General features: G+C 40.5%; 5 protein-coding genes and 1 long non-coding RNA gene across 6 annotated transcripts in view; 3 read left to right on the top strand and 3 right to left on the bottom strand.

Annotated features, from left to right (window-relative positions):
* Positions 1 to 7,636: 7,636 nt before the first annotated feature.
* Positions 7,637 to 22,251, top strand: si:ch211-214e3.5 (zinc finger protein 518A). The gene is made up of 3 exons (XM_053413355.1): positions 7,637 to 8,047; positions 12,424 to 12,495; positions 14,497 to 22,251. Exon 3 carries the CDS (start codon positions 14,517 to 14,519, stop codon positions 18,621 to 18,623), a length of 4,107 nt encoding a protein of 1,368 aa, XP_053269330.1. The 5' UTR covers positions 7,637 to 8,047; positions 12,424 to 12,495; positions 14,497 to 14,516; the 3' UTR covers positions 18,624 to 22,251.
* A 5,001-nt stretch (positions 22,252 to 27,252) lies between these two features.
* Positions 27,253 to 45,928, bottom strand: adgra1a (adhesion G protein-coupled receptor A1a). The gene is made up of 6 exons (XM_053413888.1): positions 45,898 to 45,928; positions 38,468 to 38,595; positions 37,242 to 37,365; positions 34,913 to 35,064; positions 33,777 to 33,872; positions 27,253 to 33,696 (listed from the first exon to the last, which is right to left on the bottom strand). The coding sequence occupies exons 1-6, from the start codon at positions 45,898 to 45,900 to the stop codon at positions 32,211 to 32,213; spliced, it is 1,989 nt and encodes a 662-aa protein (XP_053269863.1). The 5' UTR covers positions 45,901 to 45,928; the 3' UTR covers positions 27,253 to 32,210.
* Positions 45,929 to 48,016: 2,088 nt separating this feature from the next.
* LOC128426923 (transmembrane protein 26) lies at positions 48,017 to 52,088 on the bottom strand. Its single transcript, XM_053413989.1, has 6 exons — positions 51,844 to 52,088; positions 51,582 to 51,678; positions 51,424 to 51,495; positions 49,262 to 49,461; positions 48,914 to 48,993; positions 48,017 to 48,309 (listed from the first exon to the last, which is right to left on the bottom strand). The coding sequence occupies exons 1-6, from the start codon at positions 52,029 to 52,031 to the stop codon at positions 48,059 to 48,061; spliced, it is 888 nt and encodes a 295-aa protein (XP_053269964.1). The 5' UTR covers positions 52,032 to 52,088; the 3' UTR covers positions 48,017 to 48,058.
* Positions 52,089 to 54,602: 2,514 nt separating this feature from the next.
* Positions 54,603 to 57,573, top strand: cabcoco1 (ciliary associated calcium binding coiled-coil 1). The gene is made up of 7 exons (XM_053414304.1): positions 54,603 to 54,717; positions 54,792 to 54,880; positions 55,855 to 56,024; positions 56,120 to 56,264; positions 56,779 to 56,851; positions 56,927 to 57,068; positions 57,194 to 57,573. The coding sequence occupies exons 1-6, from the start codon at positions 54,652 to 54,654 to the stop codon at positions 57,026 to 57,028; spliced, it is 645 nt and encodes a 214-aa protein (XP_053270279.1). The 5' UTR covers positions 54,603 to 54,651; the 3' UTR covers positions 57,029 to 57,068; positions 57,194 to 57,573.
* An 8,376-nt stretch (positions 57,574 to 65,949) lies between these two features.
* Positions 65,950 to 67,496, top strand: LOC128427094 (uncharacterized). Its single transcript, XR_008333317.1, has 2 exons — positions 65,950 to 66,187; positions 67,142 to 67,496. It is a non-coding gene; the product is annotated as an uncharacterized LOC128427094 (long non-coding RNA).
* A 2,342-nt stretch (positions 67,497 to 69,838) lies between these two features.
* LOC128427093 (zinc finger protein 664) overlaps positions 69,839 to 72,089 on the bottom strand; it is a 5,901-nt gene continuing 3,650 nt past the window's right edge. The window contains exon 3 of the mRNA XM_053414186.1: positions 69,839 to 71,911. Coding sequence (XP_053270161.1) covers positions 70,773 to 71,911 — 1,139 coding nt within the window. The 3' untranslated portion in view covers positions 69,839 to 70,772. The remainder of the gene's footprint in view (positions 71,912 to 72,089) is intronic.

The following is a 72,089-nucleotide window of genomic DNA, read 5'->3' as shown; positions in this document are numbered from 1 at the left end:
AAATGTTTTCCATGCAGACATTACTGTCTGCCTGGTAAGTCGCTTTGGACAAAAGCGTCTGCTAAATTCCCTAAATGTAAATGGTTTAATGGCTCTAATTATCATACTAAAAGGAAAACATGCATCCCCCCACTTACATCCACACCCCACATTCAGGAACATTCCTGTCCCCAGAACTGAATTGTTCCATGGACAAAGTCATGGAATTTTAGGTCAGGCTGATCAAATTAACTACATTTTTTAGAGATAAAACTTTTAAATCAGTCAAATTTGACCAGAACACAACACAAGGGTAGAATGTATACTATCCATGTATAAAGAAAATACTCTGTTTCAGGCAGTGGTGTAGTGGAGGGAACACAACCTGTTTGAGCCCACTGCAACAAGCCAGCTATTTTGACTACCACATTCACACAGTGTTGTATAATTGCAACAATTATATAATAAGCTCTAAAAGAAATTTGATGCATCTATTCCACACTAACTACATATGTACATGCTCTAGACATTATAATAACAACCAAAAAAAATATAAAAGACATTTTACTTACATGCATCTGATGAATCCAGTCCAATGAAACCAATAGATGTTGTTCGAAGGAAACCTTGAGAGGTTGTGTGAGTTCATGGCCAGAAGGCGTGACTTATAAACAAATGTACGATCCAATAACATTGTGAGACTGAACAATAGGACCCAATGACTATGTAAATGTGGTAAAAAAACAAGAAAAAAAAAGCCAGATTGTTTTTTAGGATGGTTAAAGGTAACGTTAAAGGTAACGTTGTAATTTTACAACAAGGGGTGCTACAGGGGTGTACGGCGCAGACGAGAGGGTCTGAGACAACGGGGGTTTCACTGAGAGAAACAGGTTTGAGTCTCAGCAGAGGCCTCATCTAAATGTGTAGTGAGACTTCGAAGGGGTCCTCATTCAGATTGAAGGTGACCAAATCTAAGCCTGAAGACAACACGCAGAGAGCTGATTGGATGGACATTCTACCTCTGTGAAAGGAGGGGCTGCTTCAAGACCTCCACCATCATCCCTGTCCCCAAAAAAAACAAGATCGCTGGACTCAACGATTACAGACCCGTCGCCCTGACCTCTGTGGTGATGAAGGCATTTGAGCGCCTCGTGCTTTGTCACCTCAAGGCCATCACTGACCCTCTCCTGGACCCCCTGTGGTTTGCCTACAGACTCAACAGGTCTGTAGACGATGCAGTCAACATGGCCCTCCACTTCATCCTCCAGCACCTGGACTCCTCAGGAACCTACGCCAGGATCCTGTTTGTGGACTTCAGCTCTGCCTTCAACACTATCATCCCGAATCTGCTACAGGAGAAGCTCTCCCAGCTGAGTGTGCCTGACTCCACCTGCAGGTGGATCACTGACTTCCTGTCTGACAGGAGGCAACTCGTGAGGCTGTGTAAGTATGTCTCTGAATTCAGATCCATTAGCACCGGTTCCCCTCAAGGCTGTGTTCTTTCACCTCTTCTCTTCTCCCTGTATACCAACAGCTGCACCTCCAGTCACCAGTCCGTCAAACTCCTTAAGTTCGCGGATGACACCACCCTCATTGGGCTCATCTCTGATGGGGATGAGTCCGCCTACAGGTGGGAGATTGACCATCTGGTGACCTGGTGTGACCGGAACAACCTGGAGCTCAACGCTCTGAAAACAGTGGAGATGGTTGTGGACTTCAGAAGGAACCCAGCCCCACCCACCCCCATCACCCTGAGAGACGCCCCAGTCGTCACTGCGGAGTCCTTCCGCTTCCTGGGCACCATCATCTCCCAGGACCTCAAATGGGAGCTGAACATCAGCTCCATCACCAAAAGAGGTCAGCAGAGGATGTACTTCCTGCGGCAGCTGAAGAAATTCAACCTGCCAAAGACAATGATGGTGCACTTCTACACCTGCATCATCGAGTCCATCCTCACTTCCTCCATCACCATCTGGTTTGCTGCCACTGCAAACGACAAAAGGAGGCTGCAGCGGATCATCTGTTCTGCTGAGAAGGTGATCGGCTGCAATCTGCCATCTCTTCAGGACCTGTTTGCCTCGAGGACCCTGAGGCGTGCAGGTAAGATTGTGGCTGATCCCTCCCACCCGGGTCACAAACTATTTGAGGTTCTTCCCTCGGGCAGGAGGCTGCGGGCCATCAGGACCAAAACCTCCCGCCACAAGACCAGCTTCTTCCCGGCTGCAGTTGGCCTCATCAACAAGGCCCGGGACCCCCACCTGACTCGGACTTTTATTCCGCCCCCACACCTTGAGGATGTGTTTAATTAACACATTACATCATATCATATTATATTATACTGCATTACATTGCATATTGCAATCGGACACTGTTTACTGTTTTGCATTTTGCATATCACTTTTTACTTCACTTTTTACATATTTTATCTTTTATATATTTTTATTCAGAAATGTTTATGTCAAAATAAATGTTACTTTGTATAGATATTGGAAAAAAAGTGAGTAAATAATAAGTAAACAGTGAGTAAATATATACTGGTTTTCTATTTTTATTGCTTTTCATATGTATGTTGTATTTATTGCGTTTTTATGTTATTGCGTTTTTATGTTTCTATGTTAATTGTAAGCACCAATTACCAGAGAAAATTCCTTGTAGGTGTAAACCTACTTGGCAATAAAATACTTCTGATTCTGATTCTGATTCTGATTCTGATTTAGTATAAATCAAATGTGATTCCATTGTTCTGTGCCATTGACCCAAGTCTGACTAAATGACGAGGGTGCTCTGGTCCCTATAGCCAGAGCTAGGTTGAATTGTATGAACCAGAAGATAATTGTTTGTCGTGTTATGTATTCAAAATCCCAATACATGTTCAGCAACAAAGAAAGGGTTGTGTTTCTTTCTTCTACATCAGAGACAAATGTTTTGCCAAAGTTGTCCCCTCTCTCAAGCCTCTTCCTTGGTATCCAGTGAGCATTATCTTATGACAGGAGTGTCTACTTTGTAGGCTTCATCCAGTGCATCTGTCTTATTCCAGTACTGTGATTATAGTACTATGCACTCAGCAAGAAAACAAGAGTTTAAAAATGATCAGATGCCTTGTATGCACCTACCTAGACATATTGTAGATGTAGTGGTGCATCAGGGAAATGTTAAGACCACAACAGGCTGTGGTTCTTACATTCCTGTAAAGGCCATTCAAATAAACCGGTAACAAAAAAACTCCTCTCCTTCCCCATGGTATTGCAGCAGTGGTATTCATGGCATCAGTTAATGACTGTACCTGTGGGTATGAACACTTAAACCTTCTGTCAGTTGATAATTTAGAATCGGTTGTTTCCTAATAGAGAGAGACCAATATATATATATATATATATGTATAGATAAATCAACAATATCCACTACTATATACAGTGTATATATGAAATATGATAATATGGGAAGCACAGTGCCCTCAGCTAGGGTTTTTTCAGGTCTGAACCTGATCCTGATGGTTGGCAACCACACAGATGGCAACCATCTGTGTGTTCTCCCTGTGCCTGTGGGTTTTCCGCAGGTACTCGAACTTCCTCCCCCAATCCAAAGGCACATTGGAGACTATAAGATGCCCCTAAGTATCTGTATGTTTGCCCCTTGAAGGACCATTGACCTCTCCATGATTTAACTAACTCATTCCCAATGTCAGCTGGGATTGGCTGCAGCTTTCCCACATCCTTGTGAGAGGTGGTATAGATATTGGATGGATGAATGAATATGAATAATATTAGGTTCACTGAGAAGAGTCTTGGCTGAAAAGTCCCTGTCATTAAGATATATAGTGTTTTAACAAAACCTCCTACTCTATTTTAAAAGCATTTATGCTCAAGATTTTTAATACAAAATAAAGAACATTAAACCATGATAATCTTTATTTTTTAAGATTCTGCATATAAATATGAAGAATGTGTAGGCGGGGTACAAGATTTTGATGCCAGACGCCTTATGGTTTCCGTTTACTTTGACCAATCCATGTTAGATAGCTGTTAAACAAACAAACAAAATGTCGTCGGACCTAGAAGTCCTGCTAAAAGTATTAATGCTTGTGTTTTGTGTGGAGACACATTTGAATAACGTCAACTTTATAGCTCATGTTGCAAAATAAAGCTGTAAACAGAGGACAGAGTATCCACTGTCTACACTGGAAGCCCCGTAATATTGTCTATTGAAACCAGACACTAGTGTTTATTGCCCGACGATAGCCGAGGGGCTCCGGAAGCGTTACCAAGTATTGCGAAATTCATTTACAAAAATCAACACTTGGGCTTGTGTGTTAACTTTACAAACTCTGCTTTTGTCAATCTGTTAACAAAATATAGACAAACTACATATTTCTCAAACGGCTGTTTTCTGCAGGGACATGCAGATCTATAGATGGGCGACAAGTAAAACCTGAATAAATGAGTGGAGACGCACAATAAATGGAGAGGGTTCCACTGCATGGAACAATTTAACAAGTAACATCCCATAATGCTCCGTAGCATATGAAAAATCCTGAACAAGCCCAGTTTAATGTCAAATGTCAAGAGGCAAGTTTGAAAGAGTGTGAATAGCAGGAGCTTCATTCACAGAGATGTTCACCTGGATGCAGTGACTCAAGTGGGTTATAAATGCGTGATGATTGTGTAGTTCGTGCCATTTCTGCAACACAACGACTCTTCCTCAGGTGATTGAGAAAGTCATTGCAGGATGTGATCACACTGTCAGTAAGGACAGTCCGTCCACACTAACAGAAAGAGGAATGTTATAACAATCTGCAGTGAATAAAACCCCTATTTACAAAGATGAATACACATATGAGAAGAGTGAAAACCCCAGACAGTGCATGATCTACAGAGATGTGGAAAACAGTGATGTGGCAAACAGCAAGAGAACAATACAGGCCTGAAACCTTGACCCCACAGTGAGCAGATCCACTGGTTCTGATTATACTGCAGGGGGGATATTTTACTGCTGTTGTTCGGGTCCACTTGTCTTCTTAGTGGGAGGCGTCACTGGAATGAAATACAAAGTTTCTGTTTTTATCATTTTTTATCCTATGATGAAACATTTCTTTCCTGATGGGAGTGGTCTCTCCCAGGAAAACGATGCCCCTCATCCACAGGGTGCCTGAGTTCAGTGACGGTTTGATGAGTATGAAAATACAATCACCCAGTTGATACCTCTGGGAGATTATGAACTAAGTTGTTTGACATTGCTTTCATGCACCATCATCAAACAACACGTTAATATGTTATATATAGTATTGGATGTAGTATGTTGAGATGAACATTTAGATTGTATATTGTATATGCTGCTATAATAGGTATATTGTGATTGCATTTTTTGATTGTATATCTTATAAGAGGCACTCTCTTTTTGCACATTTGATATTGTTAGTAGGCCTATTGCTTAAGATATTGTGTGCTTGTATGTGATTGTGTGTGCATGTATGGTGTGTGTCTTCAATGAGTTACCTGGTATTTCATTTAATTTGTCCCCAAACAATACTTATGGCACATTGTTGGACACGACTACACTGTACGCTGTCTGCAGTAAAATGCCTCCTTAAGCATCACGTCCTTTGTGCAAATAAAAACTCAAAAGCGCATGGACCTGTAAACACCTACAGTGTGACAGCTGATCCAGCTGTGAACCGACTGTGCCATTGTCATCAGAGGCTGACATGACTGCAGATTGCACTTAAGTGGGTGGAAAGATGACATGCTGCCTTAGTTCCTCTCTCCTCACATCAGCCTGTACTCAAAGTCACAAGAGGGCAGCACCATTAATAAGCAGGACCATGTATGGCCTGATATTTTAGCAACAACAGTCGACTTCTTTCACATGTAGCAGGCGGAGTGGTGTGCACCGACTGATTGAGTCCAACATTCACTCTCTTCTAGCTCTGATTTGGGTCTCTGTCTGTTTTTATATAGTGCTTTTTCTAATTTTGATAACCAGTCAGAAAACTGAGCCCTTGACAGTACAATGTTTTGCCATTCACACACACATTCATACAGTGCATCTATGAGCAGCACTTTCTCTACCACACATCACTCACACAATGCTGCCAGGGGTAGTTTGCGGGGTTCGGTATCTTGCCCAAGGACACCTCAGCCCTCAGAGCACGGGAGACTGGGTTCAACCCCCGACATTCTGGTTAGTTGGTGACCCGCTCCACCTCCCGTGTTCAGATATTTAACTTTTATAGAAATCAATTTAATTACTGGGTGAGATAAAATAGAAAAGTAATCAAATATAATATTTAATAAATATAAATATATATTTTAAACAATTCAATGTTGACTCATGGCCTCAGTATTTCTAGAACTAGGCTTCCAGCTGCTCTCAATACTGAGCAACATCTCACATCACGTCAATGTCTCTGTCACTCTGAACAATCCACTTAACACTGTGTCAATAGCACCTTTACTGAACCATTTCTAATATTTAAAGTCTATAAATGGTAAATGGTTTTGTATTTATATAGTGCTTTTCTAGACTTGATGACCACTCAAAGCGCTTTACAGTACAGTTATACATGCACCCATTCACACACAAATTCATACAGTGCATCTATTCGCAGCACTTTGTTATTCTATGGGGGGCCATTCGGGATTCAGCATCTTGACGAAGGACACTTCGGCATGCAGATGGGTCAGACTGGGGATCGAACTACCGACCTTCAGGTTGGAGGACGACCAGCGCCAAATGGTGACAACAAGGTCACCGCTGAGTCATAACAGAAAGCCTCTGTCTAATCCTGTACTGTGCCTCTGTTAAAACCCAGGACAGAATTGCAGTTTAATCCCGAGCGTTGTGTTGAAGCTGCTTCACATGTTCCACCCCTTTATACGTACCTGCTGACTGGATAATCACAGACTCTGATTTATTTTATCAGGTCCATTTATTAGATGTTCTGGAGCATTGTGTCACATCACATGATCTTCAACAGCAATTGAAATTTCATTGAATCGAAGCTGCTTGAGTTTCCATTTTCTCTCTTTGTTATAAAGCTTTTAATTCAATGGCAGGAGGTCTGATGTACCTGCTGATGAAGACCATGCAACGTCATCGAAAGACCAGATAAGCTACAAAAAGGATTTTGTGGTTTCAACTAGCTAGAATCAAGGATTTTAATAATCAGTATGTTGTTATTCTTATATATGATAAGCATATAAACAGTCTGTTATGCAAACTGATATCATGGCAAATATACAAGTCTGACACATTTAACTGACTCCTCTATACACTGAGGGCTAATATTTATTATTTATTAATTATTATGGCTACTGTGAAGTGCTGTCAGTGCACAATGCTACAGTGTGAGTGTTTGGTGACGAGTTAACAGTGTATGAGCCTGTCGTCCTCCATTACTGTTAGTCTGTCTCTTTGTGTGAGTGTGTCTGTGTGTGTGTGTGTGTGTGTGTGTGAGTGTGTGTGTGTGTGTGTCCAGCAGACAGACAGGGTGGTGATAGATTGTTATAAGTGTTTAGAGTTATAAACACATAGATCAGCATTACAGATCAGCAAAAGGAAACCAACACATGGCAATGTGTTAACCCAGTCCAAAGGAAATGGCGTACATCCGCCATTGCTCCTACTGCTTCTTCTTCCACCGAGCACCGTCGCACACACACACTCGCATATACACACAGGCACACACACACACACACATGGACACAAGCAACTAATGACGTCGGACTCATGCTGCGTAAACACCGGTAGCTTCTCGTGGACGTGTCGTGAAGCAGCGCACCTTTCCACCGCAGTGAAAGTTGTGTTCATTAGGTTTTCTGCGTGAAATGCCCGTCAACGCACTAGTTTGGGATTTAACAAGCAACACATATTCATCCGCTTCTACATGAGTGTCAAGAGCACGGCAGTACCCGGATGGAGTGTCATGGCCGCCGTCGCTGTGGTTCCACAGAGAGGAGAGAAGGAAGGCAAATGTTTCTGATGTGTGTTTTTTTTTTTTTTTCACGCTCAGCCTTGTTTCCGTGATGTCGGGTGTTGACGGGACGCCGCCTCAACTTGCAACGAGTTCATAGTAAGGAACAAGAGAATTTCCGTAACTTTGAATATCTTGGCGTGGGTGGGGGCTTGATTTGTTGTGTAAAATAACTGCTTATTTAACTCCTCCGACCGTGACACTGTGCCGGAGTGGCGGACACGTCCCCACGCACCGGGCTCGAACTCTGCCACAGTGCCGCGGGTCCACACGGGGCTCTGTGTGGCTGCTTTTGTGGCTGAGAGTCCACAGCCTGTATTTCTCCCCACTGATGCAGCCTCCCCTCGCCTCCACAAAAACTTAACTGTGGAGCGAGACACTCTCAAAAGTGGACCTTCGTGAAATGCAGATGGTGAATTGTTTACAGGTAGAGGGTCCACGTTGCTGCTGCTTGTGCTGCAGCGCTGTGCCCGTGTCGGGGTCCCAGGCTGAGTGGCTGCAGTTTGGAGACCATGCAACTTTTCCTCTCTCTCCCCCCCAACCCGAGCCTCGTTCCTACGCGCCCCGTGTAGATGTAGTGGGCCTGGAGTGAGCTACCTGTTTACAGCCCAGGTGATCAGTGAGTCCCGCTCACTTTTGTCACACCCCCAGTTTGGCTGTGTCCACTTTGAGTTGAAGCAATGGAAGCTCTGCAGGCTCATCTTCTGTGTTGTTTAATTTGATCTGTGTACCAGCATTCCCAACCTGTCTTCAGGTATGCTATGGTCACAGGTTATGTAAGTGTGAGCAGCAGTGCAATGTTTTTGGGCTGAAGTTGTTGATGCAGAGAAGTCATAAAGAGGACGGCAGCCATTTTTCCCCTCTAACATGGCTTCCTTCAGCTCCACAGGGCTGACAGCTGACTGAGACCTATGGAGGTGTAGGTTGATGCAGGTCTGCTGAGCTCACATTAATATTTAAAAAGTGTAAAGTTGAATGGAGGCGGTGACGGCAGCAGTCAACCTTCAGTCTGTTCAAGGAGTGGGACCCTGTTGCATGTCGCTTATGTAATTAGGGCGGCGTGCCTCAAAATGTGGCTAACAGGAAATACCATCCTTCACTCGCAAGCGCTTCCCCATGTGATCGTCAGATATGGCAATGCCCCCCCCCCCATCACTCTCACTGAAATGTAATTTATGCTAACTCATCGATGAAGGTGTAAACTTTTGGTGCTGGGTTATACAACAACACAACTGCACCACAGATCCAGAGGGAGCAGTGTGTGACGTGTTAAAATGAATTGGGAAAAAAATAGGCAGTCTGTAGTAAGTGCTCCTGTGAACACCTGTGTCCAGATTCAAAGTAAAACACTGTAAGATTCAATGCTGACAAATTCTAAAAGTCTGAATTTTGAACATGTCTTTACACCAGAATTTGATTGGACAATGAAAATCCAATCTCAGAGCAGAGTCCATTCAGAGAACAGGTCATAGATTGTGTATGTAGAATAATATGAGACGTAGGAATAGATCAGCTGTGGAGATCAACAAAGGGAAATCAATTGAAAATGGCGCATATCCTTCATTGCTCCTATTGCTGCTTCTTCACCCGAGGGCGCACACAGACCCCAACTTTATTTGGTCTTAATGAACAGAGATCTCTGTGTGTTTTTTTCCATATAGAGCTGATAAGTGAAGTGGTGTGAATAGACGAAAGTTTGTATTTGCTTTGTTCGGGACTGTCTCATCCACTGCATGGGGGACAGTCCTGTGTTGTTCCCGTAGAAAAGCTCAGGGAAGTGGTTGCACTGCTCTTTAAAAGAGATAAGGAAGTTAATCAAATGTGGATTCAACAAAGAACCAGTTAGCCAGGTCCACCCATACAAAACTAACCAAGCTTGACCGGAACCCGACAGGCATTCAGTTTCATCGGTCCAAACCAATCTTGAACCTGAAGCAGTGTTTGTTACTTTGTCCCTCAAATGCACTGGTATTGTTTGATTTACCCCATTACAGACATGTAGAGTGTTAAAATTAAGGGGGGGTTGAAGTGTAATCGGTCGGCAAGCCTCTCTAATTGCATCTTTGAAGTGTTCACACGCCGATTAGGGGCTTTTGTCTGCAACTTCCAAAATGTGTCTGCGATTGGCAAATTGGGCTGAAAGTCGTGTACTCTTCATCACTGAAGTTGAAAAAATGCACACAAAAAAACAAAAAGAATACATTTAATCTTTGTGCCTTAGTTTGTTTTCCATTGTGGAATGGTCTGATGAGTTCTCCTTATGGCCATAAACTGGTTTCTGAGTGATGCAATCAGTCATAAGCATACACTGAGGGGAAGAAATCATCCCAAAACTAATTAATAAATGACTCACTAATGAAATCAACATGAAAATTTGTATTTGTGACTAAAACTGCATCAATCTCAAAAGTAATTGATGGAACCTGCCTGTTAGAAGTGGCTGTTAGCTCAAACCCATTGTTAACAGCTCGGGAGCTGAAGTCTGTTGAAGGTTTCACGCTGAAACCTCAGGAGCAAATAGTAGGTCAGACTGCCTCACTGTTACTGTGCCTTTGAGGCTGATTAATGAATATTCTATGTTTCACATGTGTTTGAGTTTCAGGTTATGAATGCTCATACATACATGCTAATATTAAGACTAATGGTCCTCATTCACCAACCGTTCTTAAGAAGACATTTTGTCTTAAAACCCACTAACGCAGTTTTTATGAAGAGTAACTTCTATCAATGTTTTCTTGTTTGGGATTTGTTCTTATGTAAGAACAGAATCTACACACCCGGAAAAGCACACTTACACACATTTGACAACTGAAATGCTTGTGTAAAATAATCAGTTATTTTTTTTTTTTACTTTTAATTCAGTTCTATAATAAGATTAGAATATTTTATCTGAAAGACCATTTCCAGTGCACATTATAATTTTCTTAAATGCATTGAAATGTTGTAGAGATCCCATTCATAGAATATTTTTTCTATAGTCCAGAAGATAACACTTTTTAAACATAATAAATGTGTCACATGTTCCATAGTTTTACTGCTACATCCTTAGGTAAAAATGGTCTGTCCAAGTTAAGCCTGTTTATACTGAAAACTGAGTTTCTTTCTGTTCTGACACGAGAGATGGATCAGGAGATTCAACCGCACCACATCCAAAAATTGAGGGTGAAGTGCACCCTGTGTGCCCGAATAAGATTCAAAACATTTTGTCTGAACTTGGCCCGCCATGTCTGGTCCCGATGGGTCCCGTCAGGCTCAGCTGAGCGTTCACCTGCAGTGCTGTGTTTCCACCTCATAACCTTCCTTTTATTTCCCCCTCCTTCCCTCGCTTCTGTGTTTGACCATATTAAGTTAGACTTCAAATCTGCGATTAAACATGTTATTTTATGTGACTCTCTTCCGATTCAGCTTTCACTGAATGTATATCTGCATTCCATGTATTTTATTTTGTATAGTATGTCTACTGCTGACTATACAAATTTGTCAACCTTTAATTTACGGGTTCAGTCTGGTACTGCCCTTTCTTTAGATCTTTGCTCAATCTTTCCTGGCTTCTTAAATGGTCTTTTCAGTTTCTGAGATTTTTCTGTGTATACTCTGCACTGCAGTCTCATGCCCTTTTATGGGCCTTAGCAGGGCGTTTACCTATGCTAATTGGGAAAACTGGAACGTGCTCTTAACTTATGCAGACATGGCATTCATCAATATAAAAAGACGGATGCAAATAAATCTGCAGTTTCAGAACGTGTCATGAATATGACGTAGATTTCTTAGAAAATTCCTATGAAGATATTGGTGAATGGGGCCCTATAATCACAGTCACCAAGCAGTTCTCTTAGCAGGCAAACTACATGACAATGTTAATTCTTCCATGCTAACTGGTTTAAGTTGAAACTGTGATGTCGGTTGCTATTGTTGAACACATCCAGGTCATGTCTTTCTGCCTGTGGAGCTGACTTTTTTAATGTAGCCTTATCGAGTCTACTAGCTGCTGTTTCTCACTGGAAAATGTATCATGCTAGTAGCCACAGTCGTCTATTAAATAGTTGCGTAAGGTTGGAAAAATGTTATACAGAATATATGGTAGAATAGGTCACATACAAAGGAACTTCCAAACAGTAACTTCATAGATTTCCAACAGGGTCTGCTTTATTTCTAAATAGTGAAAACGATGTGGCATGCTGCCCAGCAGAGTTCTCTGGATTCTGTTGAAGGGTTCTAATGTTCGTAGCGTTGAACAATAACATTACATTTTAAGAGAATAATCGTTTGTCAGAGTTGATCACTTGAGGAATAATCACCAAACAAACTGTGTGACAAATTGTGTTTTTTTTCTAACACTTTTTCTTAAACAAGATGTTCTCCACACAATTGTGTTTCCATGCTTGAATCATTAGCAGTCAGCAATAAATGAACGGAAAGTTTAATTGTATGTCTTTATAACTGATTGTTGTAATTTCTCTATCCCTGTTTTACAGGCACAGTGGCCACACTACAAGCTCCTGCTCTTCAAAGAGGACATGTATTGATGTTTTCCTGAAGGAGTACAGGTAACAATATCTTCTTCTTAAATGTATTTTTACTGTTTATATTTACCTCAGCAATGAAGCTATAACTACTGATTGGAATGATAGATCATGTTTAATTTGTTGTAATTTAACTGTTTGGGTTGTGTTTTGGGACTTATTTTACTGGCTTAGAGGGTAGTTTGCATTTCTACCCTCTCAATCTTTACAATTATTAAACAAATACTGAGATTGTTACATCTAGTTTTATTTTACACTTTCTCCTTTTCAAAATGTATTTTCTCCTTTTGACCGAAAAAATATATTTTGACACTAGTGATACCAAGGTGAACGTTTTGTTGGTTTCAGTCCTGGGCTTCTTCCACCACCATGAAAGGCAGTGGAAGTGATTGAAATTGTATTTGTGGTTCTTGCATCATTGGAAATAACCACGCATTTTGTAGACATTTTTTGTAGGTAAAATTGTCCCTGCGATGATGGTGTGTCCTGTTAATTATTCAGATGAACAGGGGCAGTATTCCTGAAAAGACTTGTTGATTTTAAATGATGTTACTGGAGCAGCTCTGATTAGCATGTATTGTATTGAGCTTATTAGCTGAGATGATTTAATTCAAATTCAAGTTGTCTCTTTCAACCCTCTGTCATCAGATTGAGAGAAGGTGTCTCACTTATGGAGTTCACGCAGACTTGTAAAGTGTCAATAGGCTGAAACGTCTCCCCCCACAAACTGTCTTTGACCAGCCACAGAGAGCACTTCAACCAACAAACAACTTCATTTTTTCTGTGTTACCACTTACTCCTGGGTTTGACACTAACCAAGTCCGATTGTTATGTGCCTTATAAAGTGGCCTGTTTGTACATGTTCATCACATAGACGTGAGCAGGTGTCTAATCGAAGAGCACAGAGCAGCAGCTAAGCTACTGGCTCAATCAGGTCAGAGGTGAAGGTGACAGACACAATAATGTCCTATGTAACGTCATGGGAAGCTTCAAACTCTTTCAGTATGAGACAGAAAATGCTCAAACAAGGTAAATGCAGAGGTTGTCTGACTCTTTCTTTCCATTTATATCTGAACACAGTGAATGTACATACATGGTCAGTATTCTGTGTATTCTTCCTGGGGCCATTGGATTCCTCCCACTATTCTATTGGAGCATGGCAGGAAACACGCTGAGCAAAATGTCATCGAAGACACTTGTAAGCGTAGTGATTCTGTTTTGACTACATGTCCCGCAGCCAGCCCTTATCTTTATTTAGACTTTCTTTGACTAGCAAATCTAACATCATTTCCTCTACGTGTGAGGGTCATTAGGGGGAGTTGAGTGGGATTATTTAACCTTTTTCATGATAAATTTGTTTCTGATGACATTTACAGCACCTGAACAATGATTAACAACACAATGAGGAAATCTGAATTTGGTTTAACATTGAATGTGACTTCAGCTCTGACTGGTGAACTCATGTAGTGACCGTTCTCCTGTATTAATTATACAGTTATTTGTTTAGGCCACACATAATTAATACTGTATTCCATTGCTCTCTCGTCCTATTATTAATAGCAATAATAATATTTTAGAAACAATTTTGAGCATGCCAGCATAGATACAGTACTACAGTACTACAGTACTGATCATTACAAGGATTTATATATGTAGTTTATATAATTAATTGAAAACAAAGTTAAACTGTTGTGGACCTGCTGAAAAGAGATGGAATGTAGCTTCATCTTTCTCAAAAACCTGTTAAATGATGTATATACACTAATTATCATATTGATGATGCTGTCATATTTGGAATGTGCCAAGAGTTGGTGGATTTTTTGTTCTTTACTAATTTGGATCACCTTGGCTGCATACTTCTCAACCAAAGGTTAGCATGCACCCTTGCATAGTTGGTGCACATTTAACAGTAAGTGGATATATAATACATTGTGTTTTATTTTTTTCTTCTACAGCCATTTTAAATAGATAACAAATGAAGTGTTCTGTGTTTATTAAAAACTTATTTGATTTCTTCTCTTACAGATATCTGCAAATTTACAACTATGGAAGAAGACTTCATAATACCTCACGATTCTGCCAAAAACTGCAGCATATCAGTAATAGTGGAAGAAAAAGACAAGGTAAAAGACTTGTATAAGCCCTTCAGAGAAGTGACAGATGGGTCACACTTAAATAATGCACAAGAATCTTCCATCAAGGAGCATGGAAGTTCCAACAAGAAAGATAAACAAGCAGTCAATAAAGGCCATTGTAAAATTCAGCAAGGAGCTGTTTTCTCTGGAAAGATTCTGAGTTTTGGATGCTCTGTGTGTAAAGACGATTCCACATACAGCCCCAATGATCTCCTCAAACATTTTCGAGCGGCTCATGAAGGAACCCTTCCGACATACCCTTGTGATCTGTGTGGCTTTGTCACAAACGAGTTCCCTGCTCTCCAACGCCATCGGATTGGGCACAAAAATACCCTTGTTACCTGCGAGCTCTGCAACAATGATGTTCAATACTCTCTGCTTTTGCTCACCAGACACTACATCCTGTGTCACAGTCTAAATGGACAGTTTAACTGTGACTGGTGTGAGTTTACTACTATGGATGCAGGCACATTCGTGCAACACATCCATCATCATAATGAGAGTCATTGGAAGTGTTTAAAATGCAGACACATCAGCTTGAACGAAGAAGGTCACCAGAGGCACATGAAAGCTCACTCGGATACATTTCCCTTCACTTGTCAGATCTGTGGATATGGTGCAACGCGAAGCGAATACCTGAAAAAACACACTTCAGCTGTTCACAAACAGGAGGCTTGGAAGTCCATAGAAGACAGCAACAATCCAGCAAATGCAACTGCAACCTTAAAACTGTTAATGAAAAAGAGTTCTGAAACTAAGGACGCTCAGAGGATATCAAAACTAAACAGTTTTACTGGGAGTTTAACCTACCAAAATGGCAATTCATTTGAGGATGCCCACCACTTTGTGGATGGCACTATTGCAAAAAAGGACACTAAAAACGGGAGCAGAGGTTCTCATAACACAGAACAGCTAACACCAGTGATGTTACCAGAATGTGACAACTCACAACACACAAGTCCTGATGCGCTGAGTGCTCTGATGGTTAAGAACAAAATTTCTCTTCCTCCCAATTGTACAACCAAAGTGATGGGATTCAAAATGGTTGATGGCAAAAAACATTTGGTCCTTAAAGTGATCCCAACAGCCAAACAAGACTTGACCATTCAGAACAATTCCTCAATTGAAGATGTGGGATTCTTGGAACAAAATTCTGTGTTGGATGAAAGTAAAGACTCTGTTGAGAATGGGGAAAGCTTTCATAGCAAGAGCTCTACATCACATTGTTTTACAGCTTCACCAAAAATGGAATCTTGCATACAGATGGATCAAGATGACATTATGGCAGTAAAAGTAAAGATTGAGGAGGAAGAAACCTCTGTTTGCCACCTTGATTCCACCCCACACAGAGATTATGTTGAGAGAGAAGCTACTCCTTTACTAAAAATGTCTTCGGCTTGTGCTGATATCTTTAATTCCATAACAAATGATCATGTGGGCGACCAAAATCCCCCAAGTCAAACATGCTCAGAGAGAAATACATTTGATAGTAATTCAATCTCTGTAACAGTTAATTCTGATGCAACTGGAAATAGCAGTTCTAGCAGAAGTAAAACTTTAACAGTGTGTGCTAGTAACATCACAGTTTTATCTTCACCTTCAAAAGTTGCTCAGGAAAAACTGCTTTCCAAATCTGTCTCCAAAAAAACTACTAGAAACCTTGGTGTTGCAAATGACTTATCATTGACTGACAGAGTGGCAGATAAACCTATTAAGGAACACAAAGTAAACTCTTCTTTATATACTATAGACAATGATGAACAATCTTGTCTAAGTACTCCAGACAAGACTAATAGTGCTGACCCTGAGAGTAAACCTACAAATGGACGGCAAAATTTAAAAAAGCTTTCATCAAATCCAGTACTTGCATCAGAGTCATCCCCACACACTCCAGGTAGCAGAGAAAGTGCTCTGGTCACTGAAAACTGTACTCAAAATTCACCGAACCAAGAAGTGTTCACCTTTCATAATTATTCCAAGGAAACATTCTGTACTTCACCTAACACTTCACAAAGCTTTGACAATATGTCTGAATACCCAATTGACAACCAAATTTTTTGTGAATCATCCCAGTTCAGCCTGACATTGGCAGAGTCTCCAGAACCATTCACGAAAAAGGGCAAAAGGGTCAGAAATCGGGAGAGAACGAAAGATGTTAAAGTTGAGGTTGATGAGTGCACAACTAGTTTTGATGATCCTACCACTGAAGATGAAAATCCAGAGTCAGTGTTCAAAGACTTTAATATCATCAAAATTGAAGAGGACAGCATTCCAATATCAAAAACACAGTCCGAGTCAAAGAGTAATTCAACTTCCTTTGTCAGTTTTGTAGAAGAACATTCAGATGAAATCATTACCCAACAGCTTCACAAGGAAAGAGTAAAATGTTCAAATGCCAGCAATGATTCTTTGAAACAATCAAAAAAACCTCTGCGAATTCTTCAATTGCCGGAGGGCAAGAAGCCAGTACTCCTGAGGACTACCGAGAATCAATTTGCCATGCCTGTACAAGTTGCGGGAAGTCCAGGCTTCAAACTGATATCCAATTCTTCAAATCCTCAGATTAATATCTCTTACTTGAAGCAAGGGGCAGAAAGATCTAGTAACCCAACCGGTCTAACTTTAACCCCAAACAGCTTGAAAGTAGGTGTATCAACGCAAAAGGCAGGGGTGACTGAAAAAGGGACGGCTCTTCTCTCTGCTGTTCAACCAGGTGTTGGTACCACCTCAAGTCACTACTTCATCAACAACCAAGGTTTAAAAGGTCCTGTGCTCCTTTCAAGCTCACCCCAGAATACACCCATGGACAAATCGGCAAAGACACAGCCCACCTGCTACTTGGTACAAAGGTCTCTTCCATTTCTCCATACCCCCGGTAGTCCCGGCCTCAGACTGGCAAGTTCACAAGACCCACTGAACTCACGGCCAGTTCTGGCCATGCCCATGAGCTCTTCAGATAAACCCAGCACTATGCAGCCTGGTCGACAAGCATTCTTGCTCCGGTACATTTCTCCTTCCAAATCAGGCATACTTCTGAACAACCAAGACACAAAGACTGGGAGTCAGTGCAGCCAAACCAGTGAGAGCCCAGGAAACAAACTCGTATTCAAAATTGTCACCCCTACTGGTAGCGTCCTTACAAGTGGTGCTCCCACCTCAAGCAGTCAACCTTTGTTTTTGGCAACTAGACCTCAGACCCAGTGCTTTCTGCTGTCATCAAACAAAACTATGGCAAATGCCTCCAATGGAGTCAAGAAATTGATGACCATCCAAAATACTGGACAGAAAGATGTCAGTGGATCTTGTATTTCACCCACTGAACTGAATGTAAAAGTGCTACCGTATGAAGCAGAGAAGCCTATTCTAGCCCATAGGCCGATTCGTCCTCCAAGCCAAAGGAAAAGGCGCATAAAACCATTGTTTGACGAACTTCCAGCAAGTGGGCATAAAGCAAGAAGACTCTCAAATAGAGTACTGACTGAGAAAGAGACTGCTGTCTTATGGAAGCCCGTAGCCAAAGAAGTTGAAAGGACACTGAGACTTTCCCCATTCAGTTCTCTACAGCAGATCAAATGTCCTCGTTTGTACCAACCTGTTGTGGTGCTCAATCATCCTGATGCTGACATTCCCGAAGTGGCGAATATCATGAAGGTAGTTAACAGGAACAAAGGTGCTGTTACTAAGGTCTCTCTGTGTCAGAAAACAAGCCAAGCACTCTCTGAGCTTGGTGCTGAAGGGAAGAACTACTCAACCAAAGGTGTGTCATCTCATGGCGATGATCCAAGACCTCGGCCAGTTCATAGCTCTGTCCGAGAACGATTCCTTCTGAAACTTAAGCTAAGGAAAAAAAGCAAAAAAAAGTATGAGGTAGTGGGAAATTTATCAGGTTGTAGACCAGAGTCCATGGTGTTTGACTGCTGGTTTTGTGGTCGACTCTTCAACAGCCAAGAAGAGTGGATTGGCCATGGCCAGCGGCACCTCATGGAGGCAACTAGAGACTGGAATAAACTGTTCTAAACTTTTCCATTTCCTTCAAATGGCTACATATTCTGTCCGTATGAGGTGGAACAAATTATATATGTTGTATATTTTTAATGACCTTCCATTATATGTTTGTTCTGAACATGTCAAGACATATTCTTAGGTGAATTATAGTTTATCTTTTCATATGTGCATATTCTGGTAATTTATGTACTGGTAGCATGATTGATATCATGCATGCACAGATCACATTGAACTGTGAAAATGGTACACTGTAATCAGGAGTTGTAGGAGCACTGGCTTAAAAAAGGGGATAATATCAGTAAAGGTTATATTAGTTGGATAAATGACTCAGGTGATTTCATATTGATTTGATTTGCCATTTTTGCGCATAAATATAATAAGCATAGGCCTAGTTCAAGGGACTTTTGTATATGTTATTGTCCTGCACACAAGGACAGGGAACTTTATTGTCCGGCTTAACTGATGACAAGTTCAATTCTTTTGCGCTTTTGTTGTAAAAAAATGTTCTGTCCAAATAATTCCTTTTTAATGTACATTTTAATTAAGAGGATACCATTTTACACTTATCAGGTGTAGTCTAGTTTTCTAATTAGGATTTTGTCAACCTGTAGCATGCGTTTGTCAATGGCAGAGCTGAGATTATTCATAGAAATGTTTTTAGTCTGCCATATGTGGCAAGCAGCAAAATACTGAATCTTTGACACAGGGATACTTTATTAATCACTGCAAGAACTTGACAAATGAGGATCGGCCCATAATACACCCTATGCAATTTCATTCGACTTAAGTTTTGTTGTGAGCAGCTCAGGCTTTTAGCTTGTGTTCATGTTGTAATCACAGTTAAATCTCAATTTTATGATAAAATCTCAATTGTCCCATAAATTGAGATTGAAAAAAAACCTTTTGTGGGTAGTAATTTTCCTTCACAGTAGATTCCGATCTAATCTGTATCGGAAAATACAAAAATGTGTTTTCATGGGACCCGAAAGTAAGATTTGGCATTTGTTAAAACGTTGGATACCACAGTTGACAAAATAGTTGCATTATTGACATCATTTCCTTTTGGAGAGATCAAAATTCTCTCTAAGTACCCCAAACATTAAGTGATCAGTGGTAACAAATTACTTTACATCCTTAAAAAAAGTTATTAAAGGCCAAATGATTATTCCCCTCCGGGACAAACCGCAAGTCTTCTTAAAAAAAATAATGAAAGGTAATATGCTAAAATGGGGAGCATAGAATGCTTGGCCAACATTCAGAAAATGCAGTATATGTACCCAGAGGTTTTTTTTTCTTCTGTAAATTTGTGTTATAAACTGTCAGTCACACTAATATTGTAACATGGTTTGGTGGCCAACAGGGAGAATCAAACCAAAATAAATGTTTGACCGGTTAAAATCTGCTCAGCTAAGAATGTCAAGACCTGTGTAACTCTACCATCCGCTACAAATTAACGCTGTATGAGCCACTTGGACCACTACAAAAGCTCTTTGGGGACTGGTAAAAATATATGTTTGACCCTTTAACCTGTGTTACTGCAGCTCGGGCTGATTAGAGAAAGGATAGACGTCACTTTTATGATGAGAGGGGCTGGCTGGATCACCCCAACATCTCTTACCATTTTAATGTACAGTAGAGCACATAATGTGACAGCAGAAAACATGTATCCCTGTACAGGAGTAGGTGGGTGTGTGAAATGGACCCAAGATAAAAATGCAGAAATGGTGTTTTTACTGTTTTTAGTTCGATAAAGTTTCTTGGTAATGTTAAACATTTGGAGAGGTGATTCATATTTACTGATCTTTGGTTTTCATGCTCTATAGAAGGAATAGGAGTAATAGGATCCTTAAAGGTGATCCACATATTTCACTTACCCCTTTTATTGCATTAATGTTGTACTGTAAATCTGCTCACTGTCTTCAAGCTCAGTATGCTGTACATACATTTATTTAAATTTTACACATCATACTTTTACAGCAAAAGGACATGGACTTAGTTTTTTTCTTCCTGGGTATTAATGATTGTTTTTCATGATTATCCAACTGTTAATGAATGTTTTATTCCGTTCAATATGCAAAGTCGACTGAATAATGCAAGCCATGCAAATATTTTAATATTTTAAATATCTTTTTTTTTTTTAAACAGTCAGCTTCCATTTGCTGATGTCCTGACCTCAGCAGGACATTTCAAAGTTGCTTCAAACGACACATTAAACAAATTCCTAATATCCATATATTAAGCATCTATATAAAGGGCCCCTTCATTTGTGAGTCGCTAGAAAAACTTTTACTCAGTCGATGAGCTGTTTTCACAAGCTCTCCTTAAAGAGATTGTTCTATATTTTACTGAATACACTTGGTTTATTTAATTTGGTTTATTCCTTTGTACATGCTCAAGTCGATGTTAGCCAAACTTGATGGGGCTCAGTCACTGCATCTGACTGGTGTGTGTCAAGAAATGGTTCCAGTAGATAACTCTCCCAAAACCGCATATAGCCATTCTTAAATTCTTTATGACAAAAAAATCACATGGAACATGGAGGGCTGTAAGCTTGAAGTGTCTTTGAGTGTATTTCTGGACATTGAAAGGCCAGCGGTTTCCCCTGCTAACCTCGCCAATCATAAACTAACTCCAACTCTGTACTGTATTGCAATCAATACCCATCTTATATTTTTATATGTTGCTCTAATAGAGAAACCAGTATGTGCATTTGTCAGAACATTGACTGTTCTTAAATACACCACGGTAGCTACCTCCTAAAAAAAAAAAAAAAACTCTACTATGTTCTTAATGAAGCCCCCTTTCAAAACCCAGCATCTGTTTATCCCTTTAGATGACAGTCCAGCTCAATCAAAGTTAAATATGCCAGCTTCTAAAATATCTGAAATCCCAAATGTTAAAGCTTTGGTTTAAGAACTATCCCCAAATAGTCAAGTGGTGTTTTTTCTTCAATTTTATTCTTCATTCAATTTAGCTGTTTGGAATCAAACTCTCAAGGGCTAGATCTAAAAATACTGCTCAAACATACTTGAAATGAAAAGATAAAAAAAATAGCTAAAGGTTACTTATACTTGCATCTTTGCAAATGTTACCTCCTTTGGTTTGGGATGAATGTGATTTTTTTTTATTTTCTAAAATGCAAGGGATTTCAACATCTTAATGCCAATGCCAAGCTTTTCATTAATTAACTAACCTCTGCTAAACTGCTTGATTTGACCACAGCCAAATGGATGCAAAGAGTTTGTTTCTGATGGGTTGTTTGTTTTGGACGGATCCACATGGCTTCACTACTATGTTACAAGTACCTTCATCCGTTTGGCTATTTCTGCACTTCTCTCAGAAGTATTGTTATAACTTGACACCGCTCATTGTGTGGGGATACTGCTACTAGATCATGTTCTTTGGTCAGCTGTTCAGCTCTACTCTTCAACATACCATATTATAGGTTTCTCCCCTCAAATGCTGAGCCCATGATGTACAGTAAACTGTTCCTGTCCAGCTGCCTGTTAAATCTTTTTAGAATCTTTCCTCATGCTATAAGTGCCTCAAATGTCCTTTTGCAGGTTGACAATGTGTACTGTGTTGTTTTGTTTATCTTAGTGGTTCACTCTCCTGAAATAAATGTACATACCTTACGGAAGCAATGTGATGTTTATTTTTATTTCTACATTTTAATAATAAGTATTTATAAATAATCACAACTAGTAATATTCTAAGCTCAGTGGTTTTGAGAGAGAATGAGAGAAATGCTCAGTGGATCATGAGTTCCCCCAGCAGTTGTGGTCTGTAGCAGCATTGACCTCATCTGACTCACCTGATTCAGTTCTTGTTATAAGCGCTATGGAAGAGGAAAGTTGTAATTCCCAACTTACATGTCTGCCTCCTGAACCTAAGAGAATCTAGGAGTTGTGATGATATGGCCTGATAACATCCATTTGTGATACTATAGTTTGTTAATAATCCTGAGGACAGAGGTGAAATTATATAATTCTTTCACTATGCTGACGGTGGTGCTGAAAAGATCCACTTGAGGGCAGCACAATACTAAATGACATGTCTTGGCTCTTGAATTTGACTGAACAGAATATCTTTATTACAATCTAATCTTAATTTTGACTGAAATTATAGTCCAGGCAAAGTAACTCATTTCGGAGCCAAAAATCGAACTAATTGTAAAATAAATTGTTTCAGCGTAGATCATTTCTATGAGGTGTCCAGAACAACATACTAAAAGTCCTAAGATATCCTAGTTGAGGAAATATGTTTAATTCTCATCAATTTGTGCCAATAAGGCCAGGTAACAATACACCCCAATGGGGCTATTTTTTTCCTTTACTCCTATCAAAATTAAACTTTACAAATTGAAAGTACCAATGAAAAGTAAGAAATGTTGTATTACAAGTTTCTTTTTAAATTAATTTTAATATGCACATGAGCTCTCCACTTATTGAATGTCCTAATTTGCATAGGCAGAAACACCATTCATATGTATGACAAATACATCAGCCAAATCTTCATCAAATCATCCTACTGCCAATGGGTGATGGCAATGCCGCTTTTAGACTGGCCTCTAACCTGAAAACTGCCTGGCTTGGTAGTACCTGCCAGGGTTATAACTCCCGCTGGTATAGTCCTCAAGGTAACTGAGGCACACAAGCCTCCCCACAACGAAAGAATAAAGATTGAAACTAGCTTTCTCGAACAAGCTAAGGTGTTCAGTCAATCACAGGAAAATATGGGAAAAGGCATCATCATTGCAGCAGGTGAAAAAGCTCTAGTATCACTGTATGGGGGCGAATAAGATGAATCCCTGGATATGCTGAGATACAGGCGATTCTGTGATAAAGTAACTCAGAACTCATCTCCAGTGGAACCTCAAACTCTCCCTCCAACGTCAACAGCAGCAAAGTTCCATAGTCTTCGGGTCTTTACCAAATGATGGAGTGGAAAGGGGGAGGAAATGACTGGACCAAAAAGACTGCCTCTGTGATCCTGAAGACTATACCTGCGGGGGTTATACCCCTGGCAGGTCCTACCAAGCCAGGCAGTTTTCAGGTTAGAGGCCAGTCTAAAAGCAGCATTGCAATCACCCATTGGCAGTAGGAAGATTGGATGAAGATTGGGCCGATGTATTTGTCACACATATGAATGGTGTTTCTGCCTATGCAAATAAGGACATATTCAATTAGTGGAGAGCTCATGTGCATATTCAAATTCATTTCAAAAGAAACTTGTAATACAAAAAAAGTTACCTTTCATGTATTCTTTTACCATGTAAAGTTTTATTGTGGTAGGAGTAAAGGAAAAAATTAAGCCTATTTGGGTGTATAGCTCATTTGCATATTCAAATTCGTTTCCAAAGAAACTTGTAAAAAATGTAACTTTTAATGGGTACTTTCATTGTGTAAAGTTCAATTTTGATAGGAGTTTAGGAAAAAAATAGCCCCATTGGGGTGTATTGTTGCCTGGCCTTATTGGCACACATTGATGAGAATTAAACATATTTCCTCAGTTAGGATTTCTTAGGACTTTTAGTATGTTGTTCTGGACACCTCATAGAAATGATCTATGCTGAAAAAAATTATTTTGCAATTAGTCGGTCGTAAAACGCTACTTTGCCTGGACTATTGCTGTCATTGCAGTGAAAGCAAAAACATTTAAAGTCATCTTCAGATTTCTGATAATGTCTGAGATTTTCTTTTTACATTTTATGTTATAATTTAGAAGCAAATTTCTGTACATAAATACTTATGCATAACTATCATAGTATGCTGGTTTAACTCTAAATATAAAAAACATCCCCGTCCTTTGTGGTTAACTAATACCAAATGTTTTGTGTGGCCAGTCCAACTGAATGGAAAGCTACAAGTAATCGTGGACATGACAATGTATTGTGGATCATGGTGGCATCTGATCGTGGACTATTCTTTTCAACAAAACTGCTTGATATACAATATGTCTACTCGCATACTCTACCATTTCTGACAATAGCTCCTCAATTCATTAACTTCCTATTATGTTAGAAACTGTTTCTTCTCGTCATTGTTGTATATACTCTTATTTTGTTGATGTACTCCATTACACATGGCATCTACTGCACTTCTGTCAGTCCAGGGAGAGGGATCCCTCACACGTGACTCTCTCTGAGGTTTCTATGATTTTCCCCTTAAAAGGGTTCAGTGCAGATGATGTCAGATTCATTGATTGATTGATTGATTGAATGATCGATCAACAACCAGGAAAGAATGCATATTGCTGATTATCAGTCCACAGGCACTATCCCCAACCTTCATGCATCATTGAAGAGGTTTGTTGAGGACTAACAATTTTCACGGCCTCCAGCAGCTCATGGACACCTTGCCACTGAGACTATATACAACTTCCTGACCACAACATTGAACAGTTGACTCTAGAGTCTTTCAACATGGCCTAATCGCATGTCTCCAAACTATCTTGGGAGGCATGACAAGATCTAGGGTTCTGGAGATCTCAGCCAGGCATTCCCACTTCACCCCCGCTACACATTTGGGTTTACAACTACAACTACTGTCTCCCCCACCATCTGATCCAACTCAGCACAAATTGATGATCAGTCGACAGACATGCGGCCACAAATCCGATAATATGAACAACAGTCAAGCATCAATTTTAGCCAGCGGATGTTCTGGTAGCTTGTGCTCTTATAAACCAACTAATGCTCAAATATAGTGTTCATTTCTTTAATTCACGCTAAGATTTCACAATGTTTTCCTTCAAACCCTTCCAACCCTGGAAAATAGCTTTGATCTATGCCTGTTCAAAACTACTCAGATTTACTGTCATGGTCGTCTACCACCTTAGATGCAGGTCCCACAAACATCCTAATACACAGTATGTAGTGCTTCAGCTCGGGTATGAAGCAGTGGAACCTTTATCACTATTTATATCGTGTAAAAATGGATGTATCCATCTTTTGTCAAATTTGGAGGTAAAAATCTTAATTAAAGGATAATACTGAAATTCTAGTACCAGTCTATTTTAACTTTTTATAAAAAATTTAGCAACAGATGCAAATTTGCATCCCAGTCATTATGAATAGTTTTGATGTGAAATACATGTAGGTGAGTCACATTTTTGTGTCATGTATTCGTCAAGCCAATGTTGTGCAGAGGCCTATAGCCTGCCCCCTTTCCAGGAGAGCTGGGAATATTATACCTAAATATTTAAATCCGTAGGAATCCCTCTAAATTTATATCAGTGACCATTGAGGAGACGTGTTCAAGTGTAAAATATAAAAATGCTGCAGAAACATTTCCAGAGAAGAGGCAGTGCAGGAGACCAGCCATTTGTGAAGCAATTCTGAAGTAATTGTACAGAAATATACAATAATATACTAAAAGCAGTGATCTATAACTATGTGTACAGCATTTCATGTCATGTAGGCAGGTGCATGCAATAGGCCAGCGCATCAGGAAGACTGCCAGGTCTGCAGGCCTCTGTAGGGCTTCAAAATAGGTCATGTCCACATCAGGGACATCTGCATAATTTTTTTGACTTCTCTGCTGCTGAAGTGGTTCAGGCCAGTGGCCTGTGGCTGTGTAGAAGAGCACTGTGTGGGGGATGGGATGGATGGATGGAGAAGATCTCTACTTGAAGCGTTGTCATTAGGGATGCTCAGACACAAACGCAGGAGATGACGGATGACTTTTCATAACATATTTATAGACACAGTCCTTTAAGCTCTGGGTGTGTTGGCTTTGGAAGATGAAGTGGTTATTCTACTCTGTCAAACGATAAGTCACGAGCTGTTGTGTCACTTGGGTTAAAATAACAAAAAAGCTTTTGTGTAAAACATGTATTCACAACCCTATAGACTGAACATAGTTGTGGGTAGTTGTGGGTTTCAGTTATTACTGCAGGAAAGGAATGTCGCTGCCTATCCACGAATTCATGTCAATGCAAATCATTTGTTTAAGGCAAAAAAGAGTCGGGATTACTCTCATAGCACCGTGTTAAATATACTGATACAATCATAAGCACTCCCACCTGGTGCTGGTGTTGACATTTTCAATTTATAACCAAGACCAACACCTTTCCATAACTCCAGTAAATCTCCTTAACAAACCCATAAGATTTTTTATTACTCTTTAGTTTCTATGGGTGGATAGTGAAAAACAACAAAATATGTTGTCTTTAAATATTGTTTACAGGTATGTTAATAACCGACAGTTTCTTAGATTTATACATATGATGGAGTTGACAGCCACGCTTAATGTCTTTGAGGCTGTATGGGGGGGCTTCAGGCTAAATGTTAACACATCTGAGTTTAGTAGGTTATATATTGATTGTGCTCAGTCATCCCGTTCATAGTATCTCCAGGAGTTTTACCTTATTGTACATTTGCATCTGGACTTGCTTGAGTTTCTTAAAAATCTGCTTCTAAAAATATAACAAATATTCACATATTAAATCTACAAATTTTACGTTTGTCATTTTGTTAATCATTTAAATGATAATCATGTTATATAATGTCGTGTTTAATTTTGTATTCATAATTATGACCAGGTATGAGGTCCAATAAACTGGAAATAATACTATACAATATTCACGATGAATCGTTTCAACGTCAGTAGTAAGGTCCTTTAAACAATGACTCATGCTGTGTATCACAGTAAATCTTTATTTCGAGTGCAGACAACACACAGTGCTCATATTGGCACTCCCTTTGTCTCACAAGGTGTCCACTTGTTTCTTTACATTGTTGAAATCCACAATAGCAAGTGAGAAATAAAAAAATGCCACATTAAAATGGTTTCATGCTTGGACAGTATCCTTCAGTATCAGTTGAATGCTGAAAGGTGATCTCTGTCCATGGGTTTAAAGCTGTCGCAACACTGGGACACAACAACACATCACATGTACACAGTCATCAACTTCAGGCTGAAAGTTAGTGTCGTTTGATGTATCACGCCTGTGATACATCAAACTGGGATATGTTGACATAAAAGTGACCATCTGTGTTTAATCTACAATATATGACAGGGTGACATCCCTCTTTGAATTGAATAGTGTCCCTTTGAAGGCCTAAGTTTGGCCTAAATGTAGAATAAAATGTAAGGATGAGTTTAACTGAGTGAAATTAAAAATATGTTGCTAAATACCATGAACCAGAGAGGTGTTTCAGTAAAAAGGTCCAGAAGAGCATCTTTTAATGTGGCGAGTCTGAATTAAGTTAAGCTAAAAACCAGAATCTCAAAATCTCAAGGATCAAGCTTTATGAAATAAACAAACCAAAAGTATTCCCCAAGCTTTTTGTAGAGCTGCATCTGTATGATACCGATGTACTGTGTCTCACATCAGTGCCTGCAAGGGGATGTTTTTCGATTTTTATATATACATATATAAATATATATGTATATTATATTAATATGATTATGATATAATTTATTATCTCTGTATGCTGAAATGTCTCATTATTTGCTTGGATATGAAACAAATATGAAACCATACATATCAGGGATTTGATGAAGTTAGTTCCATAGTCATCACCTGAGGTAAACCCATGACAGCCGAAGCAACCTGAAGTCACTGACGACATGCCAATGACAGCCTAATGTAAAAAAACTAAATAAGACTTCACGTTTTGTTGTGAGAGTATTGCTGCAATCAAGAATGAACTCCACAGGATGAAGTAGTTTTACAAAGCCAGATCTGAGCTTATGTAATTCTCTATATTCATGTCTGGTTTAACAACTGTTTTGTTTTCCTGTTTCCAGTGTCTATGCTAAGCTAGGTTTATCAGCTCCGCCGGCTGTAGTTTACATATTTGCTTCACTTAGACTTATTAAAGTGGCAATAGACAACCCACTAACCTTTTCTCAAAGAACGGAGCAGCTACCAACAACACAGGGACTAAAAACAATCAACGTTAGTTTGCAAAGATGAGGGAATAAAAAAGCACGGTTTTGTATAGAGTAAAAGTACTTCATGCAAATACATGTAACTAGAGCAGGGGTTGGCACTGGGGTGGAGGGTTTGAGAGGTAATTTTTATACAAGGGCTGGCAGGAAACACTACTCTCCCAATTGGAGACTATCACGATACTTGTGTAATTATTCAATGTGTATTATTAGTTTTACTTTACAATTCTTCACGTATTGGGATTCATTAATATGATTTACTGCAATTTTGTTTGACGCAAGGAGAAAATGCAAACTGAAAATGACAAGACCTGCACTGGCGAGATCTTGATAGTAAATACTTGTTCATATAAATATCCACAGACAGAAATGTTATGATTATGTCCACTTACAAGATTGCCACGATAAAGGCAGCGTAAACCACCCAGCTGCATGAACAAGCAGGCAGCTGTTGTTAATATATAAGTGAAATCCTCTTCCTGTTTTGGTTGAGCAATGGGAGACATACTTCCTTTTTGTACAAGTGCATCAAGCATCCATTTTTGCAGCGAAATTTCAGCCAGAATTGCATAGTGAAAGTGAGGTTTATGGGGAACCTATCTAAATGCTATTGGTGTAATTGTTCTACAGCCAATACATTGTGCTATCAACATTTACTGCATGATGATAATTTGAAGCACTTTAAACTATTTAATGAAACACAAAATGATCGAGTAATCGAGGCTCAACACCTCTGAAACACCTCTCTGAAGAAAATGATTCATGTTTGTGGAACAACTTGAGGGGGTTGCTGATGACCTTCTGAAACCTGAGTTCAAGTTCATATGATGCTACAATGTTAAGAGTGGGCTGTGTGGAGTTTTTCATCACAGTGAAAACTGGCACATAATTTGGCACGGTACAAAGTTTGTGCTTTGTAGCACATTGCACTTTTCTTTTGACTGTTATCTCACCACGTGAAGGTGACTATATTACATACTAGTGCAATATTTGTCAGACAAGAGTCTATTTGGCAGCATACATAAAGTGTCTCCATAGAAAATGTACATACACTTCATAAATTAATTGTTATCAATATATTTGTCAATGTAAAATTCAGCAAGGTGGATCAATAATAACAAATATATACAGCACAAACACACTACATCTGTATTTACCTACTCATGCACTGCACACATAAAAACACACATGCTCACACGGATTCAAATCTGTTTCACATATGTCAATCATATTCAGAATTATATTGTGTCTGTTGGCATCAGAAACATAACATTAACAAATATAGATCTTTTTAAAGGGGCAATGTATGAAAACTGGCAAATTCATAATCCATACCAGTGATGGGCAGCATGTTTGCAGAAGGTTGGAGTGTCCACTCCTGTTGTAGAAAGCAGGACAATGCAATCTCTGATCTCTACTCCCTACCCCCCTTCTGCTGTGCCATTATCAGACTGACCATAGGACACAGCCTACTGGGACAAATCCCAGTGGTCCAATGCATCAGTGGGCTGATGGAACTTTAAAAAAAAATGAACATGGTACTCTCTGTACCATGTTCCAAGACTGAGACAGTCCAATCACACCCAAGATTCAACTCTCTTACAGTGCAGATGTTAACAGGAATACATTTAATACACCACTACACATCGACACAATTCATAGACGTCTTTGACAAAACATCAAAACTGTTTCAAACTGTTATAATCGTAGTCAATTTTTCACTCTTTAGAATGGGACCTGTTATGCTAATTTCCTAGTATGGCATTGTCAAGCCAATTTGCTTTTGCAAATGGTTCTGGAACATCAGTTCATTTTCAATTTCCAAGAGGTGTTATCCACAGGCACAGACCAAAATGCTTCAAGATGCAGTCAGATAGACCCCCGTGGTTTTGACTTTGGCAGCCACCATAATTAATTTATATTCATAAAAAAATTGTTAACACTTACTTTAATGACACAAAATATTTCTTCATTGTAGAGCTGTGTGCAGTGCTCTTTGCCCAACTCTCTCTTTCTCTCTCACCTTGCTGGTGGCCTGTCAATAATCCATATCGTTTTTACTAGCCTCTGCAGGCAGGCAGAATTTGGCGTAACACTGGAACATACTGCTTTCACTGTGCATTCACTTCTCAACAGGCTGAACCGCCCTCGCTATGCATCAGGTGCATATGATAGCATACTGCACAATCATCCCTACTATCTTAAAGATCTCATGGAAATGTTGATTCAGGGAAACATTTGTTCATGATTTGGGAAAAACCTGATTTCGTAAATTAACCTGATGCAATGAAACATGCATGCTGGCCTTCAATGCTCTCCAGATGGTTTGTTTTTTACTATTCCTGATGACAGAGACTAACAGACTGTTCAATTTCTTCAATCTGCCATTGACTGTTTGGGTTGATGGAAATGATCAGATTTGATTTAATCCTTCAGGTAAATAAAAGAAGTTTGCTGAGGTCTAGAAGTTGAAGTGCGATTTGGACCACTGGGGGTGCTTCATTTATCTGACACGCAGATTATTCCAGCTCAGTGACTGACATCCACGTTACTATAGCAATGACACCGGATCACAAAAACACTTTGACAAGATAGTGGCAATGCCATGCATCCAGAGGAGCTGCAAATGACTCCCTCACGTACTCACAGATGAAAACACACCTTGCTAATGTCTTTTACATGTTTCATCTCAGTGAAATACTTCCACCGCCTCAAAGTACAGCATCCACCTTTTCCAATTTAATTTGGACGTCCATCTGGTCTCTCTGATATTCCACACATTTTATGGGCTAAACATAGGCAGAATGAGCTGTGGTTAGTGCAGATGATGTGACTGAGAGATGTCTGCTCTTCACAAAAAAGGTCAGATTTTGTCTCACAGGGATTATCGTAACATATCCTTACCTCACTGATACATTGGCCACATTTAATATGGACTTCCAACACTGTTACACTAAATATAACACAATAAGGAAGAGCATTATAGATCGTTTTTAATCAAAAATAATTAGATATTACCCCTTTAAAACAGATCTATCCAAGTATTTAAAGGTGCAATCAGTGACACTTCCTCTTTGCATAATACTGACCATTTTCTAAATCAGGTCTAATTTCCTCATGGTCCATTCAGATCAGCTCTTGCTGTCCTTGGGTCACTCTTGGGTGGGATCCCTTTTTCTTTGGATTGGGTCCACGTGAAGACCTCTATATGTAAGTATATGTGCAGCATTTGAAAGATGATGGAAGCTTCATAATTTCCCACTTGCTTGCAAAGGGGTGCATGAATCGTTGAAGACTTGAGAGAATATTTATTTAAGTGAAAGAAGTTAAGATCTTCACAGGTCCAAAGCATTCCCAAGCAACTGAGATGAACTGATCCCATTAACAGACATTGCAAACTAAGCTTTCCCCCTACACAAGCTGTAAAATACTGACTGCAACCTTAAACTGCATGAAGCATAAAATATATTCATTGTTAATTCTTTTTGTTTCTCATTTTTGAATAGTCCTTATAAAACTGACTTATAACACACAAAGTTTGTCATAAAGGGTTCTGAAATATCATCAGGATATGAGGCCTCGCTGAAAATTCCACCTGTAGTTTAAGGGCAAAGCTGAAGGCAGTGACACTCACTTAACACTGAGGGAGTAGTTTGACTCGAGGGCTGTTGAGGGGTCTGACATGCACAAGTGTAAGAAACTATACGGTGGTTTCATTCTTCCAAGGGCCAGTCCGTATGTTTCTTGTGACGTCTGAACCAAACAGGCTGTCTTCCTGCAGGCTCCTGTTACGGGCAATGGTGCCTCGTAGGCTGATGGTGGCATGCTGCCGAGGCAGTGTATTCCTTGGGAAACCTTTCTGGTCCTCCTCTACACAGAGTTTATCCTTTTCTTTGTCTGCTGTCTTTGGCATACAGCTGTAAGCTTCAGGGCCTGGCTGATACTGCAAGGTGAAAGGATCAGGCTTTTCACAGCAGCTTGTGTCGGAAGAATGATCAGCTGAGCTGTACATGCGCCACTGGCAGGCGTGGACCCCATGAGAAGGCAGGAGGAGGCTGTGACAGGAACTCATGCTGTCATGCAAGTTGTGTGGGTGGTTGTGGCAGGAAGTCATTGAGTCTTGAACACTATGGCAGGAGGTCTGGCGTTGCAAGCTGTGGCAGGAAAGCTGCTGTTTATCCAAGTGAGGGCTTGGGCAGGGAAGCTGGATATCTGGATGTTGGCTGTTGGAAACCAGTGGCGAGCCTTCAAGGTGATGTGCAGGGCTCTCTAGGTGGGAGCTTTGAACACTCTCATCCATACTGACAGAAGTCATGTGAGAACGGTAGTCCTGGAGGCATGGGCGTGGGAGGTTGAATGAGCATGACTTTGTTCTATCGATAAGGCAGCTCTGAAGGGGCAGAACGGGACGAGGCAGCTCATCAAGGAGTAACTGGGGACGTGGTGAAGGCATTGGCTCAGGTAGAGGTGAGAGTGAGCCTGTGGTAACAGGACTCATTACAGCCACGCAGCATGGACCTGTGTGGTTGAGTGAGGGGAGCTGGGGAGGTGGTGGCATTGTGTGGTAAGAACTTTGCATAAAGTGAGGGGAGGGCTGCTTGCCCGTACAGGGGGAGTTTAGGTGGCAGTGGGGCTGATGGAGCCCCTGCCTCTGGCTCTGTCCTCCCCCATTCCTTTCCTCTGTCTTGGACTTGGATGGGCAACAAGCCCACCAGCGGTGCCACACGTCATCACGTTTGGCACAGTGCTGTATTAGAAGAAAAAGTCCAAGGGTGACACAAAAAGCCCCATACAGGCAGCTGAATATCATATCCAGGAAATGTCCCATTGATACAGCCAATCCCCCTAAAGCCCAGGTAGACAGGAACAGAAAGAGGGTGAAGGCTGTGGCTCGGAGTTGAGATTTAAAAGAGTGCTCATTGGCCAGCACTGAAACACCTGTAGCAAATGGTGGACAGTCCACAGCAAGGCCCGATGCTCCACCAGTATCTATGTGGCAGTGATGATTTGACTCACTGGACGATAACTGCTGCTGCTCCTCCCTCAGAACTCGCAGCTCGTACCTCCTCTCCGGATGGCGTTTGAGCTGGATGTAGGTGCACAAGAAGTACACAGACATGACCAAGACCAGAAGAGACATGGGGGCATAGAAACTTCCCAGGCTTGGTTCCCATGCCATCCAACAACTGAAAAATACACACAGAGGTATTAATCATTGATTTCATTCAACCATACATGTGATTGCTTAGAAATAATGAGAACTTACTACAAAGCACCATCCCTGCTGCCATAGTTATCCATACTGAATGCTGCTGTAACTCCAACAATTATGAGAGGGATTCCATCACTGACAAGATAAAATCTGAAAAAAAGTGAAAGTACAAATGCTGATTTGAGAATTTTGTTAGTAAAATCCAACTGACTCAAAGGACAGTATCTCATCAACTAAATGACAAGACTAATGATACCGATGATATATCAGCATATTAATCTGTTTTTATATAAAATTTGAACTCATTGATATCACCATAGACCTTCCCCAGTTGATTACTTACATCAATAATATATACATATGTGGTAATTTGCATACATTTACCATACAGAAATCTCAGCACTAGATAAAACCATCAACATCCCTGCAGAGGACTGAAGCTCTGCAACATTAGGGTTCTTGACCACCACACCGACCCTACTTGTCCAGTTCTCCCGTTTGTCTGCACAGTCAACTCTAGAATGAGTCCTGCTCGTTCTAAACCTCTTCTATTGCACAGTTATTGGGGCCATTGTTTGGAAACACTCAGAGCTTTGAAAAATGGTTTTGTAGCTTTGTCCTGATCTAAACCTGGCAACAGCTTGATCACAGAGTTCATTGGACTCATGGTTTGTTTTTTACCCTGACATACAGCATGTGGAACCTTGCATACACAGGTGTGTGTATTTCAAAACGATGTCAGTTCACCACAGTCACGTCAGTCATCTGACATTAATTGATTGCCCTCACAGACCTTCACACTCACATAGTGCACTGAGAACAGTCGACTGGTGCATACAGGGTAAGCAAGTAGGAGAATCATGAGGCTGAGTATTGTCAACAGTTTTTGCAAGTCAGCAATTCTGCAGAGGTACTGAAGGATGAGAGGAATAAGAACCACTTGGCTTGAAGCTCCACATTTTTCATTCCGAGAAACAGCCGAAAATATTGCAAAAGATACAAATACATCCAAGGGCAAAAGCATCACTGCTCTAATCCTCTCCCCCCGCAACACAGTTTCAAACATTGCTATTACTTCAAGCTCTCAAAAACAATAATGTTTGACAATAAGAGAAGAAATTACAATTAATTTACACACGTATTAGTCATTTAATCAAAAAGCATATAAGCTTTACTATCTCAAGGCTTACCTGAAGACGGTTGGTTTGGTGCGAGTCTTGGCCGGCCCATTCCTGTCCTGAGCCCGAAGTGGGTCTTTGCACACATCTTTACAGATGTTCCTAGCTGTAAATGTCAGCCACAGCATGGTAGACAAAGAAGCATAGTGGAGCACAATGCCAACCTAACACAGATAAAGAGCAACATGAATTGATTGTAGCGTATAAATAAATTAGTGTTTTGTACATACAACTGAGATAGCCCACAAATTTAGATCTATCCTACTATTTTGTCCCAGTTTGGGTTCTGAAGGCAGATGCCCTCTACATTTAAGGTTGGATTTAAAACGTTTCTCTTTGATTAAGCTTATAATATAAAGTATAACTCAGGTGAGTCCTGAAACATCACTTAGTTATGCTGCTATAGACCTAGACTGCTCGGGCAAATCCCATGGTGCAATGAGCACTTTATATTACCTCACATAGACAACAATTTAATTTCCAGTTCATTTAAATATGCATGTTCCTCACAGGATGACCAAATACATGCAATACTAATATTCCCATCTACCCTGCTGCTCTTTGTATTGAGTGAAAATGTTCAAATTGACTAAATTGACCTTTCTGCTTCCCATGCTGGTAAGACATTGTGACTTTTCATAGACGGAAAGGCAGAAGCTCTACTCATAACATTAACAATAATCAGGTTTGTTAATTTGATCCTCAGTTGTGAGGATCATCCTGAGATAAAGCCTTCAAATGCCTCCACGATCACATTGCTGTCTGAATTCTGCCCTGAGACTTTTACAGAATGTCAATGCAAGTGACCTAGTAACCTTTGTCATTTTACCAATCAAACAATAACTATAATCTCCTTCTGCTGGACCGTGGCACCGGCATTACAGAGAGACCTCCAGAAAAAAACAAAGTGCGTACTTTCTTACATTAACACTGGTACTGGTTTCATTGTAAAATAGCCTAGTCTTGTTTGTATGATAATTTGTTGTTGTAACCAGTTATTTATTCCTCTTCGTGTCATCAACTGGAATCCCTTCATCATCTACTAAATCTTGGGCCTGGCAAGAGAGGCCGGACCCAACCTAGCTGACGGGCAGATGGTAGGTCAGGTAGTCAGATGACTGTAGATGCTGCTGATACTGGATGCTAAATGGAACTTTATTGTTAATTCACTGGTCTCTGAACGACTATATTGTCTCCTCATTGTAAAGCAATATTTCAAAGCAGACATGCTGCACGCCCGCATTCCAACATCAGGGTCTTGTGTGTGAGAGTTATACTAAGCCACTCCCATTAAAGTGTATAAATCCCTCTTATTTTGGCAAACAGTTGTGATCGATGTTCTTGTTGCAATATTTTTTTTTTACAAGAACAACAAGGAAATTATGTTTCCCAAGCCATCCTCTGCCAATATAGTACTCTAATAAAGTTGCCTTCATTACATTATTATTTAATTGTTGTAGTAAATCTTGTTTTAAAATAATTACACTTGAAATTCAAACACTATCCATTTCATTAGATTCACATTCTTCTGTTTATTTTCATTATCAATTCAAATCCCAAGATTTATGGTCAATCTTTTCTATGAGACTAAGTTGAATTTCCTGTTCACAACAACAGTGTTTTCCCACAACACTCCAGCTTCATACTTGATTTCTCATCTCACTCTCAGCAAGAATAACACTTGAAAAAATGTCCTTAATTTGGTAATTTATCAAATAGCATAGACTTTGAACTTAATTTCCAAATGAAAACATAACATCAAAATTAGAGAGAAACCCTATAGTTCCCACAAGGACCAAGCACTTTGGCCAACATGGAGAGAACAAACTCCCTCTTTAAGTGAAAGAAAGCTCTAGCAGAACCAGACTCAATCTGCAAATGTATCCAGTTAAAGGGTACATTTTATAAAAATGATATCTCCCAAACATCAATTTTAGCATTGCCAAAGTGTGCATGTCAGGCTGCTGCTGTTAGCATTCAGCTGAAACCACTTTGCACTATTACAGCCTCACAGAGCTGCATCATGGCATAGCAAGAACCAATTGACAGTATTACGGGGGTGAATAACTTTTAAAAATAATGCCATGTGTATTTGAACCAGAGGAAATGTAACATCCAAACAGCCACACAATAGTGTAAAGCAAGCCTCAAACTCAACCACATTTAACTTGCTGAACAGTGAACACGTCACTCCTCAAACCAGGCGGCACATTGTGTGAAGCCCATTGGACTCAGAAGTGACTGGAAGTGCTCGATCAACAGCTCTCTCAGGACCATCACATTGTACAGAAACATAAAAAATATCACCACACTAATGTAGTCGAGAAGACACAATACTTACAATCTGACACACGAAAGGCAGGTTGACCTGATTGATGCCGCCGGCAAAAACTCCAAACGTTAGTCCCGTGTGAAAGAGGAAGTTGAGGAGTATGTGCCAGCCATTTCTGCTGATGCGGATGACACTGCAAAGATGTTGGGTGCATGAAGTGAGAGAATAAGAATAGAGTTGTGCTGAAATGTAACATTGTGTCATCTTTCACACTGAGAAGTACTCCAGAGTAAAACTGTGCAGCTGTATTTGGAAAGAATTCAGAAACATTTAATAATGTAAATAATTTCTGAAATATATTTCTGAAATTCTGAATTAAAACTGCATTGATAAGATGGCATGATAATGTTATTAAAGTCCATGTTAGGTACGCATTTAGCTTCTACTCTAGCACAATTTTCAATAATTTGTAGTATTTTGACCAAATCATTCACCAGTTCAGTCAAACGTTTAGAAAATAATTCAAGGGTAAATGGACTTAATCTATTTAGTGCTTTTACCGTTTTAGTCACACACACAAACACACTTTCATACAGTGCACTTCTCTATCAATCATACAGTCACACACTCTTGGCACGGCCATCAGGGGCAATTCAGGGATCATTGTCTTGTCTTTATTTGACATGTGGACAGGAAGATCGAACCCCTGACCTTCTGATAAATGAACAACCTGTTCTACATGGTGAGATCAATACAAACCGGTACACGAACACACCTCCTTCTTTCCTCAACATGTTGGACTTGTTTGTTTATGCACAAAAGTAATTGTTTATTGACTGAAAAAAGAGAGAAATTTAAATCCTGCCTATTTCTAAGCCAAAGTAGATAAATCTGTCCATCCACCAATAACCCCATCAACATACATATTGGCATGTGACTACTGTATTAAGACAGTTTTAAGAAGGTTTCTTCTTTCTTTCTTTTTCAGCAGGTCTCAAATACTTCTTTGGTACAAATTGTTCATTCCAGTAAGCTCTTTATCTGGTGTTCCTTCCCTCCCTATGACATGTAAGGAAACTACCTGCTTCATCCAAGGTCATTTCTCTCACTCTAAGTGGGTAATAATGACTTTGTTTCTTATCGGCTCTCAACTCTCTGACAGGGAGCTGTGCATAGCTCTGGGCCGATCCTTTGGCCCAGAGCATGTCCTTAATAAATAAACAAAGAAAATTTTGTTGTTTGCGTGTTTTCAGATTACCCCCACGTAACAATTGTTCTACAAATGTCCTTCTTACCTATGGTGGACGATATAGGTCATAATGGAGACAAGCAGACAGAGCAGCATGACTGCAGTGCAGGCATACACCACTGGATGTAGGTAATCCCCAGGGTATGGTGGGAAGGACAACACTCTCTTCAAATCCTGCAGGTTGACACAAGTTTACAAAAAGAAACAATGAAGAATAGTATATCATTATTGCTTACAATGATTGATTAGAGCCACAAGAATCATTATGCTCTTGTTAAGTAACAAAACATTAGAGGATGATCTGAACGATAAGTGCAAAGATCTGTCTCATGGTGCTGAGGTGGTATTGACCAATAAACCAGTGGACAAGCCTGTTAGACGACGTGGGACGTATACAACAGTCAAACTGGCACTGTCCATAGTTCAACAATACACCACGTCAGAAGTTTGCTGATTGACATGTTGTGTTTCATTTGTTCATTTTCCTTTTAGTCCTACAATGAAAAAAGTAAAATTAAGCAAATTGTTTCTCAGAAATTATTCACCAGCATCACAATAATCAAAGATTCCTTTTTTAAAACCATTAATAGAACCCTGCCCCTGCTCCCCAGCTAGCCATATTAAATTCTGACTGTGAAAATATTATACCTACTATCACATTCTCCAGTAAGTTTCTCTTTCTGACCTCATCGAAACTGTGTCACACATGCGTTCTTCTTCCAACCCTCTTAACATCCTACCCACATCACTCCTAAAAGTGATCGGTGCTATTCGCCGCAGCCTTCTCAAAATTATGAATTGGTCTCTTTCCTCTGTCTGTGTCCCTGGTCACTTTAAGAAACAGGGCATTCTGCTTTTAATGAAAAATATAAATTTGGATCAATCACTCCTACAAAATTACAGGCCCGTTTCCAAACCCTGTTCATATCCCAAATTCTTCAGAAGGCGGTACTAATCCAACTTTTAGTTGTGTGTGATAGTAATAGCATTTTCAATAAATTCTGTCAGAATTTTTGCAAAAAAGAAAAAAGACAGATGCAGCTCTCCTTCAGTTTACAAATGATTTATTGACGTCTGCCACTGCTGGTGATTGCTGTCTTATTGCTCCTTGACCTCGGTGTTGCATTTGATGGTTCATTTCAATCTCAGACGGAGAATTGTATGTTTACAATGAAACCATGTCTTATCCTCAGCTCCACTGATGTGTGGGGTGCCACAAGGTACTATCATTAGGAAACAAATCTACCCGTATTTCAAGCCAGACAATTTCAGTAGCTGCAGCATCTTAACAGAGTGCCTACCTGCCATTAAAAAATGGATGTCATTTAACTTCCTTTGGCTAAATTAAAACAAAACAGAAATAATGATCTTTGGTCAAGATTAACTAGCAGTTTGACAGAGCTTAAAGATGATGGTGACTCAACTACCTGGTCTCTCTCACCTCTACCTCCCCCCTCTCTTCTCTAACCTCTTTGCCACCCAACTCTCCTCTTTTCCTAGTTTTTCTCAGATCACCCAACCTGGTCGAGGCAGACGGCCGCCCACAAAGAGACTGTTTCTGCCAGAGGTTTCTTCCAGTTAATGAGGGATTTTTTTTCTCCACAGTCACCAAAGTGCTGTCCATTGTGGGAACTGTTGGTCCTCTCTATGATTTTTAAGGTCTCGACCTTAATATGTTATGATTTGGTTGAATTGAATTAAATTGAATACCTTTTATTTGTATTCATTCATTTTTTTTGCCATATATATTGTGAAGCACAACCTTGTTTGGATAAGTTCAATACAAATAAAGTTATTATTATTCTTATTATTATAATGACAAAAATAATTCTTAAGAAGATCCGAAGCATTATTACTGGCCAGGAGAACCTGCACCAGTAACCTTTATGTGCACATCAGAGTCCGAACGCATTATATGTAACTAAGATGTTTTAAAAAACAAAGATTGGTGTCTCACACGTAACATTATATTCCATGTCACTTAGCTGACACTTTTATCCAAAGCGACTATGAGGGGCCATTCAGGGTTCAGCATCTTGCCCAAGGACACTTCAGCGGGGGGCTGGGATTAGAGCCACCGACCCTCTGGTTGGATGAAGACTGCTCTGTCACTCAAACAAATAAAAAGCACTGGAGGGACGATGCATGCCCTTCATGAGCTGTACAATGTGATGTATATCGACCAACAATAGGGAACCTATAATTCTGAAAAAGGAAATGCATATAGTCTGAAACTGGTGACAGAGGCCTTTGACTGATCTGATCCAAAAGTTGATCAACTGGAGATACAGTCCCAAGTAATATACAAAATTAAATTAGGAAAAAATCAGCCAATGCCTTTTAATTCTGTAGACACACACACACACACACACTCTCTCTCTCTCTCACACACACACACACACACGCACACCAACACACACACACATACACACACGCAAACCCAAATTTGCTACACAGAGAGGATTTCAGCCAAGTTTTTCAGTCATTTGATGGAATAGATTCAGTCCTATTTTCATTAGTCCAGCTGTCCGCACTGCATACAGTAACAGCCCAAAAAACGAATGGACACACACAGTATTTTTCGACTTCGAGTCTCTATCCCTGTATTTTACTTCTAGTGACTATGCATCCAAAATGCTGCTGACCTACCACTCAATGCTGTGCCTGAATGCATCCTGTGTAACAGTGATGGAGCAGGAGCACGCTTGCTGGTGCTCTGCTAACATGCAGCTCACGTTATGCATACCCCTGTGTATGTCACAGGTCACACTCTGCAAGAAAATACAATTGCCCAGAGTTATCTGATCATGCGAATGCATGCAAATTGTAAACATCAGAGTCTCTCTCTCTCTCTCCACAAATAAAGCAAACAAATTGTATGTATTTGAAGTCAGGCTAACTATCTTTATACTCTATCTTAAGTACTTAATGCATTTACACGGTACTAATATTTATCTTCACATTCGCGTTCAGCAGCAAAGTGCATTTCCAAAGATATTGAATAATCTTATTCACTGAATCTACAGCTTCTGATACTAACACCAACATGCTGCACTAAGCAAAGAGTTAGACGAGTGCATATAAGAGAAAAGAGTAATGTTCCCTCTGTGCATACAGACAGAATTGCTGCAACAATGCTGCCATGCACCATTGAGATTTGAGCATCCAGCCTCAATCATGCTCGTTACAATGACTTCATGAAGCCTGGAGACTTGCTGCTGGAGGCTGGAATGTGCTGTATGTTTCCAAAAGCCTGCACAATTACTCAAGCCTCTTTCAGTATGAGAGCATTAATGAAATCTCTTGACATGACACCAGGGTTTAGAAACCTAAACTGACTCACTAAGAAAATGTAGCCCCTGTGCGTGTATTATCTTTGCTCAACTCGAAATATTACCAACAATACACATTATTGTTGTATTGTTATTATATAATAATTATCATAATATTATGCGACTTTAACAACATTTGAAGATACTTCCGATAGGTTTAGGAATAGAGAAAGTAAATAAAAATAAATGAATAGAGATATAAAATGGTCTAATCCTATTATCAGTTTAAAGAGGTGGGTTGTGAGTCATGTTTTGATTGTGGGCAGGTCAGTCCAGTCTCGCGTTTGACAGAGGGAGCATCTTCTAATACTTAAAAATGAAGAAGTGGCAGTTAGATGAAATTATCTGCATATCTGCCTTCAAAAATATCCAGGCGTGAACAAACACACTATCTTAACTAATAACACAAAATCCTTGAGCCCCTCGGTCGACAGAAGCCCACTTCAGTCAGATGTGTGTTGGTGTGTGTGTGTCCAAGAAGGAGCTCAGAGAAACAGCTTAAGGCCCAAAGGAATCACTGGAGCTGTTTGACATCTATGTTCACGAGCCAATAGACTCTATATATAGATCGAAGAGATGGCAGCGCTGCAAAAGTGAAGCAAATGTGTTTTGATTGACCCCTGGTGGCTGGGTGCGTGGAAAATCATCAAATTTGTATCGTGAATAATTTGTCTTTCACCTCTGGATATAAAGAGGACAGGGAGACTTTCAAGGAACCTTGTGTCCATGACAGTACCTTACAGAGGAAGAATCCACATTCATCAAAGTAAAACCCTGGATAATCCATAACAACACAACAGGGAAAATGTTTGTAGGATCATCAAACCAAGGTTTAATTGTTTGACGATGCAGCAGAACATGTGGTGTAAAAGCAAAACTGTGCACCAACATGGAAACATCATACCATGGTTCGACTTAGAGCTTTCCTATTAAAATCAACACACAACCTTTCTTCTATTTGGTTTCAATTGTAAACTGTATTTGCTGTTACCTTTCGAATTTGTCTCTTGTGACATCATAAAAAGATCCCATCGCTTGAATGGCACTGCACGGCGGTGTTGGCAGTGTGTGAGTGATATAGATGAAAGTGCTGATCATAGATGCAGTGTATGAATGTGTGTGTGTGTGTGTGCGTGTGAATGGGTGTATGGCAAATCTGCACTGAGAAGAGCTTTGAGTGGTCATGAAGACTAAAGTTTGTGACCATAGACTACGAAGAACCCCCAGAGTCTTTGAAAGCATATATACAGTACATGCCTTTCACTATGAGGAATATATGTGTCATGTAATCAGGCCTAATACTGTCAAGAGTGAGAGTCACAAGACAACTACTGATCCAAAGAACACGCATGTATGTTATGTTTTGCGTGCAGAGGCAGCGTCTCACAGTCTTAGGAGGGAGTCGTGATGTTTGGATAAGCCGACAAATCACAAGAGACTGCTGTTCATCTCTGAGTGAAACAGACAGTCATCACTGTTTCTTTTATCCATGACCGCTCCACAACCTTTACCGCGAATTTACTATTGTCGTCATGGCAATGAAGGCCCCATATGCCTGCTGCCAGAGGGGGCTCCCATGAGTCGTATCCGGTGGAAGAAACAAACAACTTAACGGCTGTTTGAACAAAAATATTACCAGTGAGACTTTGACTTCTCTTCCAAATAATTTGGCTAATCTTTGTTTACAACGGGTCGTGTGAGACATTTTTCTTGCGAAGCCATATCGAAGAGTTATCTCCCAAATTGCTAAAACGTTCATTTTAATCTACACTTTTTAATCTACACATTTTAAAAATAAAAACTAAGCAATGTAAAATCCAGGAGGTCACTAAAAAATTACAGGTTTTTGAAATGTGTAACAGATCATCAGTGAATATGTGTTAATATTATGTCACTTCATACATTAACTGAGGCACCAACACATTAGCTGGGATCAAGTTCAGAGTCACACATGGGATCAGCCTCTGTGAAAGCAGAACAGGATCTTTTTTCTTTTTTCCAATTATCTGACTGGATCATTTCACTTCCTTATACTAGGACAACCATGCACGGCCGAGTGGTTTTCATCTGACATGGACAAGTCCGGTTTGAAGTAATGACAGTAATGAATGAAGAAGATGCGTTCATGTGTCTAACAGTGTATTTCTTTAAAAGACGAGGGTTCGAGAATTCAAGAAGTGGTCTACAAATACACTATTATCTATTTATGTTATATATAAAGGCACTTATATTCTTGCACCAAGCTCTGATGACCGAGCTGTGGAGGCAGGAATGTGGAGGAAGCTTAGAGAAAGTGACTCATACAGTATAAGTGATGTGCATCTCCAAGGCAGGTCAAGCATTCCCTCTGTGTTAAGAGGCAAAATGTGCCTTCAAACAACAGCCTCTCCTTCCTTTCACTGGGGCTCACTCTTGCATGTGCATAATTCAAGCTGAAGATTCCTGTGGAGGCAGGAATCAAGAGCCAACTTGGCTCAGTCTTTACGACAGTGTCAACTCGCTTTTCCTTTGTGTTCCAAGGCCTTGTATTTTAGAGACACTGTCATGTCTTCCTCCTCTCATCGCTCTCTCTCACTCTCCGGGACAGCATGCTCTCTCATCACGTTCCACTGAACAACCCATCTATTGGACCCAGCATGACTGATTAAATTCTATGCAGATCACATGAAATAAATAGAAAAAACAGGCGTGCACACGCAGCAGCCAAGATCTGTGCTCATCACGCTCACTTGTCCCAGCTGACCAACCATGCGCTGTGTCACGACGTAAGATTTTCTAATTAGCTTTCTTTGTTCTGAATTTGATGCACGGGCTTGCGTATAAACAAGACATTTCCATGGCATCGGAGCTTTTCATTAGCTCACATGTGTTACAGGGACTCCAGATAAAGTTTATTTCGAAAGATTGTCACACTTTCTTCTCTACATTTGATTTGTGAAAGGTAGAAACATCCATCGCTTGTCCAATCTGAGGTAGGTGAATCATGTCTTTCTGTCCTGCTGTCTATATTTGTGTTACACTGAACTGAGCACTCATGAGGACGCATGATCATGAGTGTTTGAAAAACAGGGATGTGATGAGGATGTATTGGCACTGGTCAGGGCATTCTTTCATTGACTGGCATCATACTACAATGCCTAATTTATACCTACTTTCAATTACGCCTCCTGTCAAATCACCAATACACTCATTTTTGACTCAGTCTTAACTAGAGCTCTTCATGGTCCAGACCTGTGGAACAACATACACTGACCGAACTCACAGTAATACTGATACCGATACATGATGAAAAAGATAATTACTCTGACTGCAAACTCAAACCTGCAACAAATCAGCCAATATTAACATTGCAGATACTGCATAACACAAAATAAAAACACGACATTAGTGAGTGTGTCACACTCATTTTAAACAAATCACCCAAACAGCAGCAGCAGTGGTGCTACCAGCTAAGTGCACCCAGGAAAACAAGACAAGAGAGCGGGCAACTGCCCCAGACCCTTCAAGGGACAGGATGCTCTATCACAGCTGATTGCTGGATGGTTTAGGGCCCTCAGACCCCCCCCCCCCCCCCCCCCCCCTGATAAGTATACACACATTCTGCAAACCTCCAGTTTGTAATGCAGGTTTTCTGTCAAAAAATTCCCAAGCCCCACGATTAAGGTGATGTTACTAGTTATTCTCACAGACTTAACAAGACCCAGTAAACTCTGTACAGTTGTTTCACATCTTTATAGAACTGTATTGAATTGATCCAAACATTGAGCCAAACCTGTATTATGACCTTATCTTGTGTTACAACATATAGAATCCAACCTGGGTGTTAAACTTCATATAACCAGTTGCTAATGCAGAGCCAGAGAAATGTCTGGGGCTGTGGACAGAGCAAATGTGTGATGGTGACTTTCAATTTAAGACTTCACTCCATCTACACAGAGTTGCAGTCTCTTAATGATGATGTCTGCACCTGACTGACAATCAGCTGAGACAACCTGCTGTTATGTAGCTCAAATTGTATTTCTATATTTTCTATTCTTGGTCTTATTAGTAAGTGGGTATGTCACTATGTAGCTGCACACGGACATGCAGCCATGGAAGCAATAAAACGCGTGATGGAATATGAATGAATATTATAATAACTTACCATGAGCCTTAGTGGAGTTACACTTGAGTTGCGAAGCCCTGGTCTCTCCCGGAGGCCCCTGCTGCCCCCCTACCCTGCGCCCTGCGGGTCCATGTACAGGTGCTCAGTCAGCCTGGTGCTCCGGAGTCCGGGTCTCCAGCGGTCCCGGTGCAGCTGAGGAGGATGTGATCACAGGAGGCCGGCGCTCTTCCTGCAGCTCGGCGGCGGCAGGAGCAGCAGTGACGGGCAGCCACGGCCTCCCGGTCCCGACTCCATCTCCACCCGGAGCTGGCGATAAGAAATCAGAGGTGGAGATCCATCTTCCGCTGCGGCGCCCTGACCCAGACTTCACATCTGTCTTCCAGCTGTGGAGGACACATGCGTGTGGGTGGTTGACACGATCACGGACAACAATATTTATTTTTGCAGAGGAGGGAGCAAACTGCCAGAGCTCCCGGCTCACCCGGTGTTTCTATCCAGCGGCGACGCACGCGTATCATTTCTCTATCAGCGGTAGTGACTGTGCGTGTGCGCCCTGGCTGTGCTTTTAATCAGGGGATGAGCAATTACTGCTCCGAGTATGTCCATCGCAGCAAAGCGGTGTGCGGATCAGACGCCAGATACAAATGTTCCGAGTGTGTGTGTGTTTGTGTGTGTGTGCACTCAGTTACCTGCTTCCTCTCCACAGCTGAGCGCGATCCAGAGCCTGCTCCGCTCCGCTCGATCCAGGTCAGTGGACACAGCGGCTGCGCTCCGGTTTCCACTACCGATGAGCCTCATGTTACGTAGTTGAGCCGGGGCGGGGAGATGCGGCTCGGCGGAGGCGGTGCGTGGGGCGGATCGTGCGGGAGCTGCAGGTTGGGGCAGCCATGGCAACGGTTCTTGTTACGAGCAAGTCGAGAAAAGGCAAATTGGCCAACTGTGTATTCAGAGTCACGGTTAATACACGATCAAGTCCCTGAGACTGCATGTCACACCTCAACACGGAGCAGATCATCAGGGAGAGAGCGTCGCTTCATGGGATCCAGTTCAGAGCCACGTGGGTGATCAGCCTCTCTGAGAGCAGAACTTTTTCTACTGATCTGACTGGACCATTTCATTCAATTCATTTTATTCAATTATCAGAGAGAAACATGACCCAGTGTCGTTTTGTTACATGGACAATGTCACTTCACGTCATCAGCTCAACCCTCCTACTATCGATGACGACTACTATCACAAACTAGGGCTGGATCATATGACCAAAAGTATATCAAATTAAACATTTAAATATCAGGCAACATCGATAATTATCATTATAAAGGTCACATTATAAGTTTGTTTTAAACTATACTCAGAACTTTCCTTCGAGATCAATAAAGTATCCATCCATCTATTCATCTATCTAACTATCTATCTATCTATGCAGTGCATTATGCACATTACCCATGCAGTATCACAGGTAATGTGCATTGATATTATATTATCCTGGTGTAAGTGCTATACTAATTTTATCCTTTAATCTTCCATGCAATATCTATTTAGTTACACCTGTTTTTTACATGATGAGTTGTTGGTCGACCTTTTATCTTTGTTTTCTTTTAACTGTTATTGTCTCTTTGTAACACTGAGAGGAGTCCCACTTAGAGTAAGTTTTTGTTGTTCTGATGTTCAATAACAATAAACGCTTGTCTGTCTGTCTGTCTGTCTGTCTGTCTGTCTGTCTGTCTGTCTGTCTGTCCATCTATCTATCTATCTATCATTCTGTATCTATATATCTATCCAGCTCACTTTGACATCAAATTAAACTTCCTCGGTTTGAAGTGTATGAGAATAGCAATGACAGAGACAAAGACACTACAATATGAAGATCTCCCTGAAACCTCCCTGGAAGCTGCAGGTTGATCTGAATGATGATGCAGTCTGATTTAAACCATGTAGGGGATTCATGTTGTAACACTTACACAGGTTACTGCTTGGTTGGCTTCGGAACGGGTCAATACATTTAAACCTTGAGTAAACCTGTTGAGTTATCGACCACAAGTAGTGCTTTGGAGTACTGTTTTCAATGAGTTTCACCATATTCGACTAATCAACAGCTGGCAGCGTTAACATCATAAGAAACACGATGTACCATCAAAGACGGGGAAGAAGACCAGTGTTAAGGAGCCATTGTGAATGTTTAATGAGAAAGAAAAGACACTCAGGGGCTCTTGACATAGAAAAGGACAGAAAGCCGGTAGATGTTCAGAATGACAACCAGGAAGTTCTTAATGGCGAAGAAGATCAGCATCTGGTGGATCACATTGAAGTAGATCATGACAGTGAGGCGGACCACCAGGAAAGGCCCGTCCTGGATAAACAAAGCTTCCACCGTGCTCCAAACCTCAGTCCTGATGTGGGAGAACCGAGAGGACGCAGGTTCTGAGAGGTCTTCTGAGGGGGCAGGCAAGACTGTTGAACAGAGGAGAAACTATGTTGACACCAGCTCCTGTAGTTAAGATGTATTCTGCAATATTCCATTTGAGAAATATCAATAAACATAATAAAAGTTGCTTTAAGGTAGGAATCCTCCTTCTTGGAAGTATTTGCTAATCTAAACACACACAAAGCAGGGTCTCTAAAGTAAAAGTTTCGACTGGGGGGGCAAGCTCAGATTTTGACCTGAAACCCTGCGAAGGTATATAGTTAAGTTGAGTTAGACTCTGGTCCGATTTTCAGATTCACCACCTCAAACATGTCACTTCCAACACTTACTGAACATTATAATAATGTGTAGGGGTGGAGGAGGTCAGTTACGTATGGTGGGGCTCGGGCAAGAAGGGATTTATAGGTGAGGAGGAGGAGTTTGTAGATGATTTAGGCCTTGATCTGGAGCCAGTGAAGGTGAATGAGGGTCGCGGTGATGGGCTGTCAGGGCTTAGTGTGGGTGAGAACCCTGGAGGCAGAGTTCAGCACATACGACACCGGACAGGACAAGGAGTTGTTACACATACCTATTGACCTGCAGAATATCTAATTCTGTTTCAGAAAATGCTTATGCAGTTACTCATGGTACCAGAGAGATGCAGGGGAAACTGCAGCATGCTCCACGACCACACAGCTAGAATGATGTAGACCATGGCTGGACTGCTGTCCCTGTGTCACACACAAACACACTCTTTCATGAGATAACAAATTAAACATAACAAAATCCTTCTTTCCTTTGCAATCAGATCTTAACTTTACTAAAAATACCAATACTCCAGTGTAGAAATATAAATATAGTTCTCCCTAAATATTAGTGGGGTGAAAGCATCTGAAAATGAAAATACTTAAGTAAAGTATGTTTAAATTGTATTTAAGTATTTGAGTAAATGTACTCAGCTACTGTCCATCCCTCCCCATCCGGCACCCTGTGACTCACTTGATGTCAGACAGTGATTCAGAGGTGAACTCCAATATGTCGGCCGCCGTGCCCACAAAGATGAGCAGTAACTGGGAGAGCTGGTCTCTAGTCACTTCTGCAGCCGCTGGCAGCAGCCATTTCCCCACGATCAGTAAGATGAGCAGGGCCTGGTGTAAGGCCAGGATCCAGTCGTTGGCACACAGTGAGGGCAGGGGGAGCTGTGTGTGTACAAATGACAGAAGTCATAAAACAAGATGAAATGTTTGAGAGGCCCAGTCTGTTATAGTGAAGAAGATTTCCCCTCCCTTTCCTTCTAAATGGAAACTTGTGAGCTCATGGTTACACTGTGAGAACTCATGCATATGTTTGGTGTTCAAGGAGGATATTGATGTATCTGCTGGTGTCTTAAAGTCGTTGGTGCTACCAATTTAGCAGGCTCAAGGCTAGCAAGCTGGGAAAAGGCATAATGTTGACGTAAAAAAAAAAAAGAGGAAAATGCTGAAATATTAACATTTTCCCCACTCATATAATAAAGTTCTAAAGACAAACTAAATTCTACTAAATATACAATATATTTACTTTCCATCCAAGAGAAATTAAGTTATAAGGCGTCAACTTTATCTGATAATGTGAGGAAACACTTCACTACTCATGAGCTCTTTCATAAAGTTCAGACGAACAAAGTCATAAACATTACATTACATCACATTAAACAACACAAGAGAGTGGGTGTGTGGGGGATGGGGGTCAAGTGGACTCTATTCATGAACAGATGGAAACATGACCCCATTTGAAGGCAGCATTAGGCCCAGCCACCTCTCCAGTCTTCCCTCAGCACAGAACTATGGCCAATTAAACTCTAACATTCTTTACTGACGTTTTCTCTGCGCTCAATGGAACTCTATGAATCACAATTGTCCCTGAATCACAGTGGTCCCACCTGTCTGTTTCTGTGCCTGCCTGTTTGGATCTCTGTTTGTCTGCCCTGTCATGCCGTCTCCAGTGGGCCTCGCCTGTCCCTCACTGCAGTTCTGATTATCCAGGCCTTCAACTCAAGTGCCCTTCAACTCAAGTTGAAATAATACAACTTAAAATGCTATTTGTCTCTGTGTTCTGCTCTCTGGTTCCTAAAGTAACTGACCTGAACACAGTCTGGCTCAACATGGCCCTACTACATGTAGTACAGAGTACATCTTCTAATTCACTCAGACAATGCCTTTAAAATATCATCAATAAAAGTTGTTAAAAGACCAATTCTTCTCTCCCTCTTTAGGTGGAACGGAGAGCCAGTGATGTCACTGCACAGGTCTCCTCATCTGATTGCTTCAGTTAATCAATGCGCTACTTATTCTATTCAGAACAGATACAGCTTATGTACAAAATATTTACACTGTATCTTTATATGCGATAATCTGAAGCGTTGATATGTTTTCTGATCTGTCATCAGCAAGACAGCACAGTTTGACACCATCTTCCTCTACTGAGCTGAATGTTAAAACCTGTTTATAACAGAATTTACTGGAATAAGTATGCAATAACTTTTCTTGGAAAGATACCTATAATGATTGTACATTTTAGTTAAAGTACTGTTAGTATATCGTCTGGAAAACATGGTAAAAACATAGAGCATATTTCACTGTGCCACAGCCTTGTTGTTTTCAGCTTGTAGTTGTTTATGTTAAGGGCGGACCGTTCCATTAAAAGTAGAAGTCTCTATGAATGTGCTCAGGTTATAAGGGTGGAAAACACCAACAGCCTTATAACAGCCTCCTTGACTGAACTAACTGTGGGCAGTATAGGAGTCCCAGTGTCTACATGTGTGAGACCATGGAAAAGCAAATGTGCAGCAAAAACAAAGACATGTATCAGTCAGTTACTGACTAATAATTTTTATATTTGACATTCTCATAACTGATATTATAATAATTAGGAATACAGAAGTGATTGCATGCATTTATGTAGAGCACTTTTACACTAACTGTCTGCTGATGTATGTATATATTGTAGTAGTAGTATCATAACTACTGGTAATTATTAACACATTGATAACACAGCTGGAGTATTGTCATTCATTTGAAAAGATTATTAGGCAAAACTTAGAAAGACAAGTTAAAAGATTAGGTTTGCATATTTTACTGTCAATGAGCATCAATACATATATGTATAATCTTGTTACCTACCTTGAATTCCTCACTGTCATTGCTCCAGAGTCTGAAAAGACTACTGAGCGCCGTTGAGTTCAGTTTGTCACACTAGAACAAGAAGTTGATATTTTAGTGGACACAGTCACATGGCATGAAGCGGAAAAGAAGAAGATCATACAGAACACGGATGTTACCCTTGAGTCAGTGGCTTTGTTCTCCTGATGGTGAAGCTCTAAAATCCATAACGATGGTACAATACTGATGAGGAAGAGGAGGATAGCTGGAGAAAACCTGGAGGGAAATAAGACATCACTAGACACTTATTGTTACAACTTCCCTTCCCTTTACAAAAAGCCAATCACTTTCCAGAAAACTATTATTAATATGGTCTATGTGTATATTAATGAATTATATAACAATAGCCTTTATTAATAATGAACAGGACTACATTTATACCATTTGTAATCAATTCCACTCCTTCTCCTCAGGGTCAGGATCATCTCTGCCACCAGAGGCAGGTAGAGGATGGTAAGGAACCAGTAGAGTCTATTGTCCTTCACCAGCACCACCCTCGCCACGCCAATGAGAGAGATGAGGATAAAAAGAGACCTGGTCACCACAGCAAGGATCGAGTTGAAGAACATGATGCCAAGCTCGAAGTTTGGGAAGCACAAGCAGCGGAGGAACTGTGCTGCAGGGGACAGAGGAGTTACTGTATATGTGAAAGGTCTGAGCGGATTCCGTGTTACAGAGGGGGAGGTGGAGCAGGCGCACGCCTCCAGCAACCTGCTGCACTTCTGTTTTTTCTGCTTGAGGTGCTCGGCCCGTCTTGATAATATGAGGAAGATGCCTACAGATGTGCAGTTGTATCTTATGTACTTTGAATCACTGTGTTATGTACAACTAAAACTCTTAGGGTCTTGCTGCTTTTAAGTTATATTCCTAAAGAAAAAATGATGAATAGATCCCTTCTCATGGGACTTGATTTCGGTACAGCTGTGCCTGGAGCAGTGGCGGATTCAGATATGGTTCCCCCATGGTGCCAACTTATCAGGAACAGCACGGGGAGCATGCACATAAAGTAAAAAGTTACATTCACACCATCAGCCATCTAACACTCTTTGGCACGTCATGTCAATGTTACATTGTCACTGTGTGGTTAACCATGTTGCACTGCTCCTTCGTTCTATTTTGTGAGTTAGGCAAGTCAACCACAGGTCTCACCACTGAAAGCTTGAGGTGGGGGGAGGAGTGGAGCGGAGGATGTAGTTGTCAGCAACCTTAGGCACTATTGGAATGCGGCGCAATAATCACTGGCACACAGGCGATTTCCTAATATTTCACATCTGACATGTTCCAGCCACAAGAACATGTCAGATGTGTTGCATCATTGCCTGAAGTGGCCCATCATCTATCCGTACGCTATCTGGGAAGGAGGTCAACGCTAATACTGGTCAGTGTTGTTTGCAGAATGAGTCCTGTAGTAAATAAAACACAAGTGCAGGTAAAAGTGTAAAAACAAAAGGGTAGTCTCCCCACCTTTATTCAAAACTACAGGCTGGAAGCAGCTGAACTACAGGAGACAGTGTTCACAGCAGGTGAGATGGCCAGGGACACTTATTCAATTTAATTTTAATTGTATAGCACCAAATCATAATATACATTATCTCAAGGCATCCTCAGAGAGAGGAAAGAAAGACCAAGAACAGTTGTGCTTCATCGGGCTTCAGCTTTGACTAGTTATAATGAAAAAAATGAGAGTATAAAGATGTAATTACCCCTTTGATTCACAAGCAATGCAAACCCCTTCTAATGTACAACATGGGTAAAAAAAAATCCCTGTATTAATTTCCTTTGTTATTTCCTGCATGGCTGGGTGTTTCCTTGCTACATTCTTTTAAAGCTAATTCTTCCTTCTTTATTTAGGAGAAAGCCCCTATGATGTTATCAAAGATGAGTCTTATATGTCAAAGGAGCCTTCTGTTTTGAGAAGAGCTGGATTCGAAGACACTCACACAACTCCGGCTTGATCCTGTGGAGCAAAGTCTAGGTCCTCACCATCAGAGATTTCATACTAAGAATCAAGACCAAGTCTTGCCTCTTCATTTTCCTCATCCTGTTCTTCATAAAGCATCTTTATGAAAAAAAACCTAACCGTAAGTCTGAAATAATTGCAACCAGACATTCCCTCTGGATAAAAAAATCAAAAGCATATTTTAAAATGCATATCAATCAGTCTATTTAGTATATACTGTAATACTTTGAATTTTATTTAGTTGATCTAGCTATGTTAGCTTGCCAGAAAAGAAGCTAGCTAGCTGATAGCTGTTTAAAATGAATGGTGGGTGTTCGGCAGTGAACACATACTGTAATTCGTTTGTAAAGTATGAAAGGAAAACGTAAAATAATGATAATGGTAATCACAAACAAGATGTTTATTTACAATATTAAATGAAAGTACATTTATGTAAAAAATATAGCATGTTGTTCATCAGAAGGTTAGTGATAGAAAAACGTTTTTTATTCAAAAAGTAACAAAGTAAAAATTGTATTAAGTATTTGTAATGATCGAAAACAGGTTGATTGGGGAATACCTGAAATATTGAATGATGAAATTCATTCACTGCAAAGATATAGAAAATAAGAACTGAGCCGGGTCACGTTTGACCCATGTTGTGTATCAAAGGGTTAATGATAGCAACAACAATTCGTATAATAGTAATGCTGCATTAATGCTTACCAAGTTACATTCATATAATTTATGTAGGAAAAATAAACGTCAAAAAAATTTGATGATAGGTCATATTGATACAACTCAGTTTGGATCCTTTTTTAGTAATTGCATTCTCTATATTGGTTAATGATTAATAAATAAAAAATTGGGGTCAAGGGTTGTTCTTCAGCTTCTGAAAACAACTAAATTGTTTAAAACACAGAGGTAGATTCAAGGTGCTGTACAGGGACAGTAAAGAAAAACACAGAGGCAGAATTTAAAGAAAATAATTGTTAAGTAACAATAAGATATTAAATAGATAGATAAATCTGTATGAACATTTTTATAAATTTTCGTTTATAATACAAATACAAATGCAAAACAGCTTAGTTAGAGGCACTTGTGACAAATAAGTTTTCAACCTGGTTAAGGACATTAGAAAAAGCAGACCGGAAACACAATGATTGCACCTTCAAAATAAAAGCAAGGGGTAGTTGCGAGTAGAACTTCGTTTTGATTGGGGTGTTGCTACGGCAACCACAAGTGTCAACATGTCGGGTGGAGCGACTCGTCGTGAAAAGAAGGAGCCGGTGAAGGTGGAGGAGAGTGAGCCGCAGGTAAACAGAGGAAGTGTTTGTTGTGTTTGTGTCGTCTTTATCCGACGGTAACGCTCTGTGTTGTGTGTTGGAAGAGAACGGCCCCAGCGTTTCTCCTGTGGGACAAGCCGCCTCATCTCAGGACTGTGGAGCTGCAGCGGAGGAGCGCGGCCGAGCTGGAGGCGTGAGTTACCCCGAGTATCCCGAGTATCTAAATATCCCAGAGTATCCCTGAATATATGAGTATGACTGAGTATCCCCCAAATCTGCACCCCACAGCAACCAGGATTTCATTGCAACTGTTGTGCACATAACACAGTCTTGAAGTTTATAGGTCATGTTTTGGGAAAAATGTCTAACTTTACAGTGTTCAAGAGAGCTCAACGCACTGCAAATTGAGAAAACACACGCTGCAGAAAGTAACAACGCATGCAAATACAGAAACGAGCTGCAAATAGCGAAAAACAACAATAGAAATGTTTCCAGGGGACACAAAAAAGTGATGGACCTGGCTGTAGGTCAATGCTGTGTGAGGTCCTCTCACCACCAACAAGTAGCAGACTTCAGTAACTTCACATTGATCTGCAGCCAGACTAATCACTTTTTTGTGTCCCTTTGTTGTTTTCTTTGCAATTTGCCGCACATTACTGTATTGGCATATGTTTGCCACCGTCTAACTGGGTTTCCTGAAAACTGCTGACTGCTGCTTGTACATGCGTTTCAATAGCATTCCACCCATATCTAATATACAATATACGATACATAATATCTAATACATGATATATAATATATTAGTCACATTGTTGTTAACTCTTTCATCTATATGGGGATCCTGTAAGAACCAGGACAGTCTTTCTAACATTGACTCTGTGGACATTAAGACCACTACCACACTGTCCATCTGTCCAACACTGACTCTGTGGACATCACTGACATATTGTCAGTCTTTTCCCTGCAAGGACCAAATATTAACCACAGTAAACCCAGCAAGTCTTTGTGAAGACATTTTATTTTCCAACTTGAAGGTGTAACAAGTCCTCCTTGATACAGCCGGGAAAAACAATCCTAAGAGAGAAATGCTGGCCTCGTTCATTATTTATAATTTTTGACCCAGTGCGTTCATCAGCATTAAAGTGGTTCACTGTGTAAATACTCCAGGGAACTGAAGGAGATCCTGGGCTTGAGGAACCATCAGACATGTATGAGGGAAGCTGCCCTGCTGGATTATTTCGTCTGTGGTTTCTGGTGGACTAAAGAGAAGAAGTTCAGCCCCACACAGACCTCCTTCACTACAGCTGTGCTACACATGCTGATTGACAACATAAGAGGTAAGACATCTACTTACCTACATATCCCTCCCTCCATCCATCCATCTATCCATCATTCAGAATGAGAATCAGTGTGTTCTCTCATCATACCCTAGTGAAACAGATGGGTCTGCTGGAGAACTTGATGGAGTTTGCTAAGGCTTTGGCTCCTGCATGCCAGTGTTGGATTTCAGGTGGAGAAACAACTTCACTTCTGGACAGAAAAGAAGCCAAAGAGTTCATAAATTACATCACAATAAGGTACAGGAAGATCCTAACACAATCGTGTATCGGGAAGACATATCTATATACTGTATGTTCCAAGCTTGTCTATGCACGACAGAGATAGATAAATTAAGAATAAATAAAGGCATGAATTATGACTCAATAATATACAAACATTAAATGATATATGATATGCTGGATCTCAGTTCAACAAACCTAAATATGTGCTGGAATACTTAAGCACAGTTAATTAACCGAGTTGCTTTCCACGACTACAAACCCCAGAGTCAACCCACTACTCCCACTCCTTTAAGTTCATTTTGACGAGGAATATAATTTACAACTGTTCCATCCATCCATCCATCGTATAAATACTGCTTATCCGTCAAGGGTCTTGGGGGTGGGGGGTGGGGGATGGGGCTGGAGCCAATCCCGGCTGACATTAGGCAGACAATGTATTGTGGTTTCATTGTATAACTGATCCCTTAGGCAGTATTGTTTTAATAATGATAAAAGGGCTGCTGTTGAACTTGTGTTGTCTTGGCTGCAGTTTGTTTCAGAAGTACCGACTGTATGAGCTAGTGCTGACCACACCCAGAGAGGAGTTACTGGTGGGCCTGGAGGTAAGGCAGCTTTGACCCTGTGTGATTCTGTCTCTGTGTGCCTTTAAGTAACATTTTAAAGATGCTGTGTTCCAGAGGACCATTGAGGTGTTCAATTGGCAGGGCATTCTCAACCCATTGGAGGAAGGCACCTCCTCTCTTCTACCTGAAGTGACAACCCATGTGTCTCTCCCATAAAAATTAACGGTTGTCTTCAGTTTTACTTCACAGACACTGGGTAAGACAAGATAGATGTAGTGAGGTAGACCCGTTCTCCCTTCACAGTTAATGGGATGCCTGTTTATAAAAAAAGGTAATAAAGTAATTTATCATACTTATGCTCTCCTTGGCTTGTCCACCCAGGAAATGTCAAACCCACCCAGGAAGATTCAGACCCACCGAGGAAGAGCGTCTCAGGAAGATTCCGACCCAGCAATGTTGGACTTCATTAATTGAATGCAGCAATTTCAAGTCTGTAAATAATGTATGAGCTTATTTCAAACGTATAATTTTTTTTAATAGTTTGGTATTTTTGGTTTAGCCAACATGTATAGGTATTTCGGTAGGCTGCCGATGTAGCTTTGCAATGACGTAACTTTTAACTGCAACTAAAACTCAAGAAAATATAATGAAATAAATCCTTGAATGCAAAAATAGACTGTATGAACAAACCAACTCAGTCAATGTAAATCTGGCGTCATTTCTGTCTCTGAGCACAAATATTAAACCAGATATTGAGTCAACGGGAAAAACTGTACTTCTTGACATATTGCCCTGGAGTTTTAATTGTGAACTATACGGTGGGTGAAGAGCTGCACTCCAGGTCCTGAGTGCTTTCAGCTTTCCACTCTGCAGGATTTGTGAGTAAAACGTCTGTTTTTAGCCTTGCCACAGATTGCCCGTGTGCATCCACTCCAGCCTTTCTCCCAATGCTTCTGTGGTGATAATAATCACTACATGTTTTATTTAAAACGCTTTTATCAGGGCAGAATCTCTACATGGAATAAAAGCTCTAACATGAAAATCGGGGGGTTCCTGTGAGAATAGCAATAAAGTGGCGATGGACATTTTTCAACTTTTATTCTCAGCGACACCCAATGCTCGCTGACCAACCATTAGCCAACAAGAATAAAATGTTCTATTCAGAACAGAGGAGTGCTCATGACACATAAAAAGACAAAACAAACTTTTTATGGTAAATGTTCTGTATTTTATAAAGTGCTTTTCTATTGTTGATGACCACTCTAAGCACTCTCCAGGTTTTTTGCCATTCACACACACATTCATTCACATAGTTTCCTAATATAAAGTCAATATACTGTGTGCTCCGTGCAGATCTTTTTTATAAACAGTCTAGGAATCAGAGTCGAGTTAGAACACTTTGCGTTTATTCTAAATATTTTATAATCATGTAATGTTTTTCATTGATTGAAATTTTTGTTAATGCACACCAACCAAACAACACCAAATTTGACATTGCACTACCCACTAAGAATACACATAAATAAAATGACTTGCAAGATGTGTTCCGTATACAGATAGATTGTGATAAAAGTAGGTAGATAACCATTTAATGCTTCTTCAGATCATGTCCAATTTGTTAGCAGTTGGAGCAAATGACAAAAAACACTGAACCTTGTTATTTTAAAAATAATGCAGCGCTACTGTCTTCCTCAGGATGAACATACAGACTTCCATGTTTTCATTCCTAATCTGGTGGTGGTGGAGGTGCATGCCTGCCTCCTCTGGCTCTTACCTGACCAGGTATTCTAAAGCACTGTTTTCAATGCAAAATTAACACCACAGGCCACAACCCCCACCCATCTCAAAGGATAACGCTGTCAAAGACACTTAGCAGCCATTATTTCAAGGCTCAAAGCATTTTGTAATTATTTTATCATATCAACTTGAGTCACAGGCAACATCTAAACCTTTTATTTTTCATTGTTTCAACAAATTCATTAACTCCCCTTCACCTAGTGCTTCACTTCGTTACCCTCTGTCTTAATTTAGATTTACTCCTCATCCTCTCAGCCCTTATTAATGTTGTCGGGCTCTCTGTATTAATCATTCATCCTCTTTCCATGATACCACCCTGCAGTAATTGCAGTAAATTAGTTTAGTGCACCTCTACCTTGCTTTGCCTTTTAAATTACTACAAAGCTCATCTGATCTATATATATATATATATATATATACAGATATAGATATATGTGTGTGTGTATAACAAGCTTTATGTCTTTCTATGAATCAATGTAGATGGAGATACTGTAATTAGAAGAATCACTGCTTCACTGGCTTTGCTAACCATGTTATGTGCTGCATAGACAGAAAAAACTTAATAACTTACTCATGTTCATGTTAAATATTGACATGTTAATTGTATATATATTAGTGATAAGACTGCTTCCACTGAAAATGTATTTTCAACTATTTTAGTTTGTAGTTAGGGCCCGAGCACTGACAGACACTGACAGACGGGAGGCCCTATTGAAATTGTAAGGATTATTATTATTATTATCAGGCAAATTAATTGGCTTTTTGAGGGCTTTAACATGCTCAAATTCTTAACAAAATTTGCAGAAAGTTAGAAAGTGGTGAAAATTTACGAATTCTGGAGGAATTTTCAATGGGCGTCGCAAAGTGGCTCAACGGTGCCCCCCGAGACCCCCGGAACGTGTTCACATAGACCGATCTTCACAAAAATCGATACATAGGTGTATCATGACCCGACAAAAAGTCTTTAGGAGCAATTTAAAAAACGCTACAGAAAGCCTGCATTTAGTGGCCATTTTGGCCATATTTACCTAGATGTACTTGTCCCAGGGCTTACATCAGATCCACTCGATTTTTCATCACACGGTGTGAACGTGGCGTGGTGTCAAAGTTTGATTACACGCCATTAACACACGATGTTCTGAACAGCTCTATGTGTCAATATTTCCTCAGTCATAATAAAAAATTTTCAGGCAAAACGCATGCAAGGCTTCCTATGCATGTGCACGGGCCCGCCCAGTGGAGTGTCCTAGAAATTTTTGAAATTTTATTTTAAGGTGGTTCATTCCAGGGTTGAGCAATTCCGGGTCGAATTTATCTCGTTGATTTATCTATCTATCTGTCTATCTTCCCTAAATTGTTATCATGGTTTGGAGAAAAGATTAATAATTTTTTTTACATATATGTATATTTGTCTTCGTTTCCAATATGTCATCATCTTAAAAGTTGGAAGAGGTTTCAATGTATATTTATATATTAAATATTTCAAGCAATTCTGCAGCTATATGATCAACTCAAATTTACCATAATAGTCAAATTATGTCTATTTATGAATATTTTTTATGTATTTATGTATTTATTTGTATTATTTTATTTATTTACTGGATACAGCCTACTAAGACAACAGTATAATGTTTTGACTGCTTGTGTGTCAGGTGGACTTTGAGCTGGAGTCTCTTGTGGAGAGGAAGGAGGAGGAGCGGGAGGAGCTGATGGATTGGTGGAAGATGATGTCAGAGACATCATCTTCTGAAGAACTTCTGAAGAACTTCTGAAGCGCGTCTACTACGCGATTGGACCGTTCACACGTCGATGTAAAACATTCAACATCCTGTGTTCCCATCCACTTTGAGAAGAAGAAAAAAAAAAGTAAAAGAAAGAATATATTGTCTCTTATTTGTTTTGTTCTCTTTCAATCATCCTTTTAATTTCTTATGTTCATTATTGATGTGTTAACGGATTGCCTCACACTCCTGTAGATTGTTCAGATATCCTGCATAGACACAGATTTGCAGGCATTGTGACAGCAATGGGATTGGTGTGGATTTCTGTGGTGTTCCGCTCATTATCGTACACGTGATTGAAAATCATATTACCCATCTATATAACCAACGAGTGGCTGAGTAATAATGTGTGTAAAAGATCCGTTTACATCTTACCACGTGGCTCTGTTCATGAGAAATAATCACATTTCCTGTTTAAATGTCTCTGTTTCTCCAGGCTTTTGTGAACAAAAAACACACAAACATAATGCACGCTTCCACATCCACAGTAACACACACACGCTGACAAATACTCTTTCTGTGTTACATATCAAAAAAGTTTTGAGATAATCAGGGACATTAATAACACTGTAAAACCACTGTAAACATTATACTATAAACTACACAGGCAAGCTCATCCCCCTGCATGTTATTAATGTTTAGATTTTTTTTAACTGACTACAGCAGAGCATTGATCCTGTCTTATGAAGTAGGCAAGTAGCAAGAACTGTCTGGTTTTTGTACCAAATCAATCAATCAAAGAAAAACGATGCCTTTTCTTAGATGAGCTACAGTACATCCCCCAAACAGAAACAACGAAGACACGTTCAAATGTCACGCAGTGGATAGAATTAATCAATTATATGCACATGGAATAAACCACAATCAAATCCGTACTTCATGTTGGTTTCATGCCTTTATTAAAGTAAGATACAAGTTTTATGAATTGTAAGTAACAATTCACATGGATGCAGTTACATGTGCAAGTTCAATCTATGCACACAATCTTTTCATAAAAACATTAACATTAACAAACTGACATTGATGAGCTATATAAAACACACAACAGGCCCTTCACCATCTTTCCCCGCTGGGGCACGAGAGGGAGCAGTGATGGTAAGTAAGGGTTTGGGAGGACAGTGGAGGGGTCTTAAGCAGGGGAGGCCTCACTGTAGAGCTTTTAATCTTTTCCTTTTGGGGGATAGTTGAGTTGATATGATCTTCTGGATTTGCTTTATTGGTCTCAACCGTGTTTGAGTCTTTCTTTTTGATGGCCACTGCTTCCCCCTTTTTTTTCTTTACCTTGTCCTTCTTTGCCTAGACAGCCTCTGTCTTCACTTTAGGCTTTACTTACTGAGCCTTCTCTTCTTGTTTGAGGGCTCAGGGTGTGCAGCAGGGCTTTTAAAAGTAGGAGCTTTAGCGACTCCAGAGCCAGATGCAAGTTTTGAGGACATGGGAGGTGTGTTATTGATTGAGGGGCTTTCATCCATCGGTTCATCTCGGAGAGGAGAAGCATGATCTGTGTCTACTGCATGGTGTGATGGCTCAAGTTCCTCCCTGGGCCTCTTCCTTTTTACTTTCTCTGTTTTAAGGACTTTTGTGCTGGACTTAGTCCCTAAGTCTTCCTCTCCCCTGGGGGGAGTAATTTCTGGGTAATGGAGACATTCTGTGCCCCTCTCTGCCTCTGCTTCTGCGACCTCTGTGATATAGTGAAGGATGTTGGTTGTCGTAGTCTTTGCACTGTTGGACCAGTCTGTGTACTCCTTTTCCCATTGTCGATGCCTTTCTCTTTCCCAGCGATCATGGCTTCCAGGCCTTGGTCCCTTTAGTTCATACGGTGGAAGCCCCCGAGGAGGTGGCTTCTGTCCACCAGGGCTGCTGATCCGGAAGCCACCAGGGGAGCGAGACCGGGACCTGAAGGCGTATGGTCCTTCTCGTACCTCCCAGGGTCCGGCCCTAAAGGGAGGAGGAGAAAGCAAGAGTGAGTGGGACCTTGACCGTGAACGTCTGTAACTGCGTCCATTGTGCCTGGAATAAGGGGAGCGTGGATAAGACCGCCCATTGGAGCGTGAAAGTGAGCGGGATCTTGATCTAGATCGAGTGTACGGAGAGCAACCAAGGTGGGGTAGAGTGGGGTCTGGACACCAGGGGAGATCCAGAGAGGGTTGAGCCCCGCTGGTCCAGGGGCATAAATTGGCGGAGGAGCTATATAGACGTGGGCGGGGGGGTGATCTTCCTATTTATTTTCATATTCCACTATGCACAATACTCTGCACTTTAACTGCCTTCTTTTGCACTTCTGGTAAGATGCTAAACTGCATTTCATTGTATATGTACTTGTACTGTGCAATGACAATAAAGTTGAATCTAATCTAATCTAATCTAATCTTCTCTACCTGTGAAGGACCTGGTTGAAGGGAGAGAAACATTCCTTGACAGGCCGAAATATTAGAATACAAACATCTAATAGTGCCATAGACGGGGTCTCACCTCTCCCAGTGTCTGCGTCTTCCTCGGTGAGAGCGATTGGGTCGTGACTGGTGACCTAATGGAGCAGAGACGCAGTTTAGTTAGCTGTTGAATGTTTATCCTTCCAGCTCACGAGCCTCCTTAAATGATCTAAATTCAACCTCTTACCTGATGAAAGTGGCTGCCTTATCGGTTGCGGTAGGCCAAGAACAGATAAATTGTAGTCCTATGGAAGAAATCAGTGAAAGAAATTTAGTTACCTTTCAGATTTAGGGTTAGGGTCAGGAACCATTCCAGTTCTCACGGATGTACAGGTGCCTGGTAAGGATGCACCTAAGTAACTTAATGACTCCAATAATAAAGTGTAACAGTGGATGCCCACTTTTAGAATTGATTGTTGGATTGTGTAAATGTTTTTCTTAAAATGCATTTGCTATCATAATGACTTTTGGCTTTACAGGAGCTTATAAAATCGTTTCACAAACTTGTATTGAGTCTACTTTGGATTTAAAAAATATAATGGGTGATGATCAAAATCGGTATTCAGAAAATGAATGGGATTTTTTAACTCTGTTGAGCTCTATAATATCAACGACAGATGCATTATTATCAGGTCATCCGAGGGGACTCACACGTGGTCCAATTCCTGGGTTACTTTCTGGGCTTCGTCTCACAGTAGGTTCTGGATCCAATTCACTGAAACATAAACAAGCAGACACATTGAGACGAGTTGCAATGGCCCTTTACTTCAGACATCACATGTTGAGTCGGTGACTCCATGTAATTGTACAACCTATAGGGGACTAAACTTACCCAGGTGAGAGTGGCTTGCCCTGGCCGGAAGAGTAAATAGGAGAATGTTGGTCAGTGACAGGTGCCGGAGGAGAGGGTGCAGGGGGCTGAACCTGTGTTTGAGGTGCAGTAGTGGGTACGATTGCTCGGTCACTACAGCAATGTAGTAACAATTAACTTCACAGAGAATGAAAGGAAATTATACAGGATCCTTACCGACGGCATGGGGCATTGTCGAATGAGATGACCAGCCTTTCCACAACGATAGCAGATATAGGGAGCGGGTGGAGGTCCATATGGTTTCTTGAAATGACTACAGAGACAAGCAAATCTTGTTTTTCTAACTGCAAGTGAATGTTATTCATATTCAAAATATACGACTTTAGGCAAATAAGAGAGACAAATGATGTGTACTTACTTTATCGATGCATATTCATAGTTTGACTGCAACATCATGGCATTGATCTTGTCATCCCCTGATGCATTTGTGTGGACCAAGTTAGCCGTCTAAATACACATAAGACAAAAGTAGGACGTCAGCACAATGAAATAAAAACTGGGACAAATCGATTCAACTAAAGAAACGTTTTCTTGCAGTTCAGCTGGCAGGCACAGATACGTTACTTTGGCAAGTTGGGCAAGTGACATAGAAAGAGAAGAATCCATCTTCAGGAGAATCAGAGTACAGATAATAAAGGTGTTAACAGAACATCTAAGCGATACACAGTGGAAGATAAGAGCGCAAATAGTTCCCCACCACATCTGTGTCACGCCATTTAAGTCTTCGCACCAAAATCAAGGTGTTTGTCTATTAGTCAAAGTCCAGGAGATAATGCTTAGTTATATCAGAGTAAATAGGAGAGTGTTGGTCAGTGACAGGTGCCGGAGGAGAGGGTGCAGGGGGCTGAACCTGTGTTTGAGGTGCAGCCGTAGGTACGATTGCTCGGGGTGGGTGAGTGACATTGGCCGGCAGTGGGTCCTGCTGTCTTGAGTTCAGAGGCCTGGACATCTGGAGGCGAGGCGGTGGCAGCGCTTCCTGTTTGAGCTGTTTACGTACTGGTTTGGTGTTTTGTGGGTCTTTCTTGAAGTTATTCACAACCTGTGTGAAGAAAAAGATTGGCTTAACACCGCTGATCAAACAAATATGACATACATCAAAGAGCATGTGTTTTTGAAATGGGTTACCTCTCGAAGAAAGTGGTTGGCGATGAGATTATCAGGAAAAACATCTGATTGTTTGCATGTGAAGCAGATATGCTTCTCTGAGTCCAGTAAGGCCGTCCGGATACCTGGAATCAAACATTTCTTAGTTCAAAGCTATATTCCATCTGCCCAACAAATGAACACACTGAAACAATGAAACATAGCCCAGGATGGATTTTTATTACTAATCCATGTCACGAGAAATAACTTACAATCATCGCAGTAACTGTTTCCGCAGCAGGGTATAACTGCTGCGTCCGTTATCAGGTCTTTGCAGATTGGACATAGGAGTTCGTCAGGGATTAGGTCTGCATCGTCCTTCATAGGCCTTTATCATAACAAGTAAAAAAACAAAGATGACATAAAATGAAAAGATAAATATGACGCTAGTTAATTCTAGAATAAGTTTTCTTGGAGTAGGAGGAGGTAAATAGTGTGTATTTGGGGACATCCTTCACTTACGCATCTATTGCAGGTATTGCATTTTCTCCAGTGGTGGTTAACATTGCTCCTTTGGTTCCGGGCACTGCTTTCACCATGTAACTGTGAGGAGTCCCCTTCCTTTTCCTAAATGGCTTAGGACCCTCCACACTTTTGTCCTAAGAGAATATCATCATACTCATTTAAAATCTAACATCACTACAGCAATGTAGTAACAATTAACTTCACAGAGAATGAAATGAAATTATACAGGATCCTTACCAATGGCATGGGGCACTGTCGAATGAGATGACCAGCCTTTCCACAACGACAGCAGATATAGTGAGGGAGTGGAGGTCCATATGGATTGGAAAAATAACCAGTAACGGCAAGCCCAAATCGTGGCCAGCAGCTCGTAGATTGTCTTTCGGTGTCCACAGAAACTGCAACTGATATGTAAAGACAGAAACTGCTGCTATACTGCCACACTTTAGATGCAACTTCCATTGTTCCATCCACACAGATTAAAGTAATTTGCCTTTAATCTGGCAATGTGGCATTAAAGGCAATGCCTTTGATGCCACATTGTTTTATTTCAAATCTGCAGTCCCCCTCCACACCAGCTGGGGGCGATAATGTGAGTTGTTAAATGTTTGTTTTATGAGAAGAAGAAGAAAATTAACCTGATACCCGGAAGTTAAACTTCACAACAACAAAATTGCCGGGAAATCTGCTCCTTGAAACCATCTCAGGCAGTCAATGGACTTTTTATTTAATTTTCATAAATAGTGTGTTTGTCTTGAGACCTGTGTAGAACCACAGTGTCTCTCAACATGGGTTTTAACATGTACGAAATATGACGAACTGTTCGAGATCCAGGTTGAGTTCGAGGACCAGTTCGCAGACGAACTGGAGGTTCTGGCTCAGATGGAGGGTGAGTCCACAACAGACTTAAACTTGAACTTAATTCTGTAAAAAACACGTCATTATTTCTCATTAACTCCTATTAGCTTATTTGTGCACATCCTCAGCAGTTAACAATAAATAAACAACTGAGTAACTGTAGTTAGTTAAGAAACATGACTTTATTGGTGTATCTCCACCACACACCAGTCATATCAAGTCACATTCATACTTTTCATACAGGGTTGTCATGTATTCTGGGTACATTTAATTCCTGCTTTCTAATGAATCTTTAAAAGCATTAGCACACTCATAAATAAAAGTCCCCTGGTGATTTTGAGTGCGTTTATATGAGCCAGAATTTATACATCAATATCTCTGCATTATCACAAATTCACTAAATGCCGAAAAACACAAAATCTCACAATGTTAATGAAAGTGAGAAAGTTTCAATAAAATCTGTTTAGTAGATTTAGCATAATCCTGCTTAAAGACTAACAACAATGCAAACATAGCCTCCATGACAGAAGTAATGACTGTGTATGAAGGGGAAATGCTGGTTAAAATGTCCCTGATCTTAAGTGAATGCATCCAAATTACATAGACATAGAAAAACAGCACTGTTTCACACGGGAAAAGCTGGAAAGTGCAAATGATTGTTTGAAGAATTACTTAAATTTTGAATGAGTTCTCAAGCTTGTTAGTTTTGTTGTTAGTGTTTAATCAGCTGATAATTTCTAGCAGTAATTAATCCTTATACAACTGTGTCTGTGAATGGCCCAGACAAAGGTGGACGGACATCAGAGGTAGTCGGGTCTACCTCCGACAGAAAGAAGAATAAGGGACAAAGCTTAAACTCCTCAGCAATCACACAAACGCAGTTACACACAGACCCCTCATAGTACCTTGTTTTAAAACACTGACTAACTCCTACAAACCTCTGGTGTCCAGTACATACTGATTTCTCACCGGTGTGCTTCTCCAGGTAGTGGATACCAGAGTGGCACCAAACTCCCAGGGTGCACTAGGGCTGCTGGCGGTGCCAATAAGGGTGCTGAGAGAGGAAGAACCTGAGAGGGTGAGTAATGCAGTGGCTGTTGTATGTGTATTAACTGTGGTCACAGTTGCGAAAAGTGAATAATACAATATTTTCAATTAAACCTGAGTTTATCTGCTGCCGAATAAAGCTTAGTTTTCAACGATTTGAGTCAGCTGACTCAAAACTATGAAGACAACAAGCTTTTCTTGTCATAAGTGAATGTTTTTGAATTTTACAGTAATAATTGAAAAATAATGTATTAATCTATTTTAATAAATATGAAAAAGAGGTTTTCATCTAATGTCTGTGTGTTTTCTTTTTGAGATCAAAACAAACTCTATACAATAATTAATTTGCGTTATCCAGTCATTTACATGTTCAATGTTATTCCAAAAATGTTATCCCATAAATATAATTTCCACAGTTTTTCACATATTCTCCTCGGTTTTGAATCCCACAGCGCCATAAGCAAGTTGTGTTGGAATCAAAAAAAAAACGGCCGGTAGGGGTACATAGGAGAATGTTGGTCAGTGACAGGTGCCGGAGGAGAGGGTGCAGGGGGCTGAACCTGTGTTTGAGGTGCAGCAGTGGGTACGATTGTTTCTTGTATTTCCTGTCCTGTCAGTGGAGCTGACTCGAGGTGACCCCACAGTGGAGATCTGCAAGCAGACTTCTGGTCGCTGCAGCATTCCCTTGTACACCGCACACACGCAAACATGTCAAACTATTCAAATTGATATCAATAACCATTTCAAACTGGAAAGATAGAACCAAGGCATCTGTTATTCACCTATTAACGGACCATCCAGATATAAATCATTTCTTAAAAAACAAACACCTTTGGAGAAATTTGACCCCTCTCTGCTGGTCCTATGTAATATCATAAGTCTTACTGTTGTTTTGCGGTTTCTTTTATGCTTAACAATTTATTACCAATTAAATTCCCCCTTGTCCTATTTTTGACAAACATCACCTTTATTGTTGTGTTCGTATAACATAACATACAATTTGTGTGTTTGTCTAGCTTCGTGTGTGTGTCTGTTTATGTGTGTGTACATCTGGGTCAAGTGAATGTAGACAGAGAGGAGATGAGGGGGATGGGGAGCCTAACGTCCAACAACTGTTTATTTATTCATTTATTTGCCTTTCCTTTTCTTCTGTCTTTTCTTCTCTCTTCATCTTCTCCGTATTAATATATAGATACAAATCTAGAACTACAACTTGAAAGACAGTGTTTTGTCCAATGATAGGATTGTATCTTTATTTGTATGTAGATGTGCAGTCTTTTTATTACTTAAGTTATTTTAAATCACTTAACACTAATCAAAATTTATTCAAATATTATTTCTGGGGACAAAACATTCAGCAGTAACTGAAGATCCCTTTTCATTTTCTGAATTTCATGCATTTCTGTTCATTATAAATTAATTTGAGCAACACGAGCCAGAATATCAAATACTAGTGTCTACATGATGTTCAAACAAAAACTTTCTTGACAATAAACTGAACAGATGTAAATTTTAATAGTTGATGTAGAAACACATATCGCACAAAATAAAATTATAAAAACAAACGAATAACCATTCAATTAAAAAACCTAAATATTAAATAAACATTTTCAATTACAATAAAAACAATCATGTTTTTGAGTTGACCACACTGGAGCAGTTTGTTTTGTTTTGGCATTCTCCACCTCCACATGTAGAGATCTCACACAGAGATCCCTTCTAGTAGAACCTGGTGACTCATGGTGACTCATGGTGACTGATTGCACAGGATGTGTCACAGGATGTGTCACAGTGTTGAGGGACTGTAGAAACCGGAGAAAGATACTTTTTGTCACTTAAGTAACTGCAGTTCGTTGCTTAATACTATCTGAGCATGAGAAGTTTTTCAAGGACATAAATAAAGTATAGCCTAAAGTTATAAACAACAGGTGACGAAACAGTCTCGCCACAAAGCAGCCAAACAAGGCACAACACATCCTGCAGAGGACCTGGTCTACTCTGCCTATTGTGTCACCAGTGTGTCCCACCATTTCAGCCGTCGTCAGCAACATAGCTACGGACGAAAATGTTCTTCGGGTTGATTTAAAAATGTTGAAAATAAAATGCTAGGTGTTTGAATACTTAATTTAAAAATGAAATATTGTTTTACCTCTTCCAAAAACAGTTTGTCACTAAAGCACAATGAATCATGGGAAATGTTGGGCTGTACTTACAACTTACGATAACATTGATCTTGTCAAAATGTTATGTTGGAGCTGGAGATCAATCCAGCTACGGTCTGGTTAGTGGACAAACCGCGCTCCTTCTGAGCCACAGGCACAACCTCTGATTGGTCAAGATTTTTCTCTTAACACTGTAGCTATCGGTGATTCCAACACTAGACCAATGTGGATCACTAAACAAATCTGAGATGTGGCTGGTGATAAAGAGTGGATCCTTCACAGCAGCTAACTCTGGAATGAAAGATGCTCTAATTTCCACTAGTTTTAAGCACTTACAAACAGAACTGCAGAACAGAACTACAATGGCACTATAACTCCTCCAAGGCCCAACAATCCTCTTATATTCAATCAAGCTGCACCAAATTTCACACACGCATAACATGCGTGTGTGAAATGCCGCTGCATACAATCAGTCAGACAAACATGAACTCTGTTTTTATTTAGAAAGTGCTTTAAAAAGTATTACAGACTGCAATTACAATTGTGCTGTAATTTACAAAATAAGGTTTTCAATTAAAAAAAAATCGGATGATGACTCCGGATCGTTTGGCTCACTTTAAACCTGATGTCCTGACTGTGAGCATCACGTTACGTCTTGTGTTGTGTCGCAGGTTTAAACATGCTTCTCATAAACTCTAGAGAGAATCAAACAATCTCAAGTGTAACCGTCAGTCCTTTACGTTTCCTAATAACTTGTGGTCAGTGATGGTCTTTATGTTGAAGTGTAAAGTGAGCGCAGGTCAGAGGAGGAGTGATGAGGAGGCAGACTCCAACAGAGACACAGAGACGGGACAACTGGACTTATGTGTCGGTCCTGATCATGAAGCAGCGCTGTTATAATTATGCAGAGGTGGAAAACAACTAAAACAATGACTGAGCAAAAAACATGAATTGATTATGTTCTGTCTCTGCATTGTTGTCTGCACGTCCGCATCGCGATGCATCTAAGAATCGGAAAATGTCCACACCTCTAACACCCACTCTCTCTTGGTGTTTCACATCAGCTCCTCTGTACTTTCTGCAGACTTTATGATTGGGGGTTGGCCGGAGAACGTCCAGAGACTTTCACTAGGACATTAGCGTTCTCACATACAGCCCCTCCAGAGAACGTCCGGAGGATCTCCGGAGTTCAGTGCACGTCTGAAAGCAGCTTTAGAAACAGTGCACTGTATTGTCTGGGGAAAACAACACACCCAAGCCCAACCCCCACAACGTCATTGAAAACAAATGCCTCGTAAATCCCAGATTAACCCTCATTGCTTTTTGGTGGTTCCACAAAAAAATTGAGGTTTATACCCAGCCACATTCTGCCAAGATGTTGTTCTGTGTAGTAACCTCTGACTAAAGTTACAGCGGCACTTTTGGCACTGACACTGCATGTTTCCTCATGTGGACCACCAGGTTGCCTTTCTGAGCAAAGGATTTGTTACATTCATGGCACCGATAGGGTCTCTCCCCTGTGTGTATCCTTGTATGGTTGACAAGATCAGACTTCTGACAGAAGTTTCGCCCACAAAATTGGCACTGATAAGGTTTTTCCTCTGTGTGGATCCTTACGTGTCTTATTAAAGTCTTCGTCAAGGAGAAACATTTGGTGCAACAAGGACACTTGTAGGGTTTCTGTGCTGTTCCTGCTTCAAACTGCATCATGAGCTCGGTAGATTTTCCTGTAAGTCTCCTGGGCGAGGAAAGCTTTATCCTGAGATGGTTGGGCTCTGTCCCAACATCACTCTGCTCACCGGGGTTCACCGAAAGGAGCAGCCGCTTATCAGTGTTGGTGCCTGATACTCCATCATGAGCTCCAGTTGGCTCGGTTTTAATGTGATCCACTGGGAGTGCAGCTGAGAATTCTTTATCTATGTCAGCGACAGTCTGGATTTGATACAGACACAGCGGCTGCAGAGATTCCTGCTCAAACTCACTTCTATCATAAGGAGTGATAGTTAGTGGGAATGTCTTCACGTTTGATTCAACACTTCTCAGCTCTGGCTTTTCCTCCGTCTTACTCACAGGTGTCCTGAATTTGAGCTGGGCTTCTGCTTCCGACTTTTCACTCAAACACCGGTATGGTTTCTCCTCACTGTGTTTCTGTCTGTGAATGAACAGACCGTCCCTGTGCTCAAAGCTTTTATCACAGTACTGGCACTTGTAAGGTTTGGACTCTGGATGCTTCTTGACGTGTCGTACCATCGTCTTTTTGGAAGAAAAACTACTGAAGCAAATGGGACATTTAAAAAGTTTCTTCTCCTTCAAATGCATGTCTGGGTCACACTCCTGCTTTATATCATCATCTTCATCAATATCGATCAGAATCTCCGGATCACATTGATCTTTTTCATCATCAGGAGAAGTGTGTTGTTGTGTGTTGTTCTCTGTTGGCTCCGACCAGGTGTAGACTGGTTCCTCCCACCTCACAGTGATACTGGCAGGAGGCTGCGGCTGGGCACACTGCAGCTTCACATCAGTGGCAGACATCTGGAGGTAGTCTGAAGAAAAAAAGAGATTCATTTTAAAGATGTTAATGTGAGTTACAGTAGGAGCTGGAAATTTTTTTTATATTATTTAAGTCAACCAGGTGTTTTGTTCACTGATAGTTTTCCTGCATAGCTCATATACAGGGTGACTGTGACTGAGGGGGGTAGAGCGGTTGGCAGTTCGATCCTA

Source organism: Pleuronectes platessa, chromosome 21 (assembly GCF_947347685.1).
Source record: "Pleuronectes platessa chromosome 21, fPlePla1.1, whole genome shotgun sequence".
Taxonomy (NCBI): domain Eukaryota; kingdom Metazoa; phylum Chordata; class Actinopteri; order Pleuronectiformes; family Pleuronectidae; genus Pleuronectes; species Pleuronectes platessa.
This window is presented reverse-complemented; position numbering and strand designations above follow the sequence as displayed.

Coding starts and splice junctions, on each gene's coding strand:
- adgra1a (XM_053413888.1), bottom strand. Junction 37,366..38,467: donor ACCTATATCGTCCACCATAG/GTAAGAAGGACA, acceptor ACATCTTTGCAG/TGTCATCCGCATCAGCAGAA. Junction 33,697..33,776: donor AGCAGGGATGGTGCTTTGTA/GTAAGTTCTCAT, acceptor TGTATTTTTCAG/TTGTTGGATGGCATGGGAAC.
- cabcoco1 (XM_053414304.1), top strand. CDS start 54,652: ATGTCGGGTGGAGCGACTCGTCGTGAAAAGAAGGAGCCGGTGAAGGTG. Junction 54,718..54,791: donor TGGAGGAGAGTGAGCCGCAG/GTAAACAGAGGA, acceptor GTGTGTTGGAAG/AGAACGGCCCCAGCGTTTCT. Junction 54,881..55,854: donor AGCGCGGCCGAGCTGGAGGC/GTGAGTTACCCC, acceptor TAAATACTCCAG/GGAACTGAAGGAGATCCTGG.
- LOC128426923 (XM_053413989.1), bottom strand. CDS start 52,031: ATGTTCTTCAACTCGATCCTTGCTGTGGTGACCAGGTCTCTTTTTATC. Junction 49,462..51,423: donor ATGACAGTGAGGAATTCAAG/GTAGGTAACAAG, acceptor GTACACACACAG/CTCCCCCTGCCCTCACTGTG. Junction 48,310..48,913: donor GTTTCCCCTGCATCTCTCTG/GTACCATGAGTA, acceptor TCTGTTCAACAG/TCTTGCCTGCCCCCTCAGAA.
- si:ch211-214e3.5 (XM_053413355.1), top strand. CDS start 14,517: ATGGAAGAAGACTTCATAATACCTCACGATTCTGCCAAAAACTGCAGC.